Genomic DNA, 72,089 nt, shown 5'->3' on the forward strand with positions numbered 1-72,089 from the left:
ATATTACCTCGATTAGACCATTATCGCTTCCTTCCAGACCTTTTCCATTCCATCGTTCACTTCCCTACTCGACTCTAACGATTTAGAGGTGCGGCTATAGCCGGGCTATGGATTGGTTGTTGGATTTATTGAACACTTATACACACCACTCGGGACTGAAAGCACTATCAACGCTGTCGCTAATCACCACACGCTAAGTATTCTGTCTGCTTTCACTGGTCGTTTCCTGGTAACGAATCTTAATGGAGATTCTTCAGCTTCTGTGGTCACTCCGTTCACCGCTGGTTAACACTCCAAAACTGAATATAGCGCCATCGCTTCTCAGCCTCCCTTGCAGAACTCAACTTTCAGCTAAGTGACACCTGGTCACAGACTTGTAACAAGGGCTTAATGCTCACAACCTTGCGGCCCACTAACCTCACTCCCTATCCGCTGGCTGAAGACTGACTGGGTCACCCTAGTTGTCTTCCTTATAACTCCTTTGCACGGACCCAATATAAAACACCGTTTCCAACAGTAACTATTTTAGAGGCGTGTTTACCACGCCGTTGCATATCAACGGCTTTTGTCTCGTTTGTTTCGAGGTCTTTGCCTAGCAACGAGTCTGTACGTCACAATATAATATAGCTGCAGCATCGTGGGAGCAGTAATAGCTAAGTCGGAACAACGATGGCCTACGACCGAGGAATCGGGGTTCGATTCACGGTATAGGCAGGGAATTTCTCTACAGCGTTCAGTCCGGCTCTGGAACTCACCCAGGCGTCTGTCGAAAATGGATACCGGAGGTTCTTTCCTTGGAGGCGTCAAGCTGACCACTTCATCCAATAATGAGGTTAAGAACACGTGGAGCTATACTCCATTCCTCATACGCCTTCATGGTGTAGTGGTTAATTACTGTGAATGTCATATAATAACACAAAGAAAAATCAGAGGCTTTATCGCCTAATCAATACGAGCATATAAAACATGATGCATTGAAAAGTCGCCATTAAATATACCAAGAAGAAACAGCGTTTATTTCGCCGGTTTGTTATACAAATTGTATTTAATAAATTTGTCGCATTGTTTTGCTGAGTCTGTTCGCTTCGCTCCATTAGTCAGCCTACTTAGTGTTCCTCAACTGAGACGGTTTGCTTTGGAGATGACTTTTTACCTTATGGTCGGCTGTTTTTACACTGCGCAAATCATGTGTTGTAATACCTAATCAACTGAAAGTTCGCAAAGGAGAAACGATGTACTAAGAAACCACGGCGACTAAAGACGCCTAATAAGCAACATTACGTTTGTGTCAATCTGTCACTAACCCATTTTGTTGAGCTTACTACATGTTCGGAAGCGTACTTGGACCTAAGAGACGGGCTCTTCTAACTTCTCACCGCAAAGCCGGTTCCCTCATGTGAGGTTCATGGTGAGCGAACTGGCAATAGATCTAACGGACTGGCTTATCGACAGCGCGTTAGAGTGTTATTCGGAAGGTTCTCGTTTCGATTTTTGATCGGGGAATTAGTTGATGTCCTTTGCGATTTTTCACGGTCCCTCCAAGCAAATTCCGAGATAATACTTCAATTATGTCATGATCGTTTCCTTCCCAGCCCTTTCCAGTTCAACTGTTTCCCTACCAATATGCGCTATATAGTCTAGATAGTGAGTACGACCCCTGCTCATATGATTATTTTTCTTTCGCAGAAGTTGGTATTACTGTTTTCCTTCAGCTCTTTTGTTGAGGCGGTGTCATGTCTTTGGTTGTAAATAGCTTCTCATACAACATTTTAAAAAATCAAGTTAGTTATTTGCAACAACATCTTATATACATTCTGTTACCCCGTTTAGCCTTCTGCTTTGCCTTGAGTTGAGGAAGAACGTACGCAAAGAGCTTTTAAGTGCCCAAGATATTACATTTCACTACATCTATATTTCCTCTCTGCCGAAGTGACGTATTCTCAGTGTTCATACGTTTTCTATTCGTACCTGAAACAGTCACAAACGTTTTTAACTGGTTTCTGTGATGAGACAATACTGCATGATACACACGAGTATAGCTTTGTGCCAAACAGAGCGTCTGTGCGTAGAAGGAAATTCGAGACGGCCATGGAGTAGATAATCTCTGACTTGTTACACTGCGTTCGCGCGCCATTCGCGTTAGGAAGACAGTGGTGGGTGCTGTGTGTGTGTGTGGATTATATAATGTTAATTTTTGCTAGTGTCTCAGTGAATTTGTTTATTTTGGTTACTTAAAACAATGGAGATTCATTCGGCACTCGGAGAGAAAGGTACGTTACTTGATTCTTGCTAATATAATAGCAGTTACTTCTTTCCAATTAGTCCAGACGACATCTTGCATAACAGCTTGTTCCATGCTTCCTAGCCATGATGTTTTCAATACACTGTGATTGGTTAGTTTTGATTATTTTGACAAGTATATAATAACGCTGAGTCATGTGCGTATAATATGCAACAATTTAAAATGTTACTTGGTTCGGTACATCATTGCACCTTTGTTAGGTTAAATTAGAATTATTTGTATTGGGTTTAGTAACGGTACAGAGGTCGTAATTCGCTGACGGATTACGAATGAAAGTATGGGAAGCAGGTGTATAAAATATGGAATTCAAGAAACTAGTATTCTGTTGACATTTTGGTCCTTTCAACACCAACTATTTATTTTACAACTTCAGTGTATTCCCCCAGAGAATATGGTCCGCCCTTCAACTGCCTTCCTACGTAATTTTCTGGTGCCCTGTTTTTTTAAGAAATTTCTTCAATATTTCGTAGCAATTTGATTTAACAACGCGAAGACTGCTACTGGCGTATAGACGAGGAAACCCCGTGTGACTGCACGCAAGGGAAGGGTCGCTGTGTGTTACAAGTGTCCTGGAAGTCAGATGGGGTCGGGGCCACATTTAACCATTAAAACTGTTATTATCCACAATATATCACATAAGACCTACATTTTATGTATTCATTTATTCTTGGATTATTTATCGACATTTGTTGAACTGTCTCTGTTGCGCAGTCTTGACTAGAAAGGTTATTAATGATGAACTGGAATTGAAGTGTAAGGAGATCATTGCCTGTTTCAGGGAGGCATCTTAGCTTCAACCTTCATGTATTGAGGGACCATTTTAGGCAGCCATATCTGAATGGGATTTCAAACATCTCTTCCTTAATTTTTATTAGATTATAGTATTTGAAAGACTATTTTCCTATAAAATTGTATAAAAGTAAGATTATGTCATTATTTCTGTGACATTACCAGGGTACCATGCGAGATATCGCGTCCACTATGTAACTTATGGTGTTATAATACAATATCAAAATTAGTAAAATATTTGCTAAGATGATTTTAATATAAATATTATATTAACCAAATAACTGACACATCAGTGAAGTACCTAATAAATTAACTAACTGGCAAGGCCACGCCATAGAGCAAGCGGATAGTCGCTGTCTTCCCACCGCGGCGGCCCGGGTTCGATCCCGGGTCTGGTAAAGTGGGTTTTGTTGTGGACAAAGTGGCCCTGGGGAAGGTTTTCTCCGAGTACCTCGGTTTTCCCGTGCCAATCATTATTCCACCAAATTCTCCATCATCATAATCACTCGGGGCAGACTACAATAGGCGGCCGTGTCGAGTGGACCCAGTTGGGTCCCACCCCCCACTAAACGAATTGAAAAACAAGTGTGCAGTGTTGACAACCATCATTCTGTACTCTTATGGCTCTGGAATTGCTTGACGAATTGTCACGGAGAACAGCGGCTAATAATGACCTTACGATGCATATATTGGTTGAAATATTGAGCGGTATTCCTTCTACAGCGGGGCCGCGACACCTCAGTCGGCATAGAGACTAGCTACGAGCTCGGCGAGAGAGGGGTCGGAGTGGTACGAAGTTACTGATGTTTCGGAAGAGGCTTACCTTTACTAACAAACTACACGACGTCACTTCCCAGAAGATTGTATTCTTTCCTTTTTTATTTCTCACTTTCTCTCTCACACAGGGGTTTCTTCTTCTTATTATTTATTTTTTTTGCGTAATTCTTTTCTGTTTCCTTTTGATCCTTCCTGTCTAACTCGGCATCTTCTTTTTTTGCTGTAAAATTTCTTTGTTTTTTATTTGCTTATTTGTTTTCAAATTTAGTTTGTTCTACTCATTTTTCTGTCTCCCCTGTTTCGCTATTTTTCTTGCATTCCTTCCTCCCAATTTCTTCCTTTGTCTCTTCATATTTCCCTTCGCTTCTATCTTCTTTCAGTTTTCCTGTATTCTTTATTTCCTCCTTTTATATATCCTAGGTTTTTCTTATGATTTCTCCTCACCTCTCTTTCTGTATCTCTCCTCAATTTTCTTTCTATCTCTTTCTTTCGTTATACCCTCTATCTCGTTTTATTCTTTAATTTTCCATTTTTTCTTTATTTATTCCGTTCTCATTTTCTCTTCTCTGTTTCGTTTGATATTTCCTTACACCATCTCCGCTTTTTCTCCTTTCGTGTCTTGTCCTTCCCATGCCTGTCATTCACTTATCAAATCCGCGCTCGGAGAGCGGGCACTTGCAGGCAGGAGACATGCTTGAATTACGTCTCCCGGCCGGACCTCACGTCTTGTGTTCCCAAGGTCATCCCTGCCGCTCGGTTCTCACAGCGCGATGAATTCGCAAACCACGGACGTCATGGCAGGCACTGACAAGTTTGATACGAATCACTGTTAACATTATGCAACAGTGTTCGTATCTTGGGACGGGACATAAAGTACACTTCTATTTTAAGCCTTCTTTACCTGGGGTAAAGCGGCGGGAGCTCGAAGCTGACCACTCACCTAAAAAATATCGAAAATGACGGACTGTATAGTACAATAAACAGTATTAGATATAGTAATACAACAGGATGCTTAAATACAGGACTCACCTCAAACTAGTGCTAAGGTCAAGAATATGTCAATATGTACCTCCACTTCCCCATACGCCTTCATGGCCTAGTGCTTAGTGAGTTAGGCCCAGGGACAATTTTACCGGTTTATACGTATATTGCATTAACTTGTACAGCAACCATGACTCAGTACACAGACGCTGTTTTCTTCATTGTGGGGCGTCTGTTTCAGCGCCAGGTGACCTCATGTGAGATTCGTAGTGGACTGAGTGGCGCTAGACCACGGTTTTTCTCCGCTACTTATCAATCCACCATCGTTTTATTCTCATGTCACTTTCTCCTGAGCTGGGTCACAGCCGTGACCAGGCAGCACATTATCACATCCTTGTGGGATGCTGTGATTATGACGCCTTGTAGACCGTTGAAAGTCAAGTGACGTTTCGGAGGAGCATATTTCTTCCATCCTCACGGTCAAATAAGCCGAGCAAGATACCAGCGTGAAAACAGGTGGTAAGATTTAATTGGAAGACCTGAAGGGAATAGACTACTTTCGAAACATAGGCGTAGATGAGAGGATAATATTAAAATGAATATTAAATGAACGGTGTATGAGAGTGTAAAGGCGGATTCATTTAGCTCAGGACAGGAACCAGTGGTGGGATGTTGTGGACACGATAATGAACTTCTGGGTCGCACAAAATGCTGGGAATTTCTTGACTAGCTGAGCGGCTGTTAGCTTCCAAACAAGGACTCGGCCAGATGGAGTTAGTTTCAGGATCCATCCTGGAGACGACAGCTGGCCGTCTGGAGGAGGCTGGGATACGTAAGTGGACCTCTTGTGACGATGTTCCTGCCGTCTGAATCAACTTCTGGGTTCACAGCGAAAAGAAGTGGATCGTGTTCGCTGGTGTGACCTCGGCTTTGAGGTCAAACATTGATGTTTGCCTCATACTGGAACGGAAATACGTTATTTGCGAAACAGAGAAAGCAAAATCTTTATGCTGCTCTTACATGTGTTGTGTGCAGTGATCTGTATGCCACTCGGTGTCTAGAATATCGGTTCTTTTCACTTACTGTAGCGTGAAGAGCAGTTGCTATGCGACTACAGCGAGATGGGCGGATATAGCAGGATCGTTTCTGGGCAACGACTCGGTAAACACGTTCCCACACCAACGAATCGCCGCACAACGATAGAGGTTCTGTTGGAAATGGGGTTATCTACTCGGTCCATGGCGAGAGGTTATGGGGAAGACAACTGGGGCGACCAAGTTAAATTTTGTACTGGAGGCTGTGAAGAGAGGGCTTGAGCGCATGAAAATGAAGAATTTCCACTGTTAGAAACCGTTGCCGAGGAACGGTTAGTGAAGACATAGCAGACTGGAAAAGACTTAGTTTGCTGTGGTTATATGAGAATTGCGGAGATCAGCGATGGCGCTGTAGCTGTTTATACTTACGAGTCGGGTGTATAAGTGGTCAAGACATGCAATATCCAATCCAAAACCCCGTTAATAGTCACTCCTACACCTGACATTACACTTATTGTTGCCAGCTGTGTTCTATTTTACTTTAAATACGTAGCATGTTTTAAATTCTATTCTCTCTACGAAAGCGAATATTCCTGCCGAAAATCTTATTTATTCGAAAGGAGAAAGTGTTTAATTTCCGTGCCACTAAGACGTATAAGGGCATGCAGGTAGAGCTCCATGTATTCTTAACTTCGGCACTAGATGTGAGTGGTCAGCTTCACCTGGCGCTTTGCCTTCTGGTAGACAACCTCCCCCTTCCACACATGAGATAGGCTGTGTGGCCCCTACAGCCGTTCTGGAAGCTGTGGAGTAGGCAAATATCTCTTGTTCCTATCGGGAATCGAATCCAAATTTCTCGGTCGTCCAGGCCGTAGCCTAACCAGTATAATGAGCTATTATCACTCTTTATTTATTATTTATGGTTAATTTAACGACGCTTGTAATAGGATGGCTCATAGAGAGTCGAATATTAGGATGATCAGTGAATCTATCTATCTATCTATCTATCTATCTATCTATCTATCTATCTATCTATCTATCTATCTATCTATCTATCTATCTGTCTGTCTGTCTCTCTCTCTCTCTGTCTCTCTGTCTGTATATCTATTCCTGTTGCTCCCACTTGGAGGATAGGGCATCCGTGAAATGCTTCATTTCAATTCAGTTTCTTATTTTATACACAGTCGGTAGGGCTCTTTCAACGGGGGATAAACCCGTCGTAAGGCCGCTACTTACACAGGATAACACAAACATTGAATAAACGCAGACAAACATCCATGCCTTTGGTGGGATTCGAACCCACGATCCCAGTATTAGAGGGAGCGAAGACATTTCATGCCTTTGACCTCGCGACCACAGTGATCGGCAGTGAATCATTTGAAAAGAAATAAGAGAAAACGGCCGTGATTTGGTTTTAAGTAGGCCTTCTGCACCGGAACTGCCTAAAGTAACAGCTCTCATTACGCCTTGTATAACTAAACTGATCTGCCTGGCAGTTGGAGCAAGTTTCGCAATGCACCAATAAACCTAGTAACTATATCATAATTGTTATTAATTGCATGAGCGGTACCTTCTTATTATTATAAAGTAGCTCTGGTTTGTCGGCCTCTCCCTGCTTGTCACATACACCCCGCACAGGATGAGCATCTGTACCGTTACCCATCTGTGGCTCTCATCAACTGCTACAGTCCGGAAATTGGGTGACTTGATGACCGGTTCCGGCCTCATTCCTGCTGCCGTTGTCTCACCCCGTTCTGTAGATCCATGTACGTTGCCACTTTCTTAACGCTTCCAGCAGGCTGTTGTTCCTTTGTCGTCTGCCGACAAGTTGAATCCAACTGGCTCTGTGTTTCGAAATTATGTCCAATATGAATTATGTTCTTAATTTCTTTTTTACGTCTTTACTTCTTTTATGATCCATACAAGTAATTTCCCCGTTTACCTTATAAGTTTAATTTCGGCGGTTGTAGTTCAGGATTTTGTCTTTTGCATTCATTGTCCAGCATTGACTTTCGTGTAAAATTGTCGGTAATTTAAAGTCAGCGTTATCCTTGAGCTCTGATTAATTAAGCATATCCTCGTGAAGGCATATGGGGGAGTGGAGTTATAGCTCCACCTCGGCACTAGTTGGATGTGACTGGTCAGCTTCACGCCCCGGCCTCTTTACCCCCGAAGAAAGAGCCCCAGGTACCAGTTGGATAGGTGGCTTAGTGGGCCCCAGAGCCAGTCTGGACGCTGTGGAGAAGAGAAAATACTTAACCCTACCGGGACTCGAATTCCGACCCCTCGGTCGTCCAGCGCGTAGCCTGGCGCTATACTGACTGCACTACGACGGCTTTCTGATAGCCATTGTATGTATAGGAGGTTGAATTGGCCCCAGAGCCGGTCTGGACTTTACAGAGAAGAAAAAAATACCTTAGCTCTGCCGGGAATCAAACCCTGACTTCTCGGCCGTCCAACCCATAACCTAGTTGGGAAGTGTTGGTATATATCTGAGCTACCCGAAGTAAAATATCCGTTCTTCGCCTGGGTCGTAATTAAAATACACTGGATTGGGAAACATTATTTAAAAAGAAATTTGAATTAAAAATGTCGGAACTTTTGTGCCGAGGCACGTCGTTGAGGGACAGTCAGAAGCAAGAACATTTCAAGAAGAAGGATTAACAAACCCTCCTCGAAACCTAGCAATAATTTCTTGTCTACTGGCCTTCCTTAACGAAAAACTCAGGCTTATGAGATCACTAAGCTGTCTGTATATATGGTTGTATGCGCCTGTCTGTCTTCATGTCTATGTATCCGTGTCCTCCATTTTAAATTTTGAACCAGCTGACCGATTTTCATGAAACTTGGTATGAAGGTTATGAAACTATAGGCCATCCCAGGATCATGTTATTTCTCTTCTGCATCCGTTACGTAACGACACTTTCTCAGCATCCGGACTCTACAGTGCCGGTAGACTGTTTCAACTTCCTACAGTCACCAATAAATATTTGGTGTAGCGCGAACTTATGAGGCGGAAATGAAACTGACACAGCTTAATTTGGGGCCCTGAACTGATGTGTCGTAATAAATCGAGGAAAGTAAGTAACTTTGTTCAGTTTTTTCTTTTTCTAAAATGGGAAATATCAACATGGCCGCTGTGCGAAAGTGTTCTTTACACTTTGTTCTGATAGCCATAAACAATGAACTGGACATGTGGACTTTGGTTTAATGATGCATCATGAACACACATATATATATATATATATATATATATATATGTTATAGTATGCTGCATTGTTTTTTGAAGTCGAAAATTACAATTATGGAGATGGTGCGAAACGTTGAGGTTATATCCTACAAATTTAACAAAGATAGAATCCGTATTGTCCTTCATAAAAGAATGAAATACAATCAAATGAAATAGCACTAATAATAAGAACTTACACTACAACTCTGTACCACAGGAAGACAGGCTGCATGGGTTCAGCTCAGTAGTATACTTGCTGGCTTGCTGTGTCTGGCCACACATTCACACCGTCATCCCGAGGCTTTGCTTAGCGTGTGCTTCCCTGATTGTTACTTGTTTTAGTTTGCAACCTCAAGGCACATATTTCTAAGCAGGAGAGAACAGATTTCCCACGGTCTGTTTCCATTTCGCTTCATGTAAGGAAATCGAGAAGCATTTATCTAATTTCATGGGTCGTATTAATATTTGCGGATGTTGGGAGGCAATAAGGGAACTAATTATGCGAGAATAGTGTTATGTAAGATGAGAGGTTTTTTTTCATAGTCATGTTTTTTTATTATATCGATTTAATGTCTATTTCATTGTTTTGTTCAGATCACTGTGGGGTACATTTATTAATTTTAATATGTATAAACGACCGCCTCTGTGGTCTAGTGATTAGAGTTCTTGGCTACAGATCCAGAGGTCCCGGGTTCGATTCACGGTGCTACAATATGTTTTTCTAAGAAGTAGTTCTGGAACGGGGTTCATTCAGTCTTGTGATGATTCCGTATTCCGTATTGAGGGGGTGGGTTTCCCCAATCACTTAGACCGGTTACTGGTCCATTGTGCGTCCCCCTTTAATTTCTACTGTCTCCATACCCTACCGGTACTGGTGCTTACTATCAGCCCCTTTCTGCCAGCGAGGTTCCAACCTCTTACTGGCAGTGGTATCTAATAGTTAGTCCCTCTCTGTCAGCGAGGTCGTCCCTCCTCCGGCAGGGGTTCCTAGTCCCTTTCTGCCAGCAAGGTTTCTACCCTCTACTTGGCAGTGGTATCTAATACTTTTAGTCCCTTTCTGCCAGAGAGGTCCCCCCTCCTCTGGCAGTGGTACCTGATACTTCCCCCATCTACCGGAGGAATTGGAAACTAGTTGGGCGGGAAACTTGGCCTAATTTTGCTCAGAGGTCTCCTAGAGATATGAGGTTCTTTTACTTGCCGTAAATCTACGACACGAGACCCAAGGCTTAAAGTCCCTCCCGGAGGACTTGTTCCCTGAATTTTTCCGTCCTTAAAAATTCCACGACCTCCTCCGGGTTTTTGAACCCGCGTACCTTGAGTCATGAGGTGGGAACGTTACCCCTAGACTACGGAGGCCGCTTCTTGTGATGATAATTGAGAAGTTATTTTAAGGAAATAGCGGCTCCGGTCTAGAAAACCGATATTAACGGCCGTTGGGATTCGTTGCGCTGACGACGCGACACCCTCTATCCGCAAAAGTTGACACTAATTTCGCCGACAAACGGCGGTGACTGTAGTCAGTGATATTACCGACCGAGCTAGAGACACAGCTGACGAAGATGTGTGTTCAGTTCAGAATAGAACCTGATGACTTCTCTGGAGTGCCACTAAGTTGCCGTGCGTGTTCTTGAGACAATGAAACGTACTTAGCGAGGAGAATCTTGGTAAATAGTGTGATGGGAGTAGGCCGAGAGCCGGGATAGCTGGTTACTGGCTGGACGACCGAGGGGTTGGAGTTCGAATCCCGGTATGGGCGAGTTTTTCTCTTCACCACGTCATCTAAACCAACTCTGGGGCCCACCCAGCCTCCTATTCTAAAGGGTACCGGACGTTATTTCCCCGGGGGTGAAGCGGCCCGGATATTGAACCGACCCCTCAATACTTGGATTTATGCATTCATTCCCACATACGCTTTTATGGCTTAGTGCTTAATTACTTAAGCACAGAGATATAACTTTACTTTTACCGTGTAGGTATGCCTCTTAACACGTTATTTTCGACATCAAGCGCATGACAAATTTGAGTGGAATCAGTCTCGCAGTATCGCAGTGTTATATCTGTGTCTCGCTCTCTAGACAACAAACCAAAACTGATTCGCCGTCTTGTTTGATTTAAACTGTAGAGTGTGCTAGTGTGGAGCGGAAATGGGCAGCAAGATGTTCTAGGAACTCTGTTATACTGGTTGAGTGCACACACAGTGTAAGTTAATTAGCTATTCTACACACACGCTGTTCATTAACAAGGGAACCTATAAAACATCAGAGCATCAATCCGTTTGCGCTCACCGCCATCTTGCCCGATTTAGTCAACGTTTACAGGTAAGGCGAAATAACATTTTTCCTGTGCAGGACATAAGACCAAGACATAGTGGATGGACAATGTTAAAATGGATCTTAGAGAGATAGGATAGGATTGTATTGATTGGATTGATCTAGCTCAGGATAGGGGCCCGTGGAGGCCTCTTGTGAATACGGTAATGAACCTTAGGGTTCCATGAAATGCTGGGAAGTTCTTGAGTAACTGCACAACTGGCAGCGTCTCAAGAAGGGTTCTGAGTGACTAATGTAATTACGTCAACTGAACACGTTACAATATTGTGGATGAGTATATATGGTGAAAAGGCAAGTATTAGGAAGGAAGTGGTCATAGATTGTTTCAAGGAATTCTGCAGTACTGACACAGGCACGCAAATTCGGGGCTTGAAATTATGTTCGTTTTAAGAACCTGTGTTGCCTTTTTAAGGTAATTTTTAATTTTTAATTTGTAAATTTCTCTCTAACTGAAGAAGAGATTAAATTTTTAGAAACTCTAATGAATATATCATCGATTTAATTAGAGTTTCTAAAATTTTAATCTCTTCTTAAGTCAGAGCGAAAATATGTACTATGCACATTCCGAAAGCTCGTATGCACTTATTGGTACATTACTGGACTCTGGCGCTTGAATTTGGTACTGCATTGGCTTTTCACATTTAACGATCATTTGCTGTTTTTGTCACAGAAATACAGAAGTTAGGGAGGGAAGTAGGAAACGGGACAGAAGAATAGCAGGTTAGGAAATATGTATACACATATATATTTTAATAATTGTGGCGAATTCGCTCCCTTTTGTGCAATATTTTTAAAACCGTTGAACTTGTTAGGAAATAGTATTGTGGTGTGCCGCCAGGTAGGCCGGACTGTAGAACATCCATTGCTAGTCAACGGTTGGCAATTCCTAGGCAATGAAATATAAACAGACCGTTGCCTACGGAAGTACTTAAGCAACAGTGACAGAATTGTTGAGTACCCACAGCAACGAATGCGCAACAATATGGCGTCCATTGCTAGGCAATGCATGGGTAGACATGCCTGACAATAATACATGATATCCGTTGCCGAGCAGCAGTGTGTTATCTGTGGGTGGTCCGTGCCGAGTCTATTTAGACAACAGTGAGCCCAGGACACTGAAGATCTAACGAGCGATAAGGGAAGAACCAAAAACGAAGGCTCTACCGAGAACAGCTGTGCAAGAGTATAGCCATTGAAGAGGAAAATTCTGAAGGCGTTATTGAGAATGATTATGATTGTGAGTTTAAACAGATAGTTGTGCAATAAACATTCCTCCATTCCGAAACCCATCGTTCCTTGTCGCGTTACCTAGGAAACATACAACAGTATTTTAGTTGCAAAATTTGTGATTTGCTTTCAGCATCTGCAAATGTTGTTGAAAATATTAGTTACTACGGCAATTTTTTTTTCCGAATTGTGGACCAGATGTACGCAAAAAGATCGATGCTGGAGTCTTTACGCGAAGCATGCGGAATTTTTGTCCGACTTTAACCAAAGTGGGAATTTGCCGACGGATTTTAGCAAACTTTCCCCAATATTGAGTTTCATGAAAACGTATTTAGCGGTTGTTACATGCGGACAGACTGACACGACGAAGCTAATAGAGGCGTGTATATTACTTTTCTTTACGAACTTTTCGTAAATGAGGCAAGAAGATGGAAAAAGAGAACATTAAGATGAAATAAGAGCAGAATAAATAGAGAAAAGAGGGTAGCGAATAGAGAAGAAGAGAAATAAGAACATATGGGAAGAAAAAGGAAATAATATTACTAAAGGAGGAAGGTTCATCAGTTTGCCTACTTGCTATGCCAAGATTTTTCTCTTCTCCTCAAAATCCAGACCGACTCCGGTACACCCCCTGTTTCCTATACAGTGGGTAACAGGGGCTCCTTCCCCCATGGGTAAGGCGACAAGGGCGTGAAGCTGACCATTCCCCTCTATCTAGTACCGAGGCCAAGAGTGATGGAGCTGTATCTCCACTCCCCCATATGTCTTCATGACATAGTGCTTAACTAATTAAGCACAGGAACAAATTTTCTTTTTACTTGTTACGACACCACTAAGATGAGAGATGCTAAAGTTTGGTCGGTAAATCTAGAAGGAAGAGAACTTGAAAGAGCTAGGACTAGATAGGAGGATTGGATTGGTATATGACACTGCGTAGTCAGTTAGTTCACCGCCGTTTCGGAGAAAACGTGCTGCCTGAAAAACAACAAGAAAGAAACAAGCAGGAAGCTGAACTTCTACCAGGGTGCACGGCGTCACATCCTAGGAAATAGTAGCCTTCTTAGTCACCAGTGTGAGAACATCGATTTCAAGATATGAATCATTCCTGCACTTCAAGGCAGAATAAAACAGAGGCTGTGGAATCCGGTACGGATGAATCATCATTAAGAACTGTTTTGTTACTGTAATTGAGATACGAACGCTTGGACGCTTGGAGAGGAGCACTTGAGATACCTTGACATTTGTCTGCGCCACCAGTCACAGTCGGACTGGCTGGCTGGCACTGCAGGAACCTTGCAACAACGCGAAATTGTGGGATAATCAGCTCAAACTGACGGTAATATCTCATGGTCGCTTATGTGTGGGACTGTGGGACCAAGCTCGCGCGATAGAGCGGTAGTCGGGCCGGGTAAATTGCTTCTGGCCTTCGCCAGTGCGGTCATGCTCGTCTCCGAATGCCGCGGAACTCATGTGTATCACTGCTCTTTGTAGTCGTGCATGCCACAGGAATGATTTTAGATGTGCTACATTTCACAGAATATTTCACTTCCACTCTGTGAGTTGGGGTAGCGTAGTCGGTATAGCGACTAGATACGGGCTAGACGGCCAAGAGGTCCGACTTCGAGTCCCGGTACGGTCAAGATTTTATTTCTCTCCACGTCGTCCAGACCGGCTCTGGTGTTCACCCAACCACACCGGGGGTAAAGCGGCCGGGGCCCGCCCAACCGTCTAGCCAATTGGTACCGAGGGCCCTTTCCCCGGGGATAAAGCAGCCGGGACGTGAAGCTGACCATTCACATAAAATAGTGCTTAGGTCAAGAAAACATGGATTTATACATTCACTCCTCCATACGCCTTCATGGTGTAGTGCTTAATTACTTAAGCACAGGGACAACTTTACCTCTTATTTCTTTAATTTCCATTCTGCTTTTCTTCAAATAAAATTTATGCTGGGCTCTTGTTATCATTGTCGCGTTTGCTAGGCAACGCGACAAGAAATTGTGTGGGTTACCATATTTGAACAAGTATTTTTTTGGCCAGTTACTTTTACACTCACAAGAACAATTATTCACAACTTATAACTCCTTCGTCGGGGCGGGAAATAATCGATAGTCGTCTAAACAATCGTGCGAAATACAAAGATAAATGTTTTTAAAGCTTTAGTACCATTGACGATTTTCGTCGTAGTGCCTGGAAATTTCATGTTACAGTGACAAGAGTTTTGAGAACTTTGAATTAATTTAACATACGCTGGTGGTGTAATTTGTTGTCTATTCGTGGTGATATGCCCTCACCCTGTCTCAAGCACTAGGATCATAGGTTCAAATTCCGGTCAGGCGTGATTTTGCCTCTTCCTTCTGTGTTCTCTGTAGGCAGATATAATTTTCTATGATGAAATCTCCGGTCCGTGAAGACTCCCCCCCCCCCGTGCACCTACTGAGGATTCAGAGAACATGTACGTATGCAATACTGGAAAAGCAGACAAACTGGCCCATAGAAGGGCCATAATAAGTTTCAGTCTCATACCTTCCCGGGTGCATCCCTCCAAGCCCGAATAACCATAAGAGCAGCGAGTGACTTACAGACTCCAAACTAGTTGGAACTGCCTTCTAAATAACGAAGCTGATAGTTGCTCACTCATTGGAGATATCCTCCGCCATTTAAGGAACACGAAGCTCCCGTACAGTTCCCAATCTCACTGCTATCTGTGAGCCGATTTTCTAGAAAATGTGGGAGCCTCGACGTCTCACTACCCTATGGACCTGCACGGTTTGTTACAGAGATAGCATTACCTTTTTAATAGACACCATAAGTTCGGAACCTCTATATGACATTTTATAACCCACAGCCTGGAGGACAAATCTTGTTAAGATTGGCACCAATAATAATAATAATAATAATATACAAAATTATGTGACATATTGCGACATGATGAGCGCTGTCCGGTTATTTTCGCTACACCTCGTATTTGTAGATGTTAACTGAGTCCAATATAATAATAATAATAATAATAATGATTTCTACTACTACTACTAATAATAATAATAATAACAATGTGACAAATCGACCCACTTCTAAGTAACGCCCGCAGCACACACGCCGCCAACAATACAGAGAAGCTGTGTTTTCTGGGCTCCGTTGTCCGTGCCGAGACACTTTAGCGGACACAGTTTGAAGGAACAACAAAGTCAAGAGAATGGAAATACAACGGCGTACACAGGTGTGCAACAGAAAATACAAGAAGGAGAATTGAGTTCAGTTGTCGATAGCAGAGAGCCAGGGGAAGTTAGCAGCTGAATAATTAGAAGTCAGCCTGATAATAATTAGTGTATGATTAGAAGATTTATTCAGTGAGACTGTTTTAATCCGTTACCAGTATATGACTAGTAAGGACTTAGAATCCTAGTGCGTGTGTAACAGTGAACTGTACAACAAGTTAATTGTAAAAGGTGTCAATAAATCCAGTCATCCAATCCAGAACTCGTTACTGTTGGTCACGACAATAAAATACTTGACAGTATTAATATACTACTGCTAATATTGATGACGGTAATAATCATAATAATAATAATAGACAATTTTAAATATGCTCTTAACTAATTAATTCCCTAGAGCTGAGAACTTCTTGAGCAGCTGCCTGTCGTTCAGCTACTCAAGAATTTCCCAACATTTTATGGAACCCGAAAATTTATTAAAGTTTTCATGAGAGCCCTGCACTGGTCACTACCCTGCATCCCTCTTCTCCCCATTGGTGCTACATGTCCCGCCTGTCTTATCCTCTTTGGCTTTGTCATTCTAATTATACTTGGCGAAGAGTACAGGTTATGAAGCTCCTCATTATGCAGTTTTCTCCAGTCTCCCGTTACTTCATCTCTCCGGTCCAAATATTCTCCTTAGCACCCTGTTCTCATTACGAAATGTTAAATAGGCCCTAAGTATTTTAAAACTCGATAGGTCCATTTCGCATGTTCAGCGGTCGGGCAGAATTGAGATGAAGAACGAATAACAGCGACGACGGGTTTGAGTGTCCAATAGTTTTCCTTCATTTGTCGATCTTTGTGAAGTCCGCGAGCGTGCGCAGTTGTGCAGTCTGAAGTGTTGTATCGAGTCCGCCTCTGGTTTATTAGAAGTGCCAAGGTGTGTGTGTGGGGGGGGGGAGGAACAGTTTGGTTGGGCTTCCTTAGGAGCACGATTCCCTTTTGTGTGCAGTTACATTAGCAAAGGAACTTTCACGCTCGCTACATCCGTTTCGTTTTAAATCTGTGATTTTGTTTGACTCTTTTTCTCTGCTCTTAATTCAAAACCTAATTAAATAAAGGTTGACGGGAAATGAAGAAATGTGGCCCTTTGGGGTGATGTGACTCGCCTTGCAGTGTCCTGTCGTATACTGGAGGGGAAATGTTGCCGGGGTATGGACTACTTGTCCTGCGCTTCTCACACGCCACGCCATTCTCCGCCTTCATTTCTCAGTCAGACAGTAGATCCATATTCACTTCACCTTTGTGCAAGAGAAGCAGAAATACCCGTTCTTCACCCGGGCATCATCGATCTCGTTTTTCATATCAATGTACACGTATATACTGGCTAAAACTTTTGAGAATGAATGACACTCGAGGCAGTAAGCTTCATCCCTTAATTGTAAGCTTCGATCCAAGGATCATGAGAGTACAAAGCCCAAGAATTAACCAAAAATATTGGATTCCCAATCGATATCTGTCTAACAAATTATTTTATCTATTCTGACTAAGCATATTTTTAGTTGTACTTCTGTCTATCTATCTATCTATCTATCTATCTATCTATCTATCTATCTATCTATCTATCTATCTATCTATCTATCTGTCTGTCTGTCTGTCTGTCTGTCTGTCTGTCTGTCTGTCTGTCTCTCTGTCTATCCATCCATCTAATCATATCTTATCACATTATGTCATATCAATCATATCACATCACATGATATCAATCGTATCGTATCACATCATATTAATCATATCATATCACATCAGTCATATAACACATCATATAAGCCATATCATATCACATCATATCAATCGTATAATATCATATCAATCATATCATATCACATCTTATCAATCATATCATATCACATATCAATCATATCATATCACATATCAATCATATCGTATCACATCATATCAATCATATCGTATCACATATCAATCATATCATATCACATCATATCAATCATATCATATCACATCATATCAATCATATCACATCACATATCAATCATATCATATAACATCATATCAATCATATCATATCACATCATATCATATCACATCAATCATATATCACATCATATAAGCCATATCATATCACATCATATCAATCGTATCATATCATATCATATCGCATCATATCATATCACATCATATCAATCATATCATATCAATCATATCATATCACATATCAATCATATCATATCACATATCAATCATATCACATCAGTCATATATCACATCATATAAGCCATATCATATCACATCATATCAATCGTATCATATCATATCATATCGCATCACATCATATCAATCATATCATATCACATCATATCAATCATATCACATCATATCATATCATATCACATCATATCAATCATATCATATCACATCATATCAATCATATCATATCACATATCAATCATATCATATAACATCATATCAATCATATCATATCACATCACATAATATCAATCATATCATATCACATCAGTCATATATCACATCATATAAGCCATATCATATCACATCATATCAATCGTATCATATCATATCATATCGCATCACATCATATCAATCATATCATATCACATCATATCAATCATATCACATCATATCAGTCATATATCACATCACATCACATCACATCATACGAGTTACACATTCTCATTTCCATGTTTTTGCCTGGTGCCTTGCTTCTCCATTTGTTTCTGCATTCGCCGCTCAGTGCTTCGCTTCTTGTGCCCTTCTCTTGTTACTTTTACTTTCGTTTCATTGGCAACTTTCAATGCTACGCCGTTTTTCTTCTGTCAGTCTGTGTCTCGGGAACGTGATACTGCGCTAATGAATTGCGAATTCCTTGGTACTGAGGAAGATCAGGTCATGGTCGCTTTCATTCACTCGCAGTTTTTAATACAGAGATGGAATTTATTCTGCAGGTGTTTTTTTGGCCTCGGGATTCCACACGCGTGCTTCTGGGAGGTGAGGCACGCTGACAGTACGTCACACCTTGAATAGAAAACCTTGCGGAAGAAAATTCCTTTACGCTCAACAAGATCTCCAAAATGGCGACTGTGGCTCCGATAGCATGTCCAATATAAAATCTAGTAACTTTAAAATAAGGGCCGCGCCATAGCTCAAGCGGTTAGTCGCTGGCTTCCCACCGTGGCGGCCCGGGTTCGATCCTGGGTCTGGTCAAGTGGGCTTTGTGGTTGAGAAAGTGGCGCTGGGGCAGGTTTTCTCCGAGTACTTCGATTTCCCCTGCCGATCTTCATTCCACCAATTGCTCCAACATCACCCTCACCTATCATCTGGGGCTGGTACAATAGGCCAGAAGTGGCCGCAGTACAAGGGACTTAGTCCCACCCCACTAGCAATAAAAAACAACCTTTCAAATAGTGACGTGAAGACTTACGTCATTGTCTGACGGTAATACAGCCTTGGATATATTATAAACATACGGTAATTAAAGTTAAGTTAATTTATTGTGTTTTGTAGTAGAATATTTTATTTGCACTCATAACTGTAATGTGGGATCCGGGATAGCTCAGTCAGTATAGTGACTAGGTTACGAGTAGAACGACCGGGGAATCGGGGTTCCATTTCTGTTAGAGGCAGCGATATCTGTCATCTTCACCGCATCTAGACCGGCTCTGGGGCCTGCGCAACCTCCTGTCTGATGGATACTGGGTGCTGTTTCTCCAGGTGGCATGCGGTGCCGGTATTACGAATTCGTGGAGTACAGTACACAAGAACAGGCACTACAGCTACCTATCCAGTTAACGTCCGTTCTAGAAATAAAAAGAGAGGGGAATGCTACGCTTTCTTCTGGTTCCATTGCAGACAGAAAACTACGCACCGCATTCTGCAACTGTGTGGTGTCCACAGTAACGTCCGTCATGAAGTACGTTCGTTGTAACGGACGTACACAGTCAGCGCACAATCTTTGTTAGAGTTAGTAAATTGCATTGTGTATGTATCCTCTTATTATAAAGTTACTCACTTAATAAGAAGGGAAAAGTTCAGACCGGGCTTAAAGTGACTACTTATGATTAACCTCTGTGATGCTGTTAACCCTTCAAAGCCCAATGGTTGCTATATGTACCACTCCCTTTAGCACACTAAGACTCTACATTCTGCCCACACAGTGTATCTGTGTGTCCCATATGGTTCTCACAATAAACAGCGACTGTTTCCCTAAACAGAATTAACCGGTTGGGTTTGTACCGGTTCATGAAGAGGGACGGACCAAAGGCAACAACCGCTATCCATGGCCCTTTAGGAATAACATATAAACCGAATGAGATAGCCAATGTGATTGCGGATTGTTTAGAAAACCAGTTCACATCTCATGACCTGTGTGACGAAAACCACGAGCGACAAGTGGAGACTACAGTCCAAGCTCTGCTTGCATCTGTAGCCGGCACCCCATTGAGAGAAATTAGGCCATATCACATACGTAATTTAGCAAATTCAACGAAATTCAGAAAGGCTTGTGGAGTTGATCGTATTCCAAACAAATGCCTTAGGCTTCTTCCAACAAGACCACTGGTACACCTGACACATGTATTTAATCACTGCCTTCGGCTGTCCCATTTTCCAAAGTCTTGGAAGGAAGCAGAATTTATAACTTTACCGAAATCCGGTAAGGACCCAAAATTTCCTCAAAATAGACGTCCGATTGGCCTCTTATCTACAACAGGCAACCTATTCAAGGAAGCTATTCTGACAACAGTCCCAAAGCACACTGAAGAAAGAGGCTTTCTTAATGCAAGCCAGTTTGGTTCCCGTGCCTGTCACAGCGCGACACTTCAATGAATAAGCTTACGGAACACGAAACCTAAATTTCAACAGAAACATGTATACGGGCCCTGTATTCTTGGATATTGAAAAGGTATTTGATAAAACATGTCACATTGGCTTGCTATACAAATTATCGGCATTAAAATTTTCCATCAATTTAATCAGGCTTATTAGCTCTTTCCTTTCTCAGAGAAAAATTAAAGTCTCGGTGGAAAGTGAACTGTCTACACCAAGGGATACACAAGCAGGGATGCCACAAGGTTCCGTCCTCCCTCACACACTGTACAGTCTATATATAAATGATACGCCCCAAACACCTGGTGTCTATCTAGGTCTCATTGCTGATGACACCTGTACGATATATATATGCGTATATATGCGACAGACAAGGAAGAGGGCCATGTTCTCAGAAAGCTGCAGCGAGGTCTCAGTGGTATTGAGACGTGGTATGAGAGCTGGAACATAAAAATCAATGAAGATAAAACTCAAGCCGTCTATTTTTCTCATAGACTTAAGCCCGCTGAGGCCAATCTTACACGGAATATCCCCTTTGTGAATCATGTAAAATATCTCTGTGTAATCTTCGATGAGGGATTGCATGGAGACTGCAATTAGAAATTATTGATGTCAAGGCCTTCAGAACAGTTATCAAAATCTACTCCATATAGAAAAGCGACCGTTTAAGCACCAACATCAAACGAACCCTTCATAAGTCACTGATCAGATCAGTAATAACGCACGATTGTTCCGCCTTGGAATTAACGGCAAACACCTAACTCATAAAACTGCGGCGCCTGCAAAACAAGGTCTTGCGCACCATTGGAAATTTCCCATGATGCACACCGGGCCGTGATTTTCACATGGCTTCAAATCTTCATATATATACAACCATATAACAAAATTATACAGGAAACAAGCAGAAGTCATACGGAATCATGAGAATGAACATAGTCACGGTATAAGACAAGGTGAAGCCAGATATGAAACATATAAGAGGCTTAAACTTGGCGGTGGGCAAGCTTAGCACCGTTCAAGTGACTAGGCTCCCGTTGTAGCATAAGATATGTAAGATGGTCATGATCTGCTCTGCAAAGCCTGTACTGACAGAGTGCTTCTGTGTTGTGCAAAAGGAAGAATTTTCAGTAACACACGGTATGTGCGAAAGGTACACTTGACGAAAAGCCAAGCATATTCACTAGAGACAAACCCATTTCTCGTCAGAGAGGATGTTACATAAGGACTATTACAGAAAGATTTCGGTTGGAGGAAAAGATCTCTGGCCGTGCTTCTCAAGGGTCTTGAAGCTAAGGTAAACTGATTGGCGGCAAACTGCTAGTCGTAAAATAGCTCTGACTTTGACTTTGGTTCTCACAATAATCAGCGACTGTCTCCATAAACGTCATTAATCGATAGGGCTTTGTAAGGAACATGTAATGTGTTTTCTGCGAGGTACGAACTGAGCCTATATAGTCTTATTTAGAAGAAATTGGCCAACCGTGACCTCTCGTCAGAAAGGGCGACCAGAATCGACAAGACAGCAACTGTCTCACTGCCGCAGATGGGTGCTTGACACCAAGATTTTCTAACCCACTTACCGTCGGTCATAATGTGATTCTGACTTTGACTTGAGTCTTTTAGTTCAGCCCCTGAATTAGAATACGGTATAATTTTATATTTGTGTTCCTTTTCTTTTCTATATACACCTTAACCGTTACACTCATATTAGTAATGTATTGTGGCGTATAGACCCGTCGCTAGGCAAAGACATCGAAACAAACAACGAGACATAGCCATTGCTAGGCAACGGCCCCGTTAAACACTCATCTACAACAACAGAGTTACTGCTGAAAAAGGGGGTTTCTACTCGGCCAGCGCAAAGGGGTTATAAGTAAGACAATTGGGGCGACCCAGTTAGTTGAAAGTCAGTTTGTGAAGAGAAGACTAGGAGGTTTGTATAGAATGGCAGCTAGCGTGGGAGTTCGTTGTTAGTTGTCAGTTAAGAGTTGAGTTGTGCACGGGAGGCTGTGAAGATAGAACCTGAGCGTGTGAAGTAGAAGAATGTCAACTGTTGGAAACCGTTACTAGAAAACGGCTGATGAAGGGACAGCAGGCTGGAAAAGACTTAGTGGGCACTATGGTATCGAGTAAAGTGTGGAGATTAGCGAGGGCGCTGTAATTGCTTGTAGTTCCGGGAGGTCAACAAATCGAGTCACCCATCCGAACCCCGTCTGTAATCACACATTCATACACGTGACAATATGTTGCACTGGATGTTACTATTATCAAGATCATTATCATTCTTCAACACTGTTGGTTTCCAGACGCGGCCGCCCTAATTCGATCTCACTTCAGGTCATGTGGGATTTTTATTGAGCAAAGTATCATTGGGTTGGGTTTTATCCGAGCATTTAGATGTCCATGCCTATTCTCATTCCATCGACTGCTCCGTATTCATTAATCGTCACCTACTTTATATTGTCTCTATACTGACAGCGTAGTTAAAAACCAACTTCGATCAAATTCTTCTCCGCGGTAAACGAATACATACTCTTTCTGTTAATGTCTTTTGGCTTCCAATTGATACTCTTTTTCCTTTGGCACGCATTCTTGGCAGAGACACGAAAGTTCAATCTTTCTCCGCCACGTGGCTCTGTAGTCAATGGTCTGAGAATAATGACAAAAACTAAATGGTAAAAAGTTCTGCATCCTCTTAAATATATCCACAGAAAGAAAAAGCTACCGATAAATTGAGAGCAGAAAGAATAGGAAATTGAAATATTCATTCTTGTTAAACAGACTTTTACATAGCTGTCACGGATAAACACGGTAATGAACCTTCGGGTTCCATAAAATGCTGGGAAATTCTTGAGTAACTGCAAAATTGGCGGCTCCTCAAGAAGGGCTCAGCTCCATGAGTAAGTAAGTAAATCATAGATAAAGATCTTCCCACCTTGTTTTTGTCACGATGTGCAACGTCGACAGAAATGTCTATATAGAAATCTTTAAGGATTATGAATGGTAGTCCTGGGGGAATCCCCGGACCTTCGATCTAATCTTATATATTTGAAGTTTCTTCACTGTTACATATGCATTAATTTAGGCCAGCATTTCTGAACCTCCATCGACTGACGTAACCCTTATTGTGAAACTTAGCACTTTCAGTAGTAACTATTTTTTTATTTAAACATATTTGTTCTTGTGTATTATAAATACGTACGTTAAGATACAACAACTTTTAGTTTTAAGTTTGTATTCATTTCTTGCACAGATAGATTTGTACAAAAGAAATTTGTCAGTAGTTTCTTTCGGACATATTCAACCTCCTTTTGAATACGTACGCAACTGCCTCATGCACCTCCCTTACGAAGCTTCGCGCGCGCCTTGTGTTCCTATTCACATATTTGTGTTTGTATGCAGACTGTAAAATAAAAGAAATAATGAAAAGCTTCGTCCCTTCCCCTTGGCACTACGGCTCAGGGTGAGGTTTGTCCTCCTGAACAATCTCCTTCCAGTCTTCTCTACATCCATCCGAGGCTGATTATCTGCTGAACAATTTAGTTTTTACGGTGTGAGGTTGTTAGCCTCACCTCCGACCCCCATGGAAGACCAGGGTATCCCTCTTCGTCGGGCTCCTGTCCCTTGACCTGTCCTGCGTGGATGGCCCTACCAGTAGCTACGCTACCGCCGGCATAGCTCGCAGTATCTCAGGAGCACTCAAACGCCGCCACCACCACAATAAGGTGGAGACACCATCGATGGGGTTAATAAGGCGCTGCAATCTCGTTTATTTAATTTTTTGTGTTAAAACCAATTTGTTTATTTATCGCTATATGTTTCAGCCATGGGAGAAGATTCATATCGGTAAAACTCCTTTATAGGTGCAGCTGAGATTGCAGAAGACGATACAGTCATTTAGATCTTCAGAGAGCAGTGAATTTCTAACTGACATAAATGGGGGGGAGGGTGTATTAATCTCTTCCGCAGTATAAAGCCTGTAAATCCCCATTAAAACTGGAGCTTCTATCTTATCGTCTCTTCCTCTTGAATGAATTCAAAGCGCTTGAAAGGAAAGAGGTTTCTATACCATTTTCTTAGCAAGCAGAGCAGGTAAAGTTCTCCTCCCCTCGCTACTTTACATAGCATTTTCGCTACGCTTCCGCAAGCGTTAAAATTCACTAGCTTCACAGATTTTTACCTCCTACTCCAGTTCTCTAACTCTGTCTCTTTAAATAATGGAGCCATTTCCTTGCCCACCTTTTCTTTCTCCTTTCCCTATCGTCATAGAGAGATTTGGAAGCGCGTTTATCTTCTCTCGTTATGTTATTACAGGACTAGCCAAATTGCGAACGTGTCCATTGATTAGAAAGCATTTCACCTTCAAGAGCTCGTTCACTTAGCTCTTAATGGTTATATCTCATATTTTATATACTTCGGGTTATAAATGTATTTAGGTATTCAGGCCATAATGACTGTATAACCATGACTAAACTGAGTGATGTCATAATCGTAATTAGAAAAAGGAGAAGAAGCTGTGGGAAGACTTAATCGCCTGCTTTCCATGATACAACACGGAACGCATAGAACACGACGCATCCAATAATTCTGCTATTGCTGCGTGTCTATTCGTTTCCGTAGTAACGCTTTTACCTAGCCGTTGCCTAGCAACGATAGAGCGATTTTTACTGAGCCGTTCTCTAGTAACTAGAGGAGGCTACACATATAGATACTCAGGCTAGTGGGAGGGATTTATGAAATAGGAATTTGAGATGGGCTTAGGTGCCTTGATATACATACCAAGTTTTATAAAAATTGGTTCAGGCATTCAGAAATTAACATGGGGGATATACAGACACGTATCATGGAAATCTCATAAGCCTAGTTTTATTTCTTCAAACTAAGGAACGTAGGCTAAGAATCAGTTTTCTTCGTACCGCCTATGTTGGGCCGTTACATAGCTCAGGCTGTTAGTCGCTGGTTTCCCACTACGGCTGCCCGGGTTCAATCCCAGATCATGTCAAGTGGAATTGGTCATGAACATAGTTGCACTGGGGCTGGATTCCTGAGAGCACTTCGGTTTCCACTGCCAATTCTCATTCCACCGACTGCTCCACACTCACCATCTATCATCCGTGGCTGGTACAATAGGCCAGTTAGTGGCCGACGCAGAAAGTGGACATAGTCTCAACCTACCACACGAAATTAATAAAAAATAGTTGCTATGTTGAACTACATTTATGTTTCAAACACTGTATCCTTGTTTTCTGTATTCCGGAAAATGTGGAGATAGAATTTAAGCATAAGGACAGCATTCTGTGAACGTCTCATGTTCCGGGTTTAATGAGTGAGTTGAACATATTTCAAAGATGTAGTGCCTGGGAATAACAGTGTCAGAGAAAGAGAGGGTCCGTAGTGACATGAGGCAAATAATAACTCCAGGAAGTGTTTGTCATTGTTTAATTTTAAGGCGGTTATCATCACATCGCCTATACACTAAGAAAATCAGGAAACAGGAAAAAGATAGAATGACGGAAGTAGAAAAAGGAAACAATAGAAACGAAGGGGAAAAGAATAAATCACAATTAAGAGAGAGAGAGAGAGACGGGCGAAAGGAAGAAGGAATAATTTGGGAAGTGAAGAACAGAAAACTGAAGATATGAACGTAAACAGAAAGAAAACAAGAGAGTGACAAGAAAAGAATGAAACAAATAAAGAAGGAAAGTGTTTGAAGAGGAAGAAAGAAAGAAAGAAGGTAACAGCATGTATAGTAAGAAAAGAAGGAGGACACAAATGTAGAAAGAAACGAAAGAAGTACAACAGACTCAAAAGAAGCGAAGGAAGTAGAGAGAGGGAAAGGATAGAACGGCAGGGAATGAAAACAGGAAATGAGGGAATAGGTAAACAAGAGAGGAAGTGAAAATGAAGGAAGTGGAGAGGTAGGAGAAGAAGGAATTAGTTGCCAACTTTTGAGAGGTAGCGAAATGCGTTCTGCGCCGTTCCAGGGAAGAGCATGAATGGTGGGGTTCCGAAGCCAAGGCACTGAAGACAATGTGTACCCGAACATGTAAGAGAGGCCTAATATACTGTGACATGTTGACCCCTACCTCCCCAGCTGCACGTAGCGGTAACGTAGCGCTCGCGTAATAGGCGAGTAATCACCCCGCATCCTGGTAGCTATGCAACGCGCAACGCGCGGTGACGTCACGAGCGGAGCCGAAGTGAGCCGAGCGGAGCCGACGTTAGCCGAGTCCCAGCGACCTTGAAGCTATGCAAAGCGAATCAACAGCGGTGACGTCACCGAGGGATATCGCGGTTGCCAGGCAGCAGTCAACAACTCCGGACAGCGTGGCTAGCAACACGGCACCAGACGACAATTGTCCGATCAAGGCTACATAAGGAGCAGCGAAGGCTATTCACAGTCAGTCAGCGAGTCCTGGAGCTACCGTCAAGTGAGTCCTCGAGCTACCTCCGAGTTAGTTCCGAGTTAGCCAGCAACCAGTGATAACCAATTATATCTGGAGTGTGTAATTCAGGGAGACTTGTATAGCTCCCGCGTTATTAATACGTGAAGACTCTTGAAGATAGTGTTAAGAGATTTTGTTGTAGGGTTTGTAAAGTGTGGAAACCCGTAATATTGTGATAATTAATTGTAGCCGTTATTGGAAGATTGTTAAATAAACCAATTAACCATCTCTACGGCGTCTTCAGTAACGAAACACGTTACAATACGTTTTGCATTACACAGGTCACCCCTCAGACGGTCGCAAGTCGTGGAGGTTGCGACGCGTCGGGCGTGTAGTTCAGCCTCTATGAAACTCGAAGCTTCATTACCGTGTCCACTACAGCCCACCACTGGCCCTTATCCTGGGCCATAAGCATCCAGTCCACAAGCCCACTTCCTGTTTCTTAATATCAATTTTAATATTATCCGTCATCCACACCTAAGTCTACCATGTGATTTTTTTTACTTCAGGATTTCAACTAAAATTTTAATATACACTTTTCTTCGTCCGGCGTTCGTGCTACTTGCCTTTCCCACTTCATCCTCATCGATTTAATCACGTTAATATTACACGGCGAGGAATATGCATTATGCAGCTCCTCACATCCCTCCTACTGTTACTTCAGGAACCGGGACAATTCAGACGGTCGGGGTTCTAATCCCGGGAGGTCCACAGCGTTCAGACCGGTTCTGGGTCCACACAACCTCCTATCCTAATGGGTACCGGTGCCTCTTCCCCCGGGCGGTAAATCTGCTAGGGCATGAAGCTGACCACTCACCGCCATCTAGTGTCGAGGACAAGAATAATGGAGCTATACCTCTACTCCTCCCATAAGCCTTGATTGCAGAGTGCTTAATTTATTAAAAGCAGGGAAAAATTGCTTTATTACTTGTTGCTCCATCTATTTTCATCTTGTGTACTTGCTTCAGCTCTCTGATTCCCGATTTGAACATCCCTTGCGGTACCGGAAGCAACAGTTTATTGCGGAAACTGAGTCGCGCCGCTTGCACCAGTACCCGTTCGGGTCACGTCCTTCTAACGCCTGTACATTACGCCTTAATAATCGCCGCCGGGGTTGAATTCTGAGCAGAGGATATATTGATCATGATGACGGTGATCTGAAGGGGCCTTCTACGTGAAACCGGAAGATAACCTCAGATCCCATCTGCCACTAGGTCTCCCAAGTGATTTCTTATCTTCGGTTCTTCCTAACCAGCCTCCTCTGTGTCCGACACTTCTTTCGTCCTGTATGAATGCTACATGCTCTGCCGTACTCAGCTGTCTTAATTTATACGGCATTAACGTCATTTAGTGCACAACAGAAATTATGAATTTTGTTCTGTAATTTTCTTCAACTAAACCAACCAAGCGACCGCCGCTTGTCGGCGAAGTTGGTGCCAACTTTTGCTGGTAAGAGAGTGTTGCGTGGTCAGCGCAACGAATCCCCACGGCCGTTAATCTCGGTTTTTGTAGACCGGAGACTATATTTCCTTGAAATAGCTCCCCAATTATCCTCACGAGGGTAAGTGGACCCCGTTCCAGAACCACTACTTCTCATAAAAAAATTTGGTAGCACCGGGAATCGAACCAGGAACTCTGGCCACTAGACCACAGAGGCGGTCGGTATAGTTCGCTTGCAGACTAAAGGCCGCGGAGTTTTTTTTTGTTTTGTTAATTTTCTTCAACTTCTTGTTATGTCATCTCTCTAAACTGAGATATTCTCCTCATCTGTCTTTTCTTGAACATCTTCAGATGGTGTTATAGGAAAGTAAAGGTAATGTTGTTCCGGTAAAGGTAAAGCCATCACTGGGATTTGTTTCCGTGGCCTTAGTATAGCAGTGGTGACACTGATGTTATCACCAGCGAGCCTGAATTCCTCGGATTCTTCGTAACCATTGCGGGAGGGTGATTGATTCTTATACATGATTACACCTTTTCTCACTTGAAGGTCATCATACTGAGAGAAATAGAATTACAGCCGTGTTTACGCCACTAGTTGTGAAAGACAACTAAATTGGCAATAACAGATAAATTACTACAAGGGTAGGAGGTTCCATGCTTACGGTTGTGTTCATGTTCTACAGTGGAATCACTCACAAAAATAGCAAAAGAAAAAAATGCATTTTTGTGGATACTTTCTGACTTACCTTAGTACCAGTCAGTTAATCGGTAATAAATTGATATAAAACATAAATCATTTGATATCTGAACGTAAAAGATCACATATGTCTCTACGTATCCTTCACCAACATTGATACACGTGTCCCATCGCTTTACCAGTGCATAGAAACCTGCAGCATAGAAGTCTCAGCCACTTCCGCACCTCTGTTGCAAGTTTCTCGTCATCAGCGAAACGTTTGCCACCCAGCTGCGAATCGCTTTACGCGACAAACACTTCGCAACGTAATCTGGAAACACTTCTTTATGAATATCATTTACATTGAGCCCCTTTGCTCATAACAACGCGTAGCACACCGCTGCTCTTCAGCAGTACACCCCTAAGCACGGTAGCTATTTTGACTACTGAAACTAGCCTCTGAACACTCTTGCGCGTCTGCTACCTAGACTATCATGAAGCTGAACTGTGCTGCTACCTAGTAATACATAGAGAAAACCCGTTACACCAATTCCAGCCGTTTTGCTTCCATTTGTGAGTTATTTACTAACTCTCCCTCGTATGCTCCATCCAACATGCGAACAAGAGTGCGTCGTCGTCAGGTAGTGACGTACATGGTTACGTCATCATTAGAATGTTTCTAGATTCTCTTTCCAATACACTTAGCCTCCTGTCCAAAAGGTATCGGTGGCTTGTTCTTCTGGGGTGTGGGTAAAGCAGTGAGGATGTGGAGCTGATCACTCACGTCCAACTAGAGACGAGATCAAGAAAGCGTGGATCTATACATTCACTCCCTCATACGTCTTCATGGCGTAGTGATTAATTAGTTAGGCACAGGGACATTTTCGATATCCGTATAAAAATGGGAAATTCAGAGATGCGTACACAGGACTTTCTTTGCGTAAGGTTGCCAACACACGTTATGACCAGGGCCCGGATTTTGATGACCTGAAAATATTAAAAAAATTACCTATAAAATGACTGGAAAAATCCAGAAAAATGACCTAAAATATGACCCAAAAATATAATATGCAAGTCCCGGATTTTGATGACCTGAAAATATTAAAAAAATGACCGAAAAATCCAGAAAAATGACCTAAAGGAGAAAAGAAAGAACGCTTCGCTTCCATGTTATTCACATTTCAGAAAACATATGAAGAAAAATTCCCTAAAATGGCTAAAAATGACAAGAAATATCCTTAAAAGTCCAAAAATTTACCAAAAAATTACCCCAAAATGAAAAAATGACCTTAAACCTAAAAATGTAAAAAAATGACAAAAAATTACTTATAAAATTTGCATTTCTGTAACCAGCAGCTCATATCCGAGATGTATATATTTAAGAGCATCGCATAGGGTACAAGGAAAAAAGATGACATGTCATCAAAATCCGGGCCCTGGTTATGACGTACCTTGTTCCGTAGAGTGGACGGAATTTATGAATAGAAATTTTCGTTTCCTTGACAACCGTTTCTACGTACATTATTATTAGTTGTAAAGAGAGAGAAAGAAATATTATTGTAATATGCAACTGAGGTCACGTGTATATATCGTTCAATTGTCAGTTCTAAAACTGCTGTACAGTTATTTTACTTTAATTTTATACAAAGCATCTTCTCTGAGATATGCATGCAACGTTATTACACATGTCCATTGTCTGTAGGTCACATGTGCTACGTATAGGAGCTGTTATATGTGTTTACTTTGATTGCTTCAGCGATACAGGTCCCATTCAGACAATGTAACAATAGGAACATAACAGACAATCCGTAATAAGTTGACTTTAATTTATTCAAATTATGTTCATTTTATTTCTGTCGTAGACGTTCTTAATTCTTATCTTTTCCCTTCTCTTCTAAATTATTTGTCTATTACTGCACCCGTTTTGCAGGATGCGTATTTCCATACCTTATACTGGTTATATACATGAAGCAGGTTTAGTAAGCAATTTGACTCAAGCGACAGCGCTCCCTACTTGCAATTCGGGTGGTGTAGGTTTCGAAACCTCGCCCCGAGACACCTACTGTCCTCACCGAGAAATGTTATGGTTTTATTCAGTCCCTCTAGGCAATTTCTAGGATAGTACGACGCAGAATTCACTAATACTCTTATAGTTTACATAGAGTGTGCTCGACTCCAGGGTTTATTTGAAGTCGGTCGAAGGGAAATGATACATTTAAAATATTTATACTTTTCAGAAGTTTTCCTATATTCCGGTTAAATCAAAATATGCATAGTTGTCTGAAATTTGCATTATTCAGAAGTTTCAAATTCTTAAATTCTATAATAATTTAATTTTTAATAATAGTCAGTACTTCTCGCAGAAACAGGACATCGTAGTTGATTGAGGCACTATGCTACGAGCCAGAAGGTAGAGGGTTCGATTCCCGATGAGGTTATTGGATTTTTTCAGTTCACCTAATCCTTCCAGTGGCACTATGGCCCTGGGGTCAACAAAGCCTCTAAAAGAAATGAGTACCAAGAGTCTTCCTGGTGGAGTAAAAGTGGGCCCGCACGTAAGGGTGACAATCTTACCACCATCTATGTGCCGATTTTCTAGAAAATGTGGGAGTCTCGACGTCTCACACACCTATGGGCCTCCACGGTCTGTTAGGAAAACAATTTTCCTGTTCTTACTTTTTATGTAGCCCCGTTTCTCCTTCCTTTCTTTCCCGTGCCTCTCCCTCTTCATTCTGTTCTCGTTGTTTTTTTTTCTTTCATATTGTCTCTTCAATTCTTCTCTCCTCTGTATTGTTATGTTTCTTCTGTGACCTAGAGTATACCCATTTATTTTGATTCTATTTTCCTTTATCTTTTTCTTCCTTCATATCCGTGTCTCATTTTTCTTTCCCCTAACTCTATTTTTCGTATCTTTTTTCCCTTCGTTCTTTTTTATTTATTTGCCGTTTATTATTCTGTTGCACCTCTTTCCCTACAGCTTTCTACATTTCGAACTCCCCTCCTCACATTTTTATTTATTTTTCTTTTTGCATTGTGTCGGTCTCTCTTCATCTCCCTGCCTCTCTCAATTTTCTGTCTTTCAGAAATTTATTCTCCCTAGTTGAGGATACAGTTTTCCTTTCCTGTTTATAGTGCAACAGTCTAAGGGTGTGATTTGCCTATACCACTAATGTTTTATAACACGGAGGCATCTATAATTACTTGTACTGGCCCCCTGTGTTTCCGAAACTCTAATTGAAATTATGGCCGAAGTATGCAAGCATATGTTTTTACGCCTCCTGCTTCTGGTTTGTCATCACTCGATACAGGATATAACGGCTAATAAACTGGGCACTTTCCAAAGCGGGAAGACTATATTAATGTTGATCTCCCCCCCGTGAAGCACTCGACTCAGACAAACCTCCTTTACTCGTGCTCGTCGACGTCCGCGCGAATTTGCGGCTACTCTCCCGGAAACGCAAAGGGGAGTTACCGTTGCTACTCTGGGAACTCAGAAGTGAGTTCGTGATCTTCGGACGCCATGGGAAATTTCGTCTTCCCAAAACTGATTAGGGAGGGCTGTAAATGTAAATCTGCAATCACACATGCAAATATGCAACGGTATCAAGAAACCGGTTTCAATATGTCGGATATATTTACAGGTTCCTTCCTTTATTAGAACAAGATGCAAATTACCATCCAAGCATGTTTAGTTTATTTCCATATGTTGATTACATTCCCCAGTGTGGAGGCAGGTCAGAATACCTTCACCGTAGCCCTGCGAGTCTTAGAGGCGACGAAAACGAACCCGATGTCTGGGAGTATAACTGGGCCACCCTGTTACTGGGGGTCATAAATAAAGAGGCCTGGTCCTCCAGGTTGGGGGTTGGAAGCAAGGTTGTAGGCTTAAGTGAAAGCCAAATGGTCTAATTCAAGGAAAATCTGGCAGAATCCTCTAAGGAAGGCCGTGGAGTTTAAAAGGGCTGTTTCGGCAATGATTATGATGATGATTGATTACGTGCTGTTATAAACCCGCCATGTGTCGGTCATACAAAACCATATTCAAGGAGTATGTGATATTAAAGGGAAAGTTTACAATGCGTTTATAGGCAACGTCTCGGTAAACGCGGTCAACGTATGACAATGGAGAATGTGTCTCAGTGGACGAATGTTACTGCTCGTTGCTAGGCAACAGTCAGCACACCAATGAATTCGCTGGCTAGGATTCACGTGACTTGTTTTTTGTGTGGTCCGTGCGGAGCCTATATAAGGAAGACCTCTAACTTAGATTAGTGCAAAGTCATACAGAATCATGATAACGGAAGTGTTCGGAATATTGCACAAGGCGAAGCCCGACACAGAAAATACAAGAAGCTAAAGCTTAGCGGCTGTCAAGCATACTACCGTTCAAGTGACTAGACTGCCGTTGTAGCGGAAGTTGCTAGAAATAGGGCATAATCTGCTGTACTAATCCTGGACTGACGGAGGCGCTGTATATATTTTATATAAATTTATTAACATGTTTAACATGTAAATGTAAATATGCTTTACATATGATAAATGACTTACTACTACAGACAATGACTCTAATAAAAGACAGACCCATTCTCTCGTCAGAGAGGGCACCCCACAATAACAAAACCGTAACTGTCAAACAGTAATAAATATGTGGTTATGAGCCCCAGATGGGGCTCGACACCAAGACTGACTGTCCGTCAGTCGAAATGTGAATTTGACTTTGAGGTCAGTAGTGATAACCAGCGGGTAACGAGGTGAACACAGACGCTGAAGAATCTCCATTGTTAAGATGGGTTACCAGGAAACGTATAGTGAAAGCAGACTGAGAACGCTTGGCTTGTGCTCTAGTGATTTGTAAAAAGTGAAGATTAACGATGACTATATAATTATTTGTAGTTACGAGTTGTGTATATAAATGGTCAATAAATTCAGTTACCAATCCAAACCCTGTCTATAGTCATTATCACGTGATAGTATTGTCACGTAGTATGTGTGACTATAGACGGGGTTTGAATTGGTGTCTCGATTTATTGACCACTTACGCACTGACGGCTCGTGAATATACACACACTTTACAGATCGCTGTCACACACAGACTAATGCCCTCAGTCTATTATAGTCTCCACTAGCCTTTTCCTGGTAACGGATTTTAACACAGGAACTATAACAATCTCACTGTTTACATCACATATAAACCTTCCCTTCACAGTCTTACACTTGCAATGAAATCTTTTCTTTACAGTCCCCCGTACAGAACTGAACTATGAACTAATTCTTTCCCTTGGTTCTAACATCTCGACAAAAAGACCACAAAACAAAAATAAATACAATTCTTCTATTCTTACATTCGAGTCCGTTGCTGCGGAAGCAAGTTTACCGAGCCGTTGCCCAGAAACAGCCGAGGCGCGGACCACAGGACGCTGTCCTTCTATTGTTGCGTGCGTGTATGTCGCGTGGCCGCTGTTTACAGAGTCTCCGTTTAGCAAGGGGTCTATATGCCACAATATAGTAGCATATACAGGGATCTTTCAGTCCGCGTAGAAATTAGGCTATGAGTTGACCAACAGAGAGAACAGTAGATTTCTCTCCTTTCCACAGCTTTGAGACCGACTTATGTTCCCTTACAGCGTCCTACTCAGGCGCTACCGAGGTTCTTTCCTCGAGAGTCACAGGATCGGAGCTTGCATGAACCTATACGCCGCCCATACGTCTTCATGGCTTGCTACTCCATAGCTAAACCTTTACTTTCTCTTTGCTTACCGGGAGTGTGTGTGTCTGGCAGGATGTGTTCTTGAACTTGGCTTCTGTCTCATGTCTGACATGCTTGTTTTGCAGCACTGGGCGATGTTCATTTGTTAGCACCCCACTTAGTGTCTATGGCACGGAAGAACTAATTTAAAGACGAGACTTGCTCGGAAATCCTGTAGCGAGCCTCTTCTCCGAAAATTGTCTGCGAACCTCCAACGCCGAAATGTACGGTAAACCAATTAAATTTAAAACAGTAAAGCCCAACTTAAGATAAGTAATCTTTTGTAAATTTATTTAAAAAATGTATATAATCTTTTCCTATTCGCAGCACCCACGCCATCGTAATGTTTACTCTAACAGTTCTTATTCGCCTTTAGAAATTATCAAGTCTACGTTGAAGTGTAAATGATTTTAAGAACTTCTGAACAGTTCTGAGTACTTTGTTACCATATTTTCGTTGTTTGCATATATTTTCATAATTTAACGGGCGATCCTTGACCGTTCAAGTTAGTAATGTGTTTATTTTTAGTCTCGGATAGAGATGGAAAATGGCAAATATCTTGGCTTTAAGAGAAATACGAAACAAGACTATGTACCCCCCTCAACCCACACGGGATACCAATAGAAACGTTACAGTTTAATACTGAAGTTCAGGTATACGGAAGGCGTTGTGAATCGAGGGGACATAGTTTGTAGTGCCTGTGGATATGAAAAGCTTGGACGACATTTTCGGTGGTGCACACCTGAGGTTCAGAAGATTTACTTACATTTTGGTGCGGTGTGATGCGGGGGCATCTTTAATGAGACTTGTCTACCAATAATGTAAATCGGTTACGACCTTCGTTGAAAGTCTAAATGGATTCTCATGTTTATTTCGTCAAAAAAAAAAGTTTAAGAAATTGTTGTTATAATAACGACTTTTTTTAAAGAAACAAGTGAAGTTTCTATAAATATTTTTGAGCATACTAATTTAACATTCTTTGATAATTCAGCGGGCAGTATTATAAATTTTTATATAAGAATTCGTAACATTAATTTCCTTTTCTTTCTTCGTAAGTCTTTTCCAAGTCCTGCATGTTATCGAATGATATGTCGAGATCGGAATTTAACGTCATATCCCATAAATAACATGTAAAAATAATACAACGTAAACCGTCTCCTTTTTATACGAAAATATTCGGAAAGTAAAGATAAAAGTCTATGAAAAATGCAGGGTATTTTTTTAATGGCAGCGCTGCCGTGTGAGATAGGAACCGTATGACAGGGCAGAGTTCACCGGACACAGCCACGGCAACGTTGTGCTCGCAATTATGTGTTTAAAATGGCCGTGTCTATTCAAAATCCCGCCAAGGGTTAGGTTCTTGCAGTAATTCGATTTCTTCACGCGAAAGGAGAAACTGCTGCTGAAATTCATCGCCCACTTGTTTCTGTCTACGGCGAAGATGTTATGAATAGGCAAAACGTGGCAAAATGGTGTCGTGAATTTGAGGGGAGAAGAAGTGATATTCATAATGAAATTATGAGTGGAGGGCCATCCGTTGTCACTGATAAAATCATCCACAACACTGATAAAACATTCGTGCTGACAGACGTTTGACCAGCGATGAACATCATCTGGAATGACGAGGTTCAGGACGCGGTGATGACATGGCTAAAGGAGCGTCCACATTACTCGTGCTCGTGCTCTTGCTCGTCGGGAGACTCGTCTGGCTTTTACTTGTGCTCGTAAGTCTTCACCCACACTACTTCAGTTGCTCGCCAGGCTTCGTCGCGTGAGGATCCGTATATTTACTCGTAGTGTCTACAGGCTGTAGTCGTATTTTAATTTATTGGCTATAGTTTTTAAATTAAAAATTTAAAATTTGCTTGTCTCGTGACTTATCATATTGCCCACATAACTCGCGTGGATAGCGAGTCACAAGCACGAGTAATGTGGAAGCGCCTTTAGAGAGCAGGCGGTAAATTTCTGGAATAAAAAGAACTCGTTTCCAGTCCCACTAAGTGCACTGCGATCCATGGTGACTATGTTGAAAAGTAAACAAAGGTGTGTTGTGAAAATTCTACAAGTGAATAAAAAAATGCTTTACAAATATTTTATGGGCTTTGTATCTTTACTTTCCGAATAACCTTCGTATTATAATGCATTTCACATAACTACACCAAAATATTATAAATATTCTCAAAATAGATACGATACACTGAAAAGGAAAAATTGTTCTCCGTATTCATGACGTGATACATAATTTACCTTCATGTAACGTGTTAACGGTCGACGTTTCGTTGCTATGGAACTAGAAATTGCTTAATGAGAATTAGGAATCTTACTGTTACAAAACTTGCAGTTATAGTGACGTGTGTTCTGCAGTTAAAGCTGGTTTAGGGAGCAAGTTGTCTGGGATATGAAAAGTACGAGTAGTTAGCGCGTTACTGAAAATCATCAGTTGATTTATCTCTGATTCCAGTTTATTCAAATTTCAGCAACAAACGTTGACGCGAAGATGCGAATAGCCAGTCTTCTGTGAGCAAGATAGACTAGCCTCGCCTCCTCCTCCACCGGAAGCTGTACTCCTTGTTCGTATGCTGTGATGTGAACCACAAAAATTCACCATTACGGCCAGTGACCTGCAATTGTTTCTTGTTGCCTCCCTCCTGCCTCTGTACATGTAATAATACTGTTGTACGTCTGTAATAAGCGATACACTTGCCACTTCCAACTGGATGAATCCTTTGTTTTCAGTTGCCACACTCTACAGTAGTTTGCAGACGACCCTGAGAGGTTCATTTCACTCTTCATGTCTAACCGTGTATATCCGGCTTAAGTGTATTAACTCAAGACTCCTGGAATTTATCTGGAGAGTAGAGGTAAAAAGAAGTAAAGCTATCCATGTAACAGGCCGTGGAGGCCCTTAGGCTTCTGACTGAGACATCGAGGCTCCCGATTTTTCTAGACAGTCGGTTCAGAGATTGCGGTGGGGTTGTCAGCCTTACGCATCAGCCGCCCTTTGCTCGCAGAAAGATTCTTGATACTCATTTCAGTTAAAGTCTGAGTCGACCCCAGGTCATAGTGCGGCTGGAAGGCTTAGGTAAGTTGAAAAATCCAATGATTTCATCGGGAATAGAACCCAAAACCTTCCGATTTGTAATATAGTTCTTCAATCAAATGCGTTACCGCGTACTCCAATAAATACTGGTTTGTGCTGCCAAATTTTCCAAATATCGCCAGTATCAAATTTCATGGAAATCCGTTCCGCGTGTCTCTTAACAGCAATAAATGGGATAATTCTAACCGTATTAATGACGCATTACTGAACTCAATATGTAGTGTACTACTACCACTACTACTACTACTACTAATACTAATACTACTACTTTTTTCTTTGCTGTTTCTTCTCTCTCGTCTACTTCTTGCACTGTTTCCTCTGCTTCTTCTGCTACCACTTTCCCTCTTCTGCCTCTACTACCTCTACCATTCAAATACTTTTTCTCCTGCAATTTCTTCAATATCTTCAACTTCTTTTACTACAATAAACAATATCAGTACATCTTCCTCTGCAACCTCTTCCTATCCTACTGCTACTTCTGCCACTGCAAGTATTTCTTTTCCGTTGGATACTCCTTCCTTCCGCTTCTTGTTTTACTAAGGTTATGTTGCAGCATCCTGTTGCATATTGTTTATTAATTAACAAATATCTCTAATAATTCAGTCTTACATGCAATAATCCTTTACATCTTTGTCTGACAATTACTACAGATACACATTAAGGCTTTCAAACATTTTTAAAACCACATTGTACACTACATGTTTCGACCGTCATTGGTCATCATCAGGTGTTTTTTGGAGGGCGCTGTGCTTCTCTTTGCGATTCTAACGTCCGATGTATAGTCCCATCACAAATTCGTGTTTTTCGTTGTGTTGGGTGTTTCATCCTGCTGATTTGCGTGTTTACTAGCGCATCTAGCCTCCTGCATTGGGACTGTTCCCTCAGTAAAACCACTCGGCTCCATTTATGCTTCTGCCAAGGTTCTGATTTCGAGTCTCCTGTACGTCACCATGATGTGCTGCACATGAACTTTGTTTCATTCAATTTACAAATCTGCATCGAAACAAGATAATTAGGCATACTTAGCATAGGCAGCAGGGAGCAGCCAGCCTGCGTGGTTACGTGTCCCTGTACTCAGTAAGGCAGTATTCGGTATTGCCTCGAAAGCGGCTGCGAAAGTTCCAGTCATCTCAAGTAGAAAGTGAATCGTCAGCCATCGGTAAAGCTTGGGAAACCCGGTCGGAAGGAAGACGTAAGGCCGCATTGTCTTCAGGAGAAAGGACACCAAACGCCAGACAGTTTTCCTTTACCTCATGGATGGTCGCCTCTCACAATCCGAAGGCAGAAGACCGGAAATAGCAGACAGAAGATCAGGATTGGATGTTTTACACATCCATCAGAGTGAGACATACAGACAGAAGAGAACTGCCATTACAAGAGTGAATCCTTCGTAATGTATATATAATTTCCAAGCCGTTCCTTTTGATTTTTCATTTGTCATTTCCTTGAAGCTGTTGCTATGTTTATGGAGTGTGTCTATAGACGGGGTTTGGATTGGTAATTGGATTTATTGAACACTTACAGATCGTAAATAAAAGTAACTGTAGCGCCCTCGCTGTTTCGCACACTCTGCAATTCACTGCAGCACGTACTAATCTTCTCAGACTGCTGTGTCTTCACCAGTTGTTGCCTGGTAACGGCGTTCAACGTCGTAGATCCTCAACTTCCGTGTTCACGTCCTTACTGACCGGCGACAATTAACTCTAAACTTATTCTGCTTATAAGACCTCGGCATGACCCACACAAAAACATCTCTCACAACAGTTCTTTTATTGTCGCGTCAAGCAGCTGTCGCACGGACCGCGCAGAGAAGACCGCTTCTCAGTCTATTGGCGAGTGTTAGAAATCTGTTGCCTAGCAACGGGCGTTGTTTAGTCATTTCTCGGTAACGGGTCTGAAGGCTACCATATTATTTCTGCCGTGTATGCTGTCGAATGGCAGAATAATGAATTAATGATGAATAGGAGAGGATTTGGAAGGAAATTTTGCTATCTTTATCGAGGCACTCTCACGGTATTTGTCTCAAGGGATTGAGGAAAACAACTAAAATGTCAGTCAGCCTAAGCAGTGCACTGACTGAGATTCAAACCGATCACCTCCGGAATACGTGTCTGGGTAGTTGTCGCTATCCCTATGCTCTCGGTTACAGCGTGTAGTTTGGTAGATAGGTACCAACTTTCGGAGCAGTCTGCTGCTTCCATTCTCTCTGCCAGATTACATGGATTCACATCTCAGAAGACTGTGACGTCATAGTCATCGCTATCAGAACATCACATGACTATCATTTACTTATCATCAACGTCAGAGCATGTACCACCTCATCCTCTCCTACTCAAGTATTTTCAAAATAAACATAGCAGTACGTACGCTCTTCTAGGTTATGACACATTGTAGTTCGGGGAAAGCCTGATATTTCGGGGGAACATATCGCTCCCAACTCTAGGGTTAATGAATAAGTGAAGTAAAATTTTCGAAACAAGGGTCGCTTAGCTTGCTTCTGGATTCTTGTCTTGGCTTACTCTTCTACCCTGAAGATGGAGGCAATATGTGCCTCAGAAACATCGGTCTTTCTCGAAACTGTACGGTGTCATAATCTACAAGATCACACTCATCATAACGAATGCTGTGAGAACGTCAGAACCAAGGTTTTAGAACTGGTTTAGAGACTCCCAGAGCATCCGACCTCTCTTCATGTCGCTGTGCGATGCGCATCAGTACTGCTTCCGCATCCTGTTGTGTCTATGACTGCCTCTCCATTTCGTTTGTCTTGTCCACTCAAAGCTGGACAAACTGGACTAACCGTACTAATTCGGATGAACCATATTAGTCGGAGCAATTATTATTATTATTATTATTATTCAAAACCAGAAGGACAGAGACAACTAGGAAGATTGAGACGCAAATGGCAGGGTAATATTAAGATGGATCTTAGAGAGATAGGTAAGGGATAAAGACTGGATTAATCTGGCTAAAGACAGGGAACAGGGGAGGGATCTCGTGATCACGACAATGGACCTTCTGGTTCCATAAAATTTTGGGAAAACCTTGAGTAGCTGAGCGACTGGCAGCTTCTAAGAAAGACTCAGCTCCACGAAGTCAAATATGATTATTATTGCTATTATTATCGTTAGTATGGTTTATTTACCGACGCTGCGAATAGCTCATACTGCATAGAGTCGAATGGTAGGATGAGTAATGAATTAATCGTAATGGGCGTGGCTTATTTTACTGTGATCATCTTGCATTCACGAGGAGGATCTGAGGAAGATTGTGAAAGGCTTCAATCAGAGTAGTCTATGTCCCGCCCGAGATTCGAACTTGGGTCTTCCCGACCTCAATCTTGAGCTGTTTGCTCTGTTGAGGGATACAGATGAGACCAATAATAAAGTGGGCCTTAAAAATATGTTTTTTTATGAAGAGATGAAATGGACTGAAAAGTCTCAGGACAGGGTAAACTTGCGGAGTCACGTGATACTTGGAGATCGTAAAGGGCGGGAAATGTATCCGACAACTAAGTGAATACGCATGCGTGTGTGTGTGTATATATGTGTGTGTATGTGTATGTATATATTGTCACATGTTGCGTATGTCACGCTGCAGATAACTTCACGCCGTCTTGGATATAGTGAATTTATTCCACATTCGCTCCTACACCCACACAATTTATAATTTCACAACTACTGCCATCTGCAGTATCACAATTACTTCTCCTGCTGGAGTCGCTATTCACTCGATACAACTTAACAACTCGTAACTGCTAGACTCCGAATACTAACTGGCTTCGGCGGCTGCTGCATTTCAACTATCTGCTTAAGAAGATCAGTCAGTCAGTAAGTCTTGGTATCGAACACCCTCAAATCAAATCAAATATATATATCATAAACTAATTTCATACACGTAGCCGGTTTATGTCATCGGAAAGGAAAACTCTGAAGGTTTCCTTTTTCATGCCCGACTTAGGCGCATGCGTCAGCTGATGATCTTCGAAGAACTCAGTAACGATGTCGGCACCACAGGAACAGGTTCAATGCGTGTTGTGGTTAGCAGATTTGCAATATCTTACTGCTGTCCAGCGTCGCTTTAGGACGCAATATGTGCGTCAACCTCCTACACGGAAAAGCATTCAGTTCTGGGGCAACAAACTGAGGACTACAGATAAGTCTGTTACGTGTAAACTCTCCTGGAAAGACACGGACCTCTGAAGAAAATGCCGATCGCATCAAAGTGGCATTTCAGCGAAGTCCGCGCAAGTCAATTCGTGCTGCTAGCTCGCAGTTACGTACAAATTCCACGTTCAACAGTGTACGATGTGCTACACAAAAGGCTCCGTCTAAGAGCGTACAAGAATCTAATGTTTCATGCACTAAAACCGAGTGACCAAATTTCGCTGTGGACATGTCAGAAAGAACTGACGCGTCACCCGATTTCCTCCGCCAAGCGTCCTTCTCGGACGAGGCGACGTTCCATGTCAGTGGAGATGTAAACAGGTACAAATGCAGGATTTGGGAGAGTCAAAATCTATTTGTCACATGTGATTTGGAGAGAGGTAGCCCCAGAGCGAACATGTGGGCCGGCTTAATACATGACAAGTTGATTGGACCGTTTTTCTTTTCGGAAAAGACTGTGACCAGACGTTCGTACTTGGACATGCTGTAGTTATATGTGCTGCCACAATTACCACCTCAGACGATCCTCCAACAAGTTGGGGTGCCGCCATATTTCTGCCACCATATTACGAATCACCTGGACAGAGAGATGGCTGGGAGTTGCATCGGCATAGGTGGACGAATCGCTTGGCCTCCTAGGTCATCAGATTTAACCACATTGAATTTTTCTTATGGATTTATGTGAACAACAGTTTGCCAGGTTAAGATCAACGAGCTTTAACACTTGAAAGCCCTCATAAGGGACTCTGGGGCTACGGTATCACCAAACATGCTTCAAGCAACGTTAATCGAGGTCGAATATCGTCTGGATATTTGTCGCGCCACCAAGGGAGTCCACATTATAATCTACTGAGATAGTTATAAACTTCGATAGTTTCCTTCTGTAATGGCGTAACCCATAAATATATATTATAAATAGTTTCTGAGATATAATTATTTTATTTTGGATACCTTTCATCTGGACACTGTGTATAAACTTGACCCTGTGCTCCAAAATTAATAAGTACTGTGCCATGAAGACGCGGAGGAGCTGAGGAATAGCTCTACCAGTGGTCAGCTTCACGCCCCTGCCGCTTTACTCCCGGGGAAAGAGCCACCGGTACCTATTGAATAGGACTCTGGGTGGGCCCCACAGCCGGTCTGGACGCTGTAGAGAAAAGAAAAATCTTACCCTCTCGGGAATCCAACCCGGGCAGTCGAGCTCGCAGCCCGTCGCTACACCGATTGATATTGTGATATCATGGTTGTTTCAGAAATCATTAATTTCGATTGGCAAGATCCGAAATACACTTAACGTCGTTGAAACCGGAGTTTATTGCGATGAAGATATTCATCTGTATTATTATTTAATGAAGACGTCAGATTATTTTCCTGGAATTGTGGAACGGATCTTGGGCCGTGATTGCATGACGTTTCCTTCATACCGCATCCTCGTGTGGTTCCCACGGCTCTTTGGTGTTGGCATCTCTGATTTAGTCAGTTAAAGGAAATCGCTGAGTCAAGCTTCACTTGATGCACAGCTGGTGCAATCAGCAATGTGAAACATCGAGTGTGGCATTTTCTGCTGTAGCGATGATGTCAATTTAAAGCTTAATTCAACAAGGAAGTAATTGTTTTAGAATTTGGTCGCGCTGCGGAAAACATGATCGGTTATGGGAGTTTCGAGCCGTATATCATACCACCTTTATTTCATTGTAACCAGAAGTTCTAGGAAGAACAACTCGCCACCGTCCCTTTGATACGACACGGACCGCATAGAAAACGGCGCCTCCGACAATTCTTTCCCTTGGAAACGTGTTTACCGAGCGGTTACCTAGCAAAGATAGAGGGACACACAGACACATAGACTCTCCTTTGGTACACGAACCGCATAAAAATCGACGCTTCCAACAATTCTATTCTTTTGTGTATTTGTTGCAGCGGGAACGTGTTTACTGAGCCGTTGCCTAGCAACGATATGGTACATACACAGATGAACATACATAACGATGGCTTGGGTGCAATGATATACATACCAAGTTTCATAGAGACTGGTTCAGGCATTCAAAAGTTGATGGGAGGCGGGATACATGTACACAGAGTCACACAGACACGATGAAGATCGCTTAAGCTTACTTTCTTTAAATCAAGAAAGTAGGCTAAAACTTAAGGTAGGTGCTCATTTACAGACACACAGACAGCAAGCTGATCCCATAAACCTCCCTTCTCGTAATGAAAGTTTACAGAGACACAAAGACACAGATAGCAAAATGGTCTGCTAAGCCTCCTTTTATTTTTTTTCGAAAGAAGGAGAGTAGGCAAGAAAGTCACTTGATGTAAAGCATTGTCCCATGAAGTAGCCCCATGCTGACTATCACAGATGTGCGGCAGGACGAAACAGCCGGCAGGTTATTATAATCCCAGTTACCGGCTTCACGTCTTATCGGTCACTGGGCAGTTTCCATCGTTTTGTCTTCGTTAAGGAAACACGATTCGGAAGCTGACGATGTTTCCATCAAACAAGAAAAAACTCCGTGGTCTGTAGTCCACAAGCGAACTATACCGACTGAGCGACCGCCGCTTGTCGGCGAATTTAGTGCCAACTTTAGCGGATAGAAGGTGTCGCGTGGTCAGCGCAACGAATCCCCACGGCCGTTAATTTCGGTTTTCTAGACCGGAGCCGCTATTTCCTTGAAATAGCTCCTCAATTATCCTCACGAGACTAAGTGGACCCCGTTCCAGACCCACTACTCATCAGAAAATCTGATCGCATAGGGAATCGAATCCGGACCTCTGGATCTGTAGCCAGGAACTCTGACCAGTAGACCACAGAGGCGGTCTCGCTGTTTACATCATTAGGTAAAAGTATAATATTTGTTTTGACCCATTCGATGGACGGGGATAGAGATTGAGCCTATGTAATATATCACGCAGAGTAGGTTTTTATAGTTTACCTGAAGACGGAAGCAGATACATCTTCCGAAACGTGTGTTAATGATATAAACCGAGGAAAATTACGTAGCAAATGAAACGGTAAACTGTGCTTAATTCAATAACACACTATTAAGATTTTGAGTTGGAGGCATAGATTCAGGAATATTTTAGATATTCTTTCCCTCCACACTGGATGGAGGTGATGGATTAGATTTACGCCCTGGCTACTTTACTATCGGGGAAAGAGCCCCTGGTACCCATTAGATAGGAGGTTATGTGGGCCCCAGAACCGGTCTCTTTCCTTTCCCTTGCTTGTGCAGTTACACCCTTATGATTATGATCCGACTTGAACGTTGAAACTGAAAATTATATATAAAAAAATATATAATTTCATCATACAAAAATAGCTAAACTTTCTGTCCACTGAAATTAGGTCAAATGACCGCATGTTGAATTTAAGTAGTTTTAATTTACTTTTAAAACCCGAGTAGAAAGCATAAAATAAATTTCTTTCCTCATTCTCAGGGTTGATCAACAACGCGTGAATAATCGCCCGTCATTGAAATTTCCCTTCCAGTTCCTAGTTCATTTTATTCATCATTTCTCTCGTCGCTGTTGCGACATAAAGACCATTGTTTCCAAGGCGATTTGTCTTACGATAACACATTCATACATTACAAAAATATATATAAACAAATTTCTATGCGACAATTTTTTTGATTTTATAAATATTATCATTACCAAAACGATGGACATCCGTTAATACTTATTCATTAATAATCCTCTGATTTAGTGATATGTACAATACGTCCAGATGAAAATTATCCAAAATAAAATAATTATATCCCAGAAAGAATTTATTATACACATTTCTGGGTTACACCATTACAAAGGGAAACTCAACTTTTTTCTGAGTATATAACTTTCTCAATAAATTTCAATGTGGGCTGCCTTGGTGGCACGACAGATATCCAGACGATATTCGACCTCGTTCCACGTTGCTTGAAGCATGTTTGGTGTTACTGCAGCCACAGCGTCCCTTATGCGGGTGTTGGTCGTTGATCTAAAACTGGTAGAGAGTGTTCTTCACATAACCCCACAAGAAAGAATGCATTGGGTTTAAATTTGGTGACCTAGGAGGCCAAGCGATTGGTCCCCCTCTGCCGATCCATCTCCCAGCCATAAGATATTGCATCTCTGCTAGCCACAATATGCATTGGACCTTTTCCAGCGGTGTCGACATCATTACTGAGCTTGCTAGAAGTGACCAGCTGGCACATGTGCCTAACTAAGCCGATGACATGAACCGGGTACGCGTATGCAAACAGCTTCCGAGATATGATTTTTTATTTTGGATACCTTTCATCGGGACACTCTGTAGATTTGCGTTAGTGAAAAAAGGCAAAGCTCTCCCTGTGCTTAACTAATTAAACATCACGCTCTGAAGACATGGAGGATCGGAGGTATAGCTCCACCATTCTCTACTTATGTACTAGATGGAGGTGAGTGGTGAGCTTCACGTTCCGGCCGCTTCACCACCAGATAAAACCCCCCTTTACATATTGGATAGGGGATGGGTGGGCCTCAGAGCCGGTCTGGGCATTGTGGAGTAGATAAGAGTCTCTTTCCTCTGCCTGAAATCGAGCCCCGGCTTCCAGCCCTTAACCCGGCACTGTACTGACTGAGCTATCCCAACCCCGCAGATTTTCTATGAGTTGTTGAAGGGCTACGAGTAAAGCACAAACAAGAATATGATTAATTGTATTTGATTTTAACTAACGAACGAACGAAAGAACTACGTGGAGCAGTGTTGTCTTTAGAATGTAACAATTGCTCAGACAATCAAGAAAGTCCCAAAATTTCGTGGAGCCCCATGATCCGTTAATATAGGATTTGATGTTACCATAGCGGTGGTTATAAATATTTCTGTTTTCTGGGATATATTGCCGTGTAGTCTGAGGGAATTAAATGAACGTTTCGAAGAAAAATGTCGCTTCAATCTTCATGGTTGAACAGAAAGCTAGGACAGCAAGTATAGCCAACTATGCCCTTTGCTTTGCTGCATGCTTTATGATGATCTCTTTTTTTACCTACTCTTCAGCCCTGAAGATAGAAGCGATATCTTCCTCCGAACCGTCGGTTGTGTTCACCGACGTCACTGCATTATATCCCAGAAGATAGAACCCTTCATGTATTGACGTCACTGCTTCCTGTCTTGAGACAGATTTTAATATTATCCTCCATCTACGCCTGGTACCGTATCTAATTATTATTAGAAAAAGGTAAAGTTGTCACTGTGCTTAATTAATTGAGCACTAGGCCATGAAGGCGTATGGGGGAGTGGATATATAGATCCACATCTTTCTTGACCTCGGCACTAGTTGGAGGTGAGTGGTCAGCTTTACGCCCCTGCTGCTTTACCCCCGGGGAGAAAGGCCCCGGTACCCGTTGGTTAGGAGATTCGGTGGACCGCAGAGCCAGTCTGGACGACTTGGAGAAGAGAAAATTCTTGCCCCCTTCACCGGGACTCGAACTCCGACCCCTCGGTCGTCCAGCCCGTAGCCAGTCGCTATACAGACTGCGCTATCCCTGATTATTACTTCGATAAAATATTTATAATGATTACGAACATTAATAGGTCACGAGAAGAATGGAATTTGTTGTAGGTGTATTCCAAGGCCTTGATGTAGGATGCAAAAGACCCGCCCGTTACCATGGCGATAATTCCCACCCATCTACAAACTCGTCATCAGATACAAGGATCAGTCCGTAATGACGTAATGTGGGCAGGTTCACAAAGCAGTGTGCCAATACATTGTTCGCCGCTAAGTAAATACATGTCTATTGTTTATCCCATAATTCGCAGATACAGTATAACACACAGAAGATGAATAACTTGTGATGTCATTGTCTTAAAGAGTCAGGTATCTTGTTTGCATTGCACGTGGCGTGGTGATCGTGGCGCTGTATGGATTCTATATCAGATCTGGATTTAAATATACAATTTACCTTTCATAGGGAGGTCCTCGTTTTCTATCTTCTGATGTTTTATTGGTTGTTTCTTACATTGTTCTTTTATTTTTTAGCCTGATTTCTTTATTTTGAAAAAAAAAAAGTAGGTTTAAGAGATCTCTATACTGTAGCTATGTGTCTCACCCACACATTAATTTTGAATGGCCGAACCATTCATTTTTAGGGAAGTTAACCCAAACAAACAAAAAAAGACAAACTCCGTGACCTGTAGTCCGCAAGCAAACCATACCGACCGAGCGAACGCCGCTTGTCGGCGTAGTTAGTGCCAACTTTAGCGGATAGAGGGTGTCGCGTGTTCAGCGTAACGAATCCCCACGGCCGTTAATCTCGGTTTTCTAGACAGGAGCCGCTATTTCCTTGAAATAGCTCCTCAATTATCCTCATGGGGCTGAGTGGACCCCGTTCCAGACTCACTACTTCTCAGAAAACCTGGTAGCGCCGGGAATCGAACTCAGACCTCTGGATCTGTAGGCAGGAACTTGGCCAGTAGACAACAGAGGTGGTCCCTTTTCTGATGAAACTAGATTTACAACATATGCTTAAGCTGTCGCTTGAAGCTTACTTATAAAGAATTTTGTGTTATTATTTTTACTGGATGTATTGTTGCATTTCTCATACTAACGGTATTTAATTATACGGCTTCCACAATGCAGTGCTCTGATTTTCACATAGAAACTGTTATTATTTGTCTTCCCAACAATGAAACTGAGTTTCCAACATTATAAACTGTAGGGTACGACGTCATAGAACCACTGCTTAACAACAAATGCGAACAAACGACTACAGACAATGAGAGCACAGCAAATGATGTGTTGCCTAAAATGGAGGTAGGCAGTTTCTTTAATTTCACCTGATATCGAAACAATGGTTAGGGTAGTGCAGTAGCTGTTTCTAGTGGCAGTAACCGGTACTAGTGTCCTGTTCATGGCAGCAAAGAACACTCTATCATCTTGACGTACCGTACGGGAACTATTAGACAGAATGAGAGAGATTTATTTTTTAACAAAACTTTTTTTATTTCCTGTTTCATTCATGATACAGAACGTATGACGAGTCTGAATGACGACAGCAGCTCGGCTGTTTACTACCGTAACGGCTGTTTTAGAAACACCGAGTAATATGCGAGGTAAAGGTAAAATTGTCCCTGTGTTTAAGTAAGGCGCATGGGGGAGTGGATGTATAGCTCATACAACAAACAAACTCTGTGGCCTGTAGTCCGCAAGCGAACTATACAGACCGAGCGACCCCCGTTTGTCGGGGAAGTTAGTGCCAACTTTTCGGATAGAGGGTGTCACGTGGCCAGAGCAACGAATCCCCACGGCCCTTAATCTCGGTTTCCTAGACCGGAGCCGCTATTCCCTTCAAATAGCTCCTCAGTTATCATCACGAGCTTCTCATAAAATCTGGTAGCGCCTGGAATCAAACTCGGGACCTTTGTATCCGTAGGCAGAACTCTGACCTCTAGACCATAGAGGCGGTCGGTATAGCTCATAATATTCAGAATTACTGGGTTTTTGGACTTTTCCTATTGTCTGGTATTCTAGAGACTAGAAAACGCGTTTTGGAAACTGGATCTGTTTCCGTCTTCAGGTGAGGGGGAAGATACTGGACCAGGTCCAGTCATCGAGGTTAGCTTTTTCTAATGGACCCAACTGAGAATGTGACTTCCGCCTTCACCTGAGGACGGAAACACGCAGTTTCCGAAACGTCGTGTTTTCTAGTTTTTGGAATAGAGCACGACGTCAAAAGTGCAAGAACCCAGTAGTTCTGAGTATTATACACCACCATCAGAACCATCAGAACCCGTTAGAACCTGTAGCTCACAAGGCAAATATTCGCATTCCTCTGAGTCTTATTACCAGAAATCAGAACAAGAGAACTCCGTTATAACGGAATGTGGACTCCTGTGGGGAGATTTCTTTATCTGGGGATTGATATAAATTCAGAACGCAGACCCGACGGAAATATTGGTATAAAAATATAAACTAATATTAAATTCTATCGAATTTATAAACTGAATATTATGGAAAAGATATCCCAAAACAGTAAAAGCTGCATTATATGCGGTATATTATAAACCGATACAGGTTTTTAGAGAATAAATTAATTTTAAATAATATATATAAACTTACTTTGTACCTCACAAGACACACCTTACGTCCCTTCTACAAAGCCCAACCAGTTAATGCTGTTTAGGGAAACAGTCGCAGTTTACTGTGAGAACCACACGGAACACAGATATATAAATTCAGTTCGTACCTCACAGGAAACACATTACGTCTACGCTACAAAGCCCAACCGATTAATGCTGTTTATGGAAACAGTCGCAGTTTAAAGCGACAACCATACGGAACACATACATGTACTGTCTGGGCATAAGAGCATAATTCTGTATTTAAACATTTAAAATACAGTGGTAATTATACGTGCCAACCACCTGCTTCTACATTTAACAAGTTCTGTATTTATATGGTTCTCATACTTGACAGCGATTACTTCCGTAAACTGCAGTGGCCGTTATGATGGAGATAGTGTTTTTTTTTCTTTGAGGTGAAAGGAAAAGTTGTCCCCGTGCTTAACTGATTAAACACTACGCCACGGAGGTGTATGAGGGAATGAATGTGCAGATGCATATTTTCTAGACCTTGGCACTAGCTGGAGTTGAGTGGTCAGTTTTACGCCCCGGCCGCTATAACCCCGGGAGAGAGCCTCCAGTACCGCCTCGGAAGATTTCTGGTGTTCATTTCTGTTAGAGGCTGAGTCGACCCCAGGGCCATAATGCGGCTGGAAGGATTAGGTCAGTTGAGAAATTGCACCTCATCGGGACTCGAATCGTGGACCTTCCAGCTTGTAGCATAGTGCGTCAACCAACTACGCTACCACATACAAGTATTTCTGTGAGGTACGGACTGCATTTTAAATTGTCATTTAGCAGAAATTCGGGCTTGAAGGAATTAAGAAGACTGAATGAATATAAAAGGTAATGATTTTTATGGACTTGGAAAGTACAGGAACGCGACGTGAAGCAAAGAACCGCTCCCCAGTGTCTAGTGCATGAACCACTGCGCATTTACATAATTGTGAAATTCCAGGCGTTGAAAGCGGAATGAACTGTACGGAACAATAACATTCCCTCGGTCCGTGCTAAGAGTCGCACTCATCTGTTTCACGTAGAAAGGAAGAGTTTGTCGCCATGACAACGAGACACTGAGTCAGAACAAAGTATTGGTTCTCAACTGCCACTTGTGGATGACTAAACACAGAAAGTGCCGGTATTAACACCAACATAATTTAATGGACACAGACAATATAAACGTCGTAATTCAGGAAACTATGTAAGCCTAACCGATTCTTCAAAAAGAATATAGCTGGTCATAAATTATCTGCTTTTATACAGGGTGTTTATAAAATTTGTTTTGAAAATACTGAAAGGTAAAGCTGTACCTGTGCTTAACTAATTAAGCACCACGCCGTGAAGGCGTCTGGGGAAGGATGTGTAAATCCATGTGTTCTTGATCTCGGCAGTAGTTGGAGATGAGTGGTCAGCTTCAAATTCTGGTCGCTTTACCCCCGGATCAAGAGCCTTCTGTAGCTATTGGATAGGAGACTAGTGGGCCCCAGAACCGATCTGGACCACGTGAAGAAGAGGAAACTCTCGCCCGTACTCGGATTCGAACTCCAAACCCTCGGTTTTCCAGCCCGTATACAGTTGCTGTACCGGATCTGAAAGTAAACCGAAAGGTAAAAGAACCTTGGAAAGACCTTAACTGAGATGGCTGCAAAATATGAGAATGTTTTACAAGAGATAGAAGCAGGACCCAAACAATAGAGAAGGATGGACATCCAACTTAAAGCAGTATAAACAAAGACTATTTTCTTTATTGCTAGCGGGGTGGGACTAAGTCCCTTGCACTGCGGCCACTTCTGGCCTATTGTACCAGCCCCAGATGTTAGGTGAGGGTGATTGTGGATCAATTGGTGGAATGAAGATTGGCAGGGGAAACTGAAGTACTCGGAGAAAACCTGCCCCAGCGCCACTTTGTCCACCACAATTCCCATTTGACCAGACCCCGGGATCGAACCCGGGCCGCCGCGGTGGAAAGCCAGCAACTAACCGCATGAGCTATCGCGCGGCCAAACAAAGACCAAGTACGCAAGGTAATGGTTATACAGCATCATGTAATATTTTCACTTTGAATGCATGGGAAATATCGGAGAAGAATTCGAGAGAAAATTCTGCAGTTCTGGACTTACCGAAAAATTAATTTGTAATTTTCCCTAATAACAAAATAGGCGGGACACCACATAAGCGAACAGTTCAATACTGATCTAATAACTTCTTAAGAGTGGACCCTATTCTGAGCTGGTTCAATCCAAACCCTCATACTCTATTTCATGTCACAGTCGCTTCTTGTCACATTCTTTCGAGACTATTACTATCTCCAGTAATGTGATACCGTATAATCTGGAGCAAAGATACATTTTTTCGTAGGAATATACGTCTTGTTTATTCAGGGTTAAAAAGAGTGGGATGAGGAAGTTAGTCATTGAAATCCACGGGACGTAGATAGGAGACTTGTATCCTGTCTATGAATCATCATATCTTCACATGACTTCGGTCCTGAAGCTTGAAGTAGCATATTACTCCGAAACGGTTATATCTGTCTGTACGCAACACTACCGGATGCTGTACACTTGAATATCGAATGCATTAATGGTGACAATATAAGCATCATATAATTTTGTAAGAAAGTTGGTTCCTAACGTGGATATAAGATTAAATAGAATTGTAGAATATTTTAGTGTGAGTCAGTGGGCGTTTCTGTTGGTAAAGATCACAGTATTTGAAGAGTTTTAATTCAGAGAGGGCGCTATTAATAGGAATGCCAGCTTCAATCCTCTCGGCAGGTAGACTCAGACCGCAAACTCCCAAGAGCTTACTTCTCCGGATAGGTAATTATTTGCCTCCAATAGACGCAGTCGGGTTGTTCACCCAGCCCCTATAACTTAATAATAACCGTCTACTTTTATTTATAGAACAGGGATGTACAGTGATCTATCTATCTATCTATCTATCTATCTATCTATCTATCTATCTATCTGTCTGTCTGTCTGTCTGTCTGTCTGTCTGTCTGTCTATCTGTCTATCTATCTATCTATCTATCTATCTATCTATCTATCTATCTATCTATCTATCTATCTGTCTGTCTGTCTGTCTGTCTGTCGGTCTGTCTGTCTGTCTGTCTTTCCATCCATCCGCCCAACCACCGACCTAATAAAGAAGGAATTACAAATCTTCGATGTGGAACAGTTGCGTTTCAAATGTGCAGAAAGAGATGTGACATGTGGACCCGTTGCTAGGCAACGATCATGAAATAAGCAACTATAAAACAGTTGTTGCAAGGTACGGCTCCACTACAGACACCAACACAACAGTTCCACGACCAAAGTTGTGCTGCATCAGAAGAGTGGCTTTTCCTGCGCGGTCCGTGTCGAGATGTTATAAGCAGGACAAGTGAGAAGTCAGTGGATTTAGCGAGGAGTTATTTGGCGAGTGAATGAGTACATTCACTAGCTGGAGTACGGTCGTTGTAAACAGTTACTGTGAGAATTTCGTAGCTGAGGCAGGGGATATTTCAAAACTCAGAGGAATGGGAACGTCTTTCGTTGAAATCCGCTGCTAAGCGATGGCTAGTGGAGACTGTAACAGGCTGAGAACGCCAGTTTGTGTGTGTGTGATAGTGATTTGTGAAGTGAAGTCACTAGCCCTGTTTTAAAGAGTTCGACAAATTCGATTAGCAATCCAAACCCCAAACATAGTCACATTCATACATTTGAGAATATCAATATTAATTTTATGGGAATCACTTTTGATTATTTACAAGTTCTTCCTTGTTTCCTTCAGCTTCTCTATGTAGATATGACAAGTCACTACCTTTATGTCCACATGCTCCTCAGTTTACTACTAGTAATACTTAGCCCGTAGGCATATATGTCGCAATGTGGATTATGCAGCTAATATTGAGTTTTGAAACTAGGAATATTAATATTTTATGTCACTAATAGTCTTATTTACATTCGCGAAAGTAGACACAGCCAAAGTATGTCAAAATTTACACATCTCCAGGTTGCAACTTTTCGAAGTTTCTTGTCTTTATTGAAGATATATCGGTCATTTACAACAATGCATTTATTTGGCCAGCCCTGGAGAATCACGCGGAAACTGAGTCCAGAACCACAACCTGCAATGATAGGAACCCGGTGTATCATCTCGGCCCTGTGACGTCACAATAGCTGTGGTCTACCTGTAGTATATACCCCAGCAAAACGGCAGCAGCTCAGAGCTACAGTGGCATATGTGTGCCAGTTCGCAAGTACTGCAGGTCATACCTAAGGGCAGGGGTTCCCATCCCTTTAAACTGACGCTTGAATTTAGTGCTTCTCCCCAACCCTCAGTATATGCGGGCTATCAGAGAATACAGTTATGCATTTTGTTGCAGGTTTCTATCAGACTGTACGGTGACAGCAGGAACCTAAATAGCTTTACAGCCTCTCTACACCTACCGAAAGCTATAAAATGTTCCTGTACAGTCACGAAAAGTGCAGTTCTGCACACTGTTGCAGGTCCCTACCAGACTGTACGGTGAGAGCAGGAACAGCCTCTCTGCACCTACAGTAAGCTATAAAATGTTCCTGTACAGTCACGAAAAGTGCAGTTCTGCATACTGTTGCAGGTCTCTACCAGTCTGTACGGTGACAGCAGGAACCTAAATAGCTTTACAGCCTCTCTGCACCTACAGTAAGCTATAAAATGTTCCTGTACAGTCACGAAAAGTGCAGTTCTGCATATTATTGCAGGTCCCTATCAGTCTGTACGGTGACAGCAGGAACCTAAATAACTTTACAGCCTCCCTACACCTACAGTGAGCTATAAAATGTACCTGTACAGTCACGAAAAGTGCAGTTCTGCACACTGTTGCAGGTCCCTATCAGGCTGTACGGTGACAGCAGGAACCTAAATAGCTTTACAGTCTCTCTACACCTACAGTAGGCTATAAAATGTTCCTGTACAGTCACGAGAAATGCAGTTCTGCACACTGTTGCAGGTCCCTATCAGGCTGTACAGTGACAGCAGGAACCTAAATAGCTTTACAGTCTCTCTACACCTACAGTAGGCTATAAAATGTTCCTGTACAGTCACGAGAAATGCAGTTCTGCACACTGTTGCAGGTCCCTATCAGGCTGTACAGTGACAGCAGGAACCTAAATAGCTTTACAGTCTCTCTACACCTACAGTAGGCTATAAAATGTTCCTGTACAGTCACGAGAAATGCAGTTCTGCACACTGTTGCAGGTCCCTATCAGGCTGTACAGTGACAGCAGGAACCTAAATAGCTCTACAGCCTCTCTACACCTACAGTAAGCTATAAAATGTTCCTGTACAGTCAGGAAAAGTGCAGGTCTGCAGGCTGTTGCTGGTCCCTATCAGGCTGTACAGTGACAGCATGAACCTAAATAGTTTTACAGCCTCTCTACACCTACAGTAGGCTATAAAATATTCCAGTACAGTCAGCAAAACTTTCTGTGGGACCCGGGAGGTCTCAATCGTTAGAGTTATGAACTGGATGTCTGGGGTTATATTCCCGACATTGGCAAGAAAGTCCCATCTCTTCCACAGCGTCCAGACCGATTCTGGGCCCACACAACCTCCAGGCGAATGGGTACCAGAGCCTCTTTCCCCGGGGGTAAAGCGGCAGGGACGTGAAGCTGACCACTCGCCCTCATCTAGTGCCGATCTCGAGAAAGGGTGGAGCTGTACTCCACACCCACCCACATCTTCATGGCGTGATGCTTAATTAATTAATCACAGGTCCAGCTTTATATTTTCACCGTGTTCTTTCCTGAGTGTAAGCAAATTTGAAAGTTGTGGGCTTCAAAATTGATTTTAAGCGACTATACACGAATCTTGGCACGGCAGACCGGAAGTGCAATGTCGGTAAGAAGCACATTACGTTCTAGTTCGCTTCCTCTTGAGCTTCTGCCTTACAGGCTGACCAAAATTATAGTCATCCAAATGTAACTTACTGCACAAGAATAGTGTAACAAGCCCGGTTCAGCACTGCCAGTGTGGGCGCTGCACTATCAGTAATATACAGTATGTAGTGAAGTAGATATCCTTAAATAAACCAAAGAAAAATACCGAAGATAATTGTTGGAAGAGATTTCAGTTCAGTGCAGTTCGGAACCTCACAGCACATGCTATTCTCGTTCCCACATCCGTCCGTGTCTCCATAAGTACATGCATTGTAAATGCAAGTTTTCAGCCATATTCAACCTTAATGAAGTTAATTCTTCTTTAAGGCATGAGCCGGGATAGCTCAATCGGCATACCGAAGGGCTGGACGGTCGGCGTTCGATTCCCGACAGAGGCAATTTTTTTAATTCGCTTAGTGGGGGATGTAGTCCTACTGGGTCCACTCGGCACCGCGGCCACTGAATGACCTATTGTAGCTTGCCCCGGGTGATTATGATGATGGAGAATTTGGTGGAATGAAGATTGGCGGGGGAAACTGAAGTACTCGGAGAAAACCCGCCCCAGCGCCACTTTGTCCACCACAAAACCCACTTGATCATACCCGGGATCGAGCCCGGGCCGCCGCGGTGGGAAGCTAGCGACTAACCGCTTGAGCTATGGCGCGGCCTCTCGACAGAGACAAGAGAGTTTTCTATTCTGCACGTCGTCCATACCGGCTCTGGGGCCCACCTAGCCTCCTATCCAATGGGTACCAGGGGCTCTTTCTTCGGGGGTAGAGCGGCCGGTGAGTGAAGCTGACCACTCACCTTCATCCAGTGCCGAGGTCAATTTTGCTGGAGCTATATCTCCATTCTCCCATACGTCTTCACGGCGTGATGTTTAATGAATTCAGCACAAGGACGAATTTAATTTACCTTGTCTTAAGCACCGTGTTTGCACAGGCACTTCCTTCACAAACTACTGGACTAAAACATAAATTCTTTGGAGTCTGTTTAATTTCCGACCTCTGAGGTTTAAGCGTCATCCTTTTGTGCGTTCCATGAAACTTTTGGTGTTCATTTCCGAATTTCAGTGTGTAAAGATGTCGTTGCCGGTCACAGTGGCCGAGAGGTCTAAGCCATGCACTGTCTTCACTCGCTCGGAAGCCGGTATCGTGGGTTCGAATCCCACTCAGGGTATGGATGTTTGTGTGCTTTTTTCTGTGTCTGTGTACAGGTATAGGCCATACGACGAGCTGATCACCCGTCCAAGGAGTCCTACCGTATGTCTAACATCTAGTAAAACCGAAGTGAACGGAGAGTTTCATGGAGGTAGGCCTAGGCCCAAATGAAGGCTCTAGCGCCAATGAGAGAGAGAAAAAAGAAAGTTGTTGTTACTTAATGAGAAGCGCTTCATGCCATGTTTTATACTGATCTCTTTCAACGTGAAACTGCGATGCTGATGAGACTGTACTCCTGGAATATTTCTGTTTGTCACAAATCGTCAATAGAGTAGAAAGTCATTGCGAAGTTGTCCCTGTGCGTAACTAATTAAGCACTACGTCCTGAAGACGTATGAAGGTGTGGATGTGCAGATCCACATATTCTTGACATCGGCACTAAATGGATGTGAGTTGTCAGCTTCATGCCCCGTGGTACCCATTGAACGAGACTCAGGGTAGACCTCAGAAGTAGTCTGGACACTGTGGAATAGAGAATAATGTTGCCGCTACCGGGACTCGAACTCCAGCCTCTCGGCTGCCAAACCCATAGCCAGTCACTATACCGACTGAGATATTCCGGGTTCATACCCCTTTTTTTTCCTAGTCTTGTTATATTTATGAACAACCATATATTCTTGGTGGGTCCTGGGGGCTCTTTCCCCGGGGAGAAAGCGGCCGGGGCATGAAACTGACCACTAATTTCCAGTTAGTACCGAGGTCAAGAAAATGTGGGGCTGTACATCCACTCCCCCGTCCACAGGGACAAATTTACATTTTTTTTTTACCTATTACATCTTCTGGGATATAGTGTGAGTTCCAGTGAAGGCAAACCTACATTTCAGAGATACGCCTTCCTTCGTCATGGTGAAACTGAAATCCAAAGTTATTGCAGTCATGACTTCAGCATTTTATACAGTGTCACTGTTTTTTAATCTTCCGGTACAGTTGTACAATCCCTTTCCACGCGCTACTGCTGCAGTTGACAGCTTCAAGGAAAAACACAGGGCATCACGAACTAAGTTCATGAATTATTCAATTGGGAGTACCCTTACAGGATTAATACAGAACCTCCTCCCCAGGAGTGCAAGCTGTAGGGGACAATACGAAGCAGCAGTGTGGTTATGCAGTAATACTGCATTATCGATTCATCTTTATCGAAATGTTAAGAGAGAACGAAAATTTTCTTGCCTACTAAGTTTTGGGTTTCTGAAGACGGTGAATAGCCTACTAAGTGTACAGTCTTATGTACTGTGCCACGGTGAAGTTTGGTAGGTATGCACCAGTATTTCAGAAGAAGTTGTTGCCTCAATTTTCGTGTGATACACGGATGCCAAAGTTCGGAGGAAGCTCCCGTTTATGTTTTCATGGTAATGACACTCCTGAAGAAGGAGGCAGCAGATCTCTCCGAAACAGTGGTACCTATCTACAAATTTGCACGGTGTCACCTCATCCAATTCATTCAGAACGTGTAGTCTGCTGCTGGAGATCCGACAGTTCTGTTCCTGTTGCAGCCACACTCAGACGGCACGGAGAAGATTGATTGGCTGCCGGTCAGCACGAATCGGATTCTGTTGTGGAATAATTACGTCACCATCTGACATTTTCATGAAAGGAGAACCACAAAAATTTTAATCTGGATACTTGTTGTTCCTTTCTTCCTATTTCTTCTACTTCTCTTAGTTTCTCTTTTCTGCTTTTCGTCTTCCTATCGCCCTTCCCTTCTTCAGTTTACTCATTTCATTTCTTACTGGGAATTTTCCTCATTTTCTTCTATAGTCTTGTATTTTATTTGTCGCCCGCTTAACTTCCGCTTGTTTTCCTTTCCTTCATTCCTCTTCTGTATATTCATTTTTCTTCTGTTTCCCCTTCTGATTTCTCGTATTTATTCTATTCTATTTTCACTCTTCTTCTCCCTTCAACTCCCTTATTTTTCTTCTTTCCTTTCTCATCCTCATCCTCCGTCTTCTCTTTTCTTTCACTCTTCTGATTCTCTCCTTTTACTACTCTACGTCATAGCTTTTATTTCCTTGTTTCTTCTTCCCTTTCTCAACATTCTTACGTCTTTCTGTCGTGATCTTACTTATTTACTCACTTACTTATTGCGGTTAGTCGCTGGCTTGCCACCGCGGTGGCCCGGGTTTGATCCTGAGTCTGGTCAAGTGGGATTTGTGGTGGACAAGGTGGCGCTGGGGCAGGTTTTCTCCGAGTGCTTCGGTTTCCCCTGCCAATCTTCATTCCACCAATTGCTCCACAATCACCCTCACCTATCATCTGGGGCTGGTACAATAGGCCATAAGTGGCCGCAGTAAAAGGGACTTAGTCCCACCCCACTAGCAATAAAAAAAATACTCACTTACTTACGCATGGAGCTGAGCTCTTCTTGATGAGAAGGCAAATCTGCAAAGAATTTCTAAGCATTTTATGGTACCCGAAGTTTCAATACCGTGTTCACAAGAGCCCTCCACTGGTCCCAATCCTGAGCCAGCTGAATCCAATCCATACCATCTGTCGTGATATGCATGTGTAAAATATAAACTTTGCCTAAAACACTTTTAGTAGTGCGTCATCACCATACAGTGACATAGTTCCTTACGTCATTTTATGAAAAATTTCTAGATACTTTTCTCAGCACATAACGGGAACCAATGTCACCACGCAAGGATCTTGTTGAAAGCACGCGAATTTTCTTCCGTGAGGTTGCCTACACAATGTATGACGTAACCTCAGGTTTATTTTAGACAGAGTATAGCGGTAGCCGTCTTTATAAACTGGTTCAGTGAAGCGTGACTTTTCTGCGAACTATGTCTCTTCTTTTGTCAAATATTTAATGGCATTCTTAAAACGGAAATAGTTTCGTTTCCAAATTACTGGATAGCAAGTCGGCAGCTTAACCGAAAGCCTTTGTGTTATTCTTTTGTTTGATGACTACACATTAATGCTTTTAAATTTGATCAAAGAAGTACGCTTTTGTTTATTCTTTGAAGTTAGGCTAGTCTAAGGTCCAACACATGTATTTTTGTTTACTTCTTATAATATGTAGCCTTTATTTTTAAATTGCTTTTCTCTCGTTCTTGAAGGAGTTTGAGAACAAAGTACGGAGAGAAATATTTGGAAATACGAAGAGGAATAGAAGCGAGAAGATAATAATATAGTGTAATGCGTGAAAACTTCACAAATTCTAAATTTAACCTAATCTTGTAAATATGACTAGATCTCGAAGGAGAAGGGAGAGTACTAATTATACAGGCATTCAATTTTGTGTGTATAATTTTTTTAACTATATTAGTCATTCTTCTCCTGTGGAGGCAGATTAGTATACCTCCACCGCACCCCGAAAGCTGTATAATGCGACGAAAAGAGGACCCTGTGCGTGGCTGTATAACTGAACCACTTTGTAGCTGAAGGACATAAATTCAGGGACCTGGCACTCTATGTTGGGTTTTGGACACAGGACTAACAACCTTGTTCTGTAAAAGAATTATTATTGCAAAGTCCAAAGAAGTGAAAACCGGCTGCAATGTGGCAGAATGTTATCAGGAAGGCTGTGGTTCAAAAAGGGCTCTTTTGCTGACAATGATGACGATATTAACTATTCAGTGTTAATTTCTGTAACTAGTGTAAGTAACTGTATGTTTCTATATGTATAATATTGTGACGTGTTGCGCAATGGATGACACCCCCTCCCTCCCCAGCGGTGACGTAGCAGCTCTGGCCACGGTGACCCCGCAACAATATTATAATCAATTGTAGCCGATACTTGTAGGTTGTTAAATAAACCAATTAACAGTCCGAACGGCGTCTTCAGTGACTAAACACGTTACAATATAAACACCGTCGTAAATGCAACAATTTATTTGTAGTTCTTTGTCTTTCTTCTTTTACACTACATGTTTCGGCCGTAACTGGCCATCATCAGGTGTATTTACACTTACGTAGCTGTCACACTGCACGTAATTTAAAATTTAAAAACACCAGCTCTCTCAATTGTCATTTCTGCGTTTCAGTCGGTCCCGATATACCAGAATCTCCTTGCTGATTTTGTCAGTTATGTTTAAAATCTCTGTTAATATACACTCGTCGATTTGATTTAGAATTTTAATTTAAAATTTAAAATTCAAATGATAGGGATACCTGCTTTGTGTCTACATGTGCTGCAGCGGCTACTTCTTGCTCTCAGCACCTTTCACGTATAATTCTGTGCAGGCTCCCTGTGTGCGTGCCGCTGCCGTACGTATTAAAGATAAGCATACATATAGAAGTATATAGATAGAATTGTAGAGTGCAACAGGATGCCTAAATATAATATCCCTGTATGTTATTAGAGTAACAACGTATTGCCATGTGATAAGTGAAGGTAGACGAGATTTTGGATTGGTAATCGGATTGATTGGACTCTTAAACCACTCATGACTACCATTTATAGATCATTATAACACACAAATTAGAGCACTCAGTCACGGTCTTCACTGGTTTGCTTAGTAACGTCTTCCAACAGTGGACGTTCCTCTGCTTCCTGGCTCACTTCCTAGCAGGCTGGCCACGATATAACACCAACTTCCTACTCTGCTAACAGCCGTTTCAGGACTGTCTCGTAATAGCAGCTGGTCCTCGTTGTGCAAAATCGTCACGGACCACACAGAAAACACCGCTTCCAACAGTGACTCAATTTTTGTGTGTTACACAGCCGTTACATTTGAATGGCTGTTTCTCTGGCTCCACAGTTCTTGCTTTGAACAAATATAAGATAAACAGACTCCGCGGATTTAGTCTGCAAGCGAACTATGCCGACCGAGCGACCGGCGCTTGCCGGCGAAGTTAGTGCCAAATTTAGCGGATAGAGCGTTTCGCGTGGTCAGCGCAAATAATGGGGCAGTGTACACAATAATATTTCCGGAAAAAACAGAATAGATACTACTGTATCAACATTTGTTTACTGGCTGTTGATGTTATATGTTTCGACCTTTATGTTGGGTCATCATCAGGCGTATAATACGTAATAGTAGTATTAGTTCTTGAATTGCCGCATTATATGTTTCATATATCCTATATATGACACATAACAGGATGCATACTACGAAGATTTGAACAAATATGATCAAACAATAACGTATAGTGTTGGCTACGCATTCTGATGATGGCCAATGATGACCATACCATGTAAAGCCAAAACGTTTGCATGCCCGTATCAAACTAGTTACACTTGATGGACTTCTGATACTTATTTATATGCTGAGAGTATAACTGTTCGAAATATCTCTTATAAAGTGTCTGTCACGTGCGCATGCGTCAAGCTTCGCGGCTGAAATATCAGCGGTCTCTTGGCAAATTTACGGATCTCAGCTCGAAACGATTACGTTGACCTCCGCGATTTTCCGTGCGTAACAACGTCACAAAAACACACACAAATATTTACACCCGAGATATCTTTATTTGAGTCCGCCATTACAATTTCACACAACAGTAGGATGCTAGAATGTGATTCTTACGCGTGAGATCTTGTAATGGCTACTTGCTCTGATTCATGGTCGTGTAATCGGCTGCCATGTCTGAGGATATTTCCGATGCTGAAAGTTGAGACTTTCGTCTTCTGGTTTATGGTTTTATTTTTTATTTATTTGAAATTCATATTTAATGAACCACACGGAAAAAAACAGCCTATATTTTTGACGAGATGTGTTTACCGCGCTGTTGCCTAGAAATAGACGTCCTATTGTCGCACGCGTTGGCTCCCGGCGGAATGTTTTTACCGAGTCGTTGCCTAGCAATGGGTATACATGTCACAATATTTTAGACAGAGAATACAAAAACTTATTAGTAGTTCTTATAGGTCTGTTAATTTTATATAATGTTAATTATTTATGGTTAACTCTGTTAGTGTCGGAATGGTAGGTGATTAGTGTTCATTGATACGGAAAATGTGTGGAAATTAACAGTCTTGGAGTAATTTGAAGTGCTCGTAGGAAATGAGGCAAACTATGAAATACCTTAGACAAGAAAATCAGTATCCTGAACCTAGGTGTGAGGCGGGTACCTCCCAGAAGCATATCGTTTCAGCCAGTTTATTCCGTTTGTATACCTGTTACGATATTGTCATGTATTCTGGTAAGAATACGAGAACACGACATGCTTATAGTCTAGTTTAGGAATTTTTCTTTCATATTGAAACTAGTTTAGGAATTTAATTAAAATATTTGCTTCTTCTGACGAACATAAGTGTACCCAAAAAATAGCGTTTCACCTTTGTTTGTATTTGTTGTTCGCATTTTTCCAACTGTAAAGAACATTAATAGCGTCTCTCATACATCTTGAGTGATGGACTGAAGGACCCCACACACTTGGACAGCTGACTGACATAGAACGTAGTCTATGTAGAGCAACAAGGGCCTATAAACCTGCAATACCGAAACGATTAAGGCACTTTTCAAATGGGCAGTTAAGGCAACAATAAAAATAACACTCGATAAGATAAAATAGATTCCGGTCACGGTAGCCGAGCGGTCTAAGGCATGAACCGTCTTCGCTCGCCCGGAAGCCGGGATCGTGGGTTCGAATCCCACTCAGGGCATGGATGTTTGTGTGCGTTTTCCTGTGTTTGTCTACATGTAGAGGCCTTGCGACGAACTGATCACTCGCCCAAGGAGTCCTATCGTATGTGTAAGATCTAGAAAAACCGAAGTGAACGGAGTTCATGGAGGTAGGCCTAGGCCCACTGGGGCTCTAGTGCCAAGGAAAAAAAACACCAAATCTTACTGTAATGTACAGTCTTGTATTATATAGGGCTGGGAATATGTTGAACGACTATGAACGTCCCATTGGAGACGCTGTTACGTGGAGATACGTTTCTAAGACATAGCTGTAGAGCATTTCACTTGTACATCTAGTCGGCGATTCTATAGAAGCTAATTAAGTAAGTATTTTAGGTTTACGTTATGTAGAATGGAAGAACATTGAAAACGCGCATGCGTAGATACGAATCTCCGCTTTTGGCAGCAATGATACACGTATTAAGTAGTGTCATGTCCATTGGATCTCATACCGTTCTGCGGGGCTGTCATCATGATAAGTGGCGCCGGTCGGCAAAGTGTTTCAAATGCCAAATATCCCGCGGCGAGACTAGATAATCCCCCGGTTAATTATATGTCACTCGCCTTCAAGGTAGAACATACCTTCCATATAAATACGCCATACTTCTCTGCCCCTACAGTCCTTTAAAATCTTACATAGGATTTGAGGTCCTTACAGCGGTGGCTATGAAGAGTACTATCTTATGGGAAGGAACTGGGATAGCACAGTTAGCATAGCGACTGCCTACGAGGGGTCGGAGTTCGAGTCCTGGTAGGACCAAGAATTTTCTCTTCTCTACTTCGTCCAGACCGGCTTTGGGGCACACCCAGGCTCCAATTCAATGGATACTGGAGGTAAAGCGGCAGGGGCATGAAGCTGACCACTCACCTCTAGTTAGTGCAGAGGTCAAGAAAATGTGGATCTATACATCCAGTCCCCCATACGCCTTCTTAGCGTAGTTCTTAATTAGTTAAGCACAAGGGACAACTTTAACTTTACCTTAATGTTTTCTGGGATATAAAGCCTTGTAGTCAGTTGAAAGTAAACCGTCATTTCGGAGGAATATATCGCCACCATCTTCAGGGTCGAAGTAAGATACCAGCGTGGAAGCAGGTAGGAAGTAGAGATCTTGTCTTCCTCTTCATTATCATTCTCATTTTCTTCATCTTCCTTTCGCTTTACCTTCTCATTCTTCCGTTTCTCCTTTCGTCAGCTGCTGAGATGTGAGCGGTACAATGTCTTCAACCGATGGACCGGATGCCGCCTCTGTTTTCCCATGGTTTGACTCGACTAATCGGTCATGAAGCGTCTCGACTGAAGAAAGTGTTTCTACATTCACTTGCATCTCATTGCATAATCCCATAACATCTCTTTCTCTGTAGGACAAATAAAATACCAAGTTAACCCTCGTTCAGTTACCGCAGAAAAGTGAAAGTTTTTCTGAAGAAAAGCATGTAATACCAAAGTGGATCACAAGTGTTAAAGCGTATTATCGTCTGGGTCTGTGTAGTTCAGTAGAAATTCACGGACGTTTCGGAGAAACAGGCTGCTTCCATCTTCATTGTAGAATAGCAAGCCAACCAAGTAACTAGGAAGACGCATGCAGGAAGTATAATACAGCTTTCATTTACTATTTGACCTGAAGATGGAGAGAGCATATTCTGCCGAAACATGGGTGAAACTTTACCAAACTAGATGGCTTCGAATTCCGAAATATGGCGCTGTTTATTGTCGTCCGCTGTGACAATCTGAAATCGTGTGAATATGTTAAAATTTACAAAGGGACAAAGAATAAATTAATTTCACTAACCATCTGCTCACCTGCACTCCATGTACTATGTGAGCGAGTGCGACGTATCGTAAGTTAGTGACGTCATCGTTAAAAATTTAATTTGTTTTCGATAATCATACTCTGGTGGGAAATTAGCGTATATACAGGATTTTTATTCCGTAAGGTTGGCACCATAATGTATGATGTACCTTGGATTTCGCGTATCGGAGTCGGGGTAGAGACGGGCTGCTGTCTGGACGGCTGGGGTTCGATTCCGGGCATAGAAAAGATTTTTCTCTTTTCCACAACGTCCACTCCGACCCCGGGACTCACCCAGCCTCCTACCCAATGGTTTCTTCTTTTCCCCTTGGTACTACAGCCCCAGTGGGCCTAGGCCTACCTCCATGAACTTCTCCGTTCACTTCGGTTTTTCTAGATCTTACACACTCGGTAGGACTCCTTGGGCGGGTGATCAGCTCGTCGCAAGGCCTCTACTTGTACACGAACACAGAAAAACGCACACACACAAACTAAACATCCATGCCCTGAGTGGGATTCAAACCCACGATCGCGGTTTCCAAGCGAGCGAAGACAGTACATGCATTAGACGCTCGGCTACCGTGACCGGCCCCTACCCAATGGTTACCGGAGCAAATTCACAAGGGGTAGAACAGCCGTTGCGTGAGGCTGACCACTTAGCTCCATCTGATACCAATTATATGAATGCGTGGAGCTATACCTCTACTACTCATACGTCTCCATGCCGTGTTACGGTACAGAATAGAAATTCTCTTCTTGATATATCCAGTTCCTGCTACTTGCTGAGTAGCGAATGGTCACCGGGTTCTCTGGGCATTCATAGCGGGTATACCCGGTACAAGCTTAAGACAGGAAATAAACGTCAGAATGTAGATCAGTGACTTCCTGTGTGAATCTCAGCTACCGTTTCTTTTGTGCTCCTGTGGGAAGCACCTCAGTATCACCATCATCATCATAACGTTAACCCGCGGTGCCGTCCTGAAATGATATCACGGACTTAGGGGACAGACTGCACCACCGCTCGTTAACCCTTACATCACTCTCTTAATCTGAGGTTTATTTAACGTCGCTGTATGTATCTAGACTACATCGAGTCGAATGGTTGGATGATTGGTGAATGATGAATTTGAGAAGATGCAGACGGAATCGGTTGAGGCCTAATCGAGCCACTATGCCAGGATATTCCTGGAGAGACTGAGGAAAACCACGAAAACCTTCAGGGAGACAATGGATAGCAAATCTCGAATACAGATTTAGGGCGTTACCGCTACCCCAATCAGCACGGTGTCTCCTAATTAAAAGACGTCATTAGTATGTGTGAGGTTTGAGAGGCTCAGCCATATAAAGGTCACCTGGAATATAAGGGGCGCCTGTCAACATGAAGCTGTAATTTAAGCGGATTTATAACGAAGCGTTACACACACACGCACACGGAAATACCGCCATATCTTGCCCATGTGCCCTTCAGCTTGATGAAGTGTTTGTATGGTGTGGTGTTAGAAGATCACAGAAAGAGAGTACAAGCAAGACCCAAGGGTTTCACGGCAGTGACTATGAAGAATGCCGTCTTCTGGGATGTGGCTCCGTGTAGACATTGTGTTAACCGACGTTTCGGAGGAACGTATCGCCTCCATCTTCAGGGTATAAAAAATCCGCGAGCGCGGAACCAGCGTCAGCAGGTGACTGCAGATTACAGACCACAAGCAAAATTAATTTTGTGTGCTAGAACATAAAAAAAAGTCACAGCTGCCCTATATTTTTAGGTTATGTGCGTCATATAAAGCCATGTTAAGGGGTTGATAATATCAAAATAACGACGTGAGTGTTATACACCTGATGATGGCCGTCTGAGGCCGAAACATGTAGTGTAGGGAGCAAGATCAGAGACACAAATATATTGTTTGCACTTGAGACGGAGTTTATATCATTTATCGTATGGAGTGCAACAGGATGCTTAAATATAATATTAAATATAATATTAAAATAATTCTTAGATGTGATGTGGTCGTATGGACTGGATTGTTCTGGTTCAGTATAGGGACCATTGGAAGGCCGTTATGAATACAGTAACGAGCCTTCGGGTTCCATAAATTATTGGGAAATTCATGAATAGGTGCACAACTGAAGGGCTCAGCTCCATGTAGTTAGTCTGTCATGTAAAGTTAAATTTGTATTTACCACAATGAAGGACGCGAGGAGCGGGCCATGTAGAATGGATGGGAGAAACGAGGAATTGAAACAAACTTTTAATCACAAAACCTGAAAGGAAGAGACTGATCTGTAGATATATGTGTAGATAAGAGGATAATATTAAAACGTAACGTAAAGAAATACGCTGCATACATGGATTTACTATATGTCTTGCTGTTGTAAGGTGTATATTTGTCTCTGTGCTTTAGAAAACACCACGCCATGAAGAAGTACAAGGAAATAGATTTATAGCTCCAGCCATTCTTATCCTCGGCACTAGATGGAGGTGAGAGGAAACCGGTTACATGAACTAACTGTGGGTTTCCATTAAAACAGGCGTGGTGCAAGCGTTCTCAGGAACTGCTTCGCCAAGTCTGAACAAGCTCCTGTTTTCAGTGTGACTACAATCAGGCTATTGTCGCTCATCTAGATAAGCTACTAACTGCTATTGTGAAATTGTTACAATTGTATCACACGGAGCTTGGAGTTGCGCGCGCATCTTGTCTACTCACCCACCTTTCGGCTTCAAGGTTTTTCTGGAACTTAATATCATCATCATCATGATCATAAGCTTTGGTGGGGAGTTTTACGGCGTTGTCAGTAGTTAGAACATAAGCATCCACTAGTCGTATGATACAGGAATGATAAACTGGTATGATTGTGGAGAAAATTATTTCGTCCTAATGGAAACACGGCCGGTCACGGTAGCAGAGCTGTCCATGCACTGTCTTCGCTCCTCGGAAGCCGGGATCATGGGTTCGAATCCCACTCAGGGAATGGATGTTCAGTGTTTTTGGTGCGTTGTTCTGTGTCTGTGTACAGGTAGAGGCCTGGCGACGAGCTGATCACCCGTCCAAGGAATCCTACCGAATGTCCAAGATCTAGTAAACCAAAGTGAAAGGGAGAGTTTCATGGAGGTAGGCCAAGGCCAAAATTGGGGCTGTAGCGCCAAAGGAAAAAATGGAGACACCGTCACGGAATTTTCTTGGAGATACTGGTGAAAATAAAGAAATACCTCATTCAGGATAACCGCCATCCCAGCTCAGAATCGAATCAACACCTCTGAAATACAATCTCATAGCATTACTGCGATACCGATCTGTTCTTCTTATTATTACTATTATAAGAGAGCATTTTGATCCTTATTATGCAGTTTCCATATTTGGACTCTTCGACAGTAACGCAAATTGTCGTCTAATTTAAAAAGCAAACCAGTGGAATTTATGTGTATGTTATTATTGATAAATAATTCAACATGATGTCAGGGCGAAGAGCCTGAATCACGACAGGGTTTCTGACCACGTCAAACGTGCTTATGTATCAGGCTTCCACAACCATGTGCTAAACCTTACATTTGTGGTTATCATGGCGGTGACTGAAGATTATTATCTTCTGGGAGTCACATCACGTAGTCCGATAGATACATACAAAAGTTCTGGAGTAGCCTACTTTCTCCATCTTCTTTATACCTGAAGATGGAGGCGGAAATTTCCTTCGAAACTTTGGTAATAATGTACCAAAATATGTGGAATCACGGAAGATATGAAACTTTGAAGGCGGCTGAAGTTAATAAAACCTTTTTGGGGGGGTATCAGTCGTGTCAGGACGTGACGAAGAGGACAAAACTGATATCTGAAATGTAGGTTATTTTTAAACAACTGATACTGCTGATAAGACCGCCTCTGTGTTCTAGTGGTCAGAGTTCCTGGCTACAGATCCAGAGGTCCCTGGTTCGATTCCCGGTGCTACTAGATTTTCTGAGAAATAGTGGGTCTGGAACGGGGTCTACTCAGCATCGTGAGGATAATTGAGGAACTATTTCAAGGAAATAGAAATAGGTCTAGAAAACCGAGATTAATGGCCGTGGGGATCCGTTGCGCTGACTAAGCAACACTCTCTATCCGCTAAAGTTGGCACCAACTTCGCCGACAAGCAACGGTCGCTCGGTCGGTATAGTTCGCTTGCGGACTACTGTTGATAACAGCGTCACATTCAAGGACGGTTGGAAAGAAGTAGTTAGGCAAAGCGTTAGCACAGCAGGTGAGATATCTCAAGCATATTGCTGGGTGTAGGCCTGCATTAGAATGCCATGCGCACAGTGAAACAGTCAGAGACCGAACTGATGTAGTAATATTAATAGAGCGTCGATTGTTTTATGATGCTGTCAGTATCTAGCATAGCAAGGTAGGATGATGGATGAATTAGAAAGAATTTTGAAGTAAAATACCGGCATTTGCCTGGAAGACTGCGGAAAACCACGCAAAACCAGAATACCTGGCGTCCCAACCGAGATTCGAATTAAGAATCTCCCGAATACAAAACCAGAGCCAGATTATTGAGTGATAAAGAGAGATTCGATGTGGAGAGGAATGGAAGATAGTAACTTGCCTAAGAGGAAAGCGTGGAGACTTCGGGGAAGAAGACATGGTGGGGGAGGTGAGAAGCGTGAACGGGTCAGCAGTGAGACTCGATGTAGGAACTAGAGTCGAGTTTTCCAGCACACCGAACAAGGCACTATCAATTTTGAAGGAGTGATTTTAGTATTAATGAAAATGTAATAAGAGGCAGAGTTTGTAAATAAGTCACAAATGGATATAAAAAGTAAAACACGTGATATTCGAAACATTTATTCCTCGACATATCCTCCACGAATACTGAGATCCTTGCCCCATCATTTTGCCCAGCGCGTCAAAAACCGCAGCATAAGTCTTTTTTGACTGTTGTCTCAGTCACTTCCGCAGCTCCGTTCCAACCTCTTCGTCATCATCTAAAGGTTTGCCACGTTTCTCGACTCAGCTGTGAAACGCTTTACGCGACAAACACTTCCCACCGTAAACAAGGAATATTTCTTTATGGATATCCTTTTCCTTGAGTCTGTGCCCACAAAAATGTACAACAGAACGCTGCTCTTCAGTAGTACAATCCTTAAGCATGGTCACCATTTTGACTATTGAAACCATCTTCTGAACATGCGCATGCGCCTCTGCTACATAGACTGTCTTGAAGCTCTACTGTGTTGCTATTTATTGATACGTGTATAAAACCTATCACGTCCATTACAGCTGTTTTACTTCCATTTGTGATCTATTTACTGACTCTCCCTCGTAAGATTTTTTTTTAAGTTCTTATATTTGTTCTTATTTTTCGAAATAATGTTGATGATGGATTTCGACCATTTGTTTATTCCTCATTTTTTTCTCACTTCTTTTCGAGCTTCCCCCAAACTCCCGCAGCACGTCTGCGGACACTTCGAGGCACGCAGGTTCAAAATCGCTGATCTAGAGGCTTCATAATACTGAGGAAGGCGAAGAAGACGAAGTACTGCGTAGAATGTTAGCTGCTCTCTTTCATGGATATAAAATCTTACCTCTTACTCTAAGGAAGAACACAGATGTCTGGGAGCTATTTCATGAAGAGGGCGAGTATTTGTACCCGATATGACGTAAGAAGATTCTAGATGACCTTGGGGACAGAAGAGGATACTGTAATTTGAAGGAGAAAGCTCTAGATCGCATTAAGTGGAGGAATTGTTTTGGAAGAGACTGTGGACCTGTCGTCTTGACAGATTACTGATGATGATAACAGAGAAAATTAGGAAATGTGTAAAGGTAGAAAAGGTAAAGCTTTCCCTGTGCTTAATTAATTAAGCACTGTACCATGACATGTGAGGGAGTGGGGATATAACTCCACCATTATTGACCTCGGCACTAGATGGAAATGAGTGATCAGCTTTATACCCCGATTTCTTTAACACCTGTAAATCGGCTCTCCGGTACCCATTGGATAAGGGGCTGGGTGAGCCCCAGTGCAGAGCATGAACGCTATGGAAAAGAAAAAAATCTTACCTCTGTCGACAATCGAACCACAGCCAACCATCCCGTAGCTATACCGACTCTTAATATATACAGTGTTCACCATCCTGATCCTGAAGATGTAGACAGTAAGTTCATGCGAAACGTTGGTATAAGACCACACGGGCTCACAGTCACAATGAACTCTGCTGTGGGAAACTAAGGAACTCTGGGAGTAGAGATTTGCGTTGT

The sequence above is a fragment of the Cryptotermes secundus genome, unplaced genomic scaffold (genome assembly GCF_002891405.2).
Source record: "Cryptotermes secundus unplaced genomic scaffold, Csec_1.0 scaffold635, whole genome shotgun sequence".
Lineage (NCBI taxonomy): Eukaryota > Metazoa > Arthropoda > Insecta > Blattodea > Kalotermitidae > Cryptotermes > Cryptotermes secundus.